Source organism: Scyliorhinus canicula, chromosome 13 (genome assembly GCF_902713615.1).
Source record: "Scyliorhinus canicula chromosome 13, sScyCan1.1, whole genome shotgun sequence".
Lineage (NCBI taxonomy): Eukaryota > Metazoa > Chordata > Chondrichthyes > Carcharhiniformes > Scyliorhinidae > Scyliorhinus > Scyliorhinus canicula.
In genome coordinates this window covers 19,703,821-19,775,909 of record NC_052158.1, presented here as the reverse complement: position 1 = coordinate 19,775,909, position 72,089 = coordinate 19,703,821, and the positions used below count along the sequence as shown (strand labels likewise).

General features: G+C 49.0%; 4 non-coding genes and 2 pseudogenes across 4 annotated transcripts; all 6 read right to left on the bottom strand.

Annotated features, from left to right (window-relative positions):
• Positions 1 to 6,014: 6,014 nt before the first annotated feature.
• Positions 6,015 to 6,201, bottom strand: LOC119976846 (annotated as a pseudogene).
• A 6,128-nt stretch (positions 6,202 to 12,329) lies between these two features.
• LOC119976853 lies at positions 12,330 to 12,467 on the bottom strand (annotated as a pseudogene).
• Positions 12,468 to 24,346: 11,879 nt separating this feature from the next.
• On the bottom strand, positions 24,347 to 24,510 carry LOC119976817. The gene has a single exon (XR_005462997.1). It is a non-coding gene; the product is annotated as a U1 spliceosomal RNA (small nuclear RNA).
• An 8,746-nt stretch (positions 24,511 to 33,256) lies between these two features.
• On the bottom strand, positions 33,257 to 33,413 carry LOC119976855. The gene has a single exon (XR_005463029.1). It is a non-coding gene; the product is annotated as a U1 spliceosomal RNA (small nuclear RNA).
• A 1,025-nt stretch (positions 33,414 to 34,438) lies between these two features.
• Positions 34,439 to 34,602, bottom strand: LOC119976821. The gene has a single exon (XR_005463001.1). It is a non-coding gene; the product is annotated as a U1 spliceosomal RNA (small nuclear RNA).
• Positions 34,603 to 49,350: 14,748 nt separating this feature from the next.
• Positions 49,351 to 49,514, bottom strand: LOC119976938. The gene has a single exon (XR_005463092.1). It is a non-coding gene; the product is annotated as a U1 spliceosomal RNA (small nuclear RNA).
• Between the last annotated feature and the right edge of the window lie 22,575 nt (positions 49,515 to 72,089).

The following is a 72,089-nucleotide window of genomic DNA, read 5'->3' as shown; positions in this document are numbered from 1 at the left end:
ACTGCCGGTCACTCTCCTAAAGAAGGCCCTGGGGATAAATATGGGCAGGCACTGAAAAAGGAACAAGAACCTCGGAAGCACTGTCATTTTGACGGACTGCACCCTCCCCGCCAACGACAATGGCAGCATGTCCCACCTCCTGAACTCCTCCTCCATCTGATCTACCAGTCTGGTAAAGTTATGCTTGTGAAGAGTCCCCCAGTCCCTGGCCACGCACCCCCAGGTACCTAAAGCTCTCCCCTGCCCGCCTAAGCGGGAGCCTACCAATTCCTTCCTCCTGGTCTCCAGGGTGCACCACAAACACCTCGCTCTTGCCTAAGTTTAATTTATAACCTGAGAAGGTCCCAAACTCGGCTAGTAACTCCATCACTCCCGGCATCCCTCCCACCGGGTCCGCCACATACAGTAACAGGTCGTCGGCATACAACGACACCCTATGTTCCTCTCCACCTCGCACCAAGCCTCTCCACCTCTCTGAATCTCTCAATGCCATCGCCAGCGGCTCGATTGCCAGTGCAAACAACAAGGGGGACAAGGGGCAACCCTGCCTGGTCCCTCGGTAAAGCCGGAAGTACTCCGACCTCCTCCTATTCGTAGCCACGCACGCCATCGGGGCCTCATATAACAGCCTTACCCATCTAATGAACCCTTCACCAAATCCAAACCTCCCCAACACCTCCCATAGGTACCCCCACTCCACTCTATCGAAGGCCTTCTCCGCATCCAGCGCCACCACTATCTCTGCCTCCCCCTCAATCGCCGGCATCATAATGACATTCAGCAATCTCCGCACATTCGTGTTCAGCTGCCTTCCCTTCACAAAACCTGTCTGGTCCTCATGCACAACCCCCGGCACACAGTCCTCTATCCTGGTGGCCAGGATTTTTGCCAGCACCTTAGCATCCACGTTGAGGAGAGATACGGGCCTGTATGACCCACACTGCTGGGGGTCCTTGTCCTTCTTTAAAATTAACGAGATCAGCGCCCGTGACATCGTCGGGGGCAAAGTCCCCCCTTCCCACGCTTCGTTGAGTGTCCGCACCAGCAAGGGGCCCACTAGGTCCACGAACTTTTTATAAAATTCCACCGGGAACCCATCCGGCCCCGGTGCCTTCCCTGACTGCATCTGCCCGATCCCCTTAACTAGCTCCTCCAGCTTAATCGGCGCACCCAGCCCCTCCACCTTCTCCTCCTGCACCTTCGGGAAAGAAAGCCTGTCAAGGAACCTCTCCATTCCCCTCCTCTCCCCCGTTGGCTCCGACTGGTACAGTTCCCCGGAAAAGTCCTTGAAGACCTCATTCACCTCTACCCCCTTCCGCACCACATTCCCACTCTTGTCTCTCACTCCAGCAATCTCCTTAGCCGCATCCCGCTTACGGAGCTGATGAGCCAGCATCCTACTCGCCTTTTCACCATGTTCGTACACTGCCCCTTGTGCCTTCCTCCACTGTGCCTCAGCCTTTCTAGTGGTCAGCAAATCAAATTTAGCCTGCAGGCTGCGCCTCTCCCCCAACAGTCCCTCCTCTGGTGCCTCTGCATACCTCCTGTCCACCTCCAGCATCTTTCCCACCAGTCTATCCCTCTCACTCCTCTCGCTCCTCTCCCTGTGTGCCCGGATGGATATCAGCTCCCCACGAATTACTGCCTTCAGGGCTTCCCAGACCATCCCCACCTGAACCTCCCCCGTATCATTCACCTCAAGGTACCCCTCAATACTTGCCCGGACCCTCCTACACACCTCCTCCTCCGCCAACAACCCCACATCCAACCGCCACAACGGACGTTGGTCTCGCACCTCCCCCATTTCCAACTCTATCCAATGCGGAGCGTGGTCAGAGATTGCAATGGCCGAATACTCGGCCTCCTCCACTCTCGGAATCAGTCCCCTACTCACCACGAAGAAATCTATCCGAGAGTAGACCCTATGTACGTGGGAGAAGAAAGAGTACTCACGTGCCCTCGGCCTCACAAACCTCCATGGATCCACTCCACCCATCTGATCCATAAACCCTCTCAGTACCTTGGCCGCCGCCGGCCTCCTACCCGTCCTAGAGCTGGACCGATCCAGTGAAGGATCCAACACCGTATTAAAGTCCCCCCCTATGATCAGGCCTCCCGCCTCCAGATCCGGGATCCGTCCCAACATACGCCTCATAAAGCCCGCATCGTCCCAATTTGGGGCATACACACTAGCCAGTACCACCTTCTCTCCTTGTAGCCTGCCCCTAACCATCACATACCTACCCCCCTTATCCGCCACCACCTCCGATGCCTCAAACAACACATTTTTCCCCACCAGAATCGCCACTCCCCGGTTCCTCACATCCAACCCCGAGTGGAAAACCTGCCCCACCCATCCCTTCCTCAGGCGGACCTGGTCCGCCACCCTCAGGTGGGTCTCCTGAAGCATTGCCACATCCGCCTTTAGCCCCTTCAGGTGAGCCAGTACCCTCGACCGCTTCACCGGCCCATTCAACCCTCTCACATTCCAGGTGACCAACCGGATCAGAGGGCGTCCCGCCCCCCTCCCCCGTCGGCTAGCCATAGCCCGTCGACTGCCCGCCCCAGGCCAGCGTCCCCTGCTCGACCCCGTCCCCATAGCGACAACCCCTCACCTCTGTCCCCCCAGCCCCCACCAGCTCCTTCTTGACCCTACCAGCAGCAACCCGGTATTCCCCTTTCCCCCCCTCCCTTCCCCCCCAGGCTAGGAACCCTCCCAGCCGCGAACCGTCCTCCATTGTACTTCCGTGGGTCAGCTAACTTCTGCTGACCCCGGAAACTCCCGCCAATAGCCCGACCCCTCCCGAAGTGGGATCATCCCCCAATCTATCCCTCCTCCTGGCACCGCTCCAGCGCGGGGAAGAACCAGTTAAGGCCCCACCTCCCCCGTCACCATCTCCGCCCCCCCCCAGCCCCGCAGCGCGGGAAACCAGAGGAAAGCCCGCGCTTTCGCCCTGCCCCACCACACCCTTCTGACGCAGCTCCCAAATATCAGCCCCCCTCCATACCCCCACTCCGACATAGAATACAACATACCCCCCCGACTCTCCCCGCAAGATACACAGCCCAAACAATGCCCCAAGCACAAAAACAAAAACATAGCAGAACAACCCCCCCGTAAATAACCATATCAAAATTGCAAAAGTACTAAAACAAGAAGAAAAAAACAGAAGAAAAAGAGAACACAGCAACAGCCGAATCCAGCACTAATATCTTACAGCCGACCTCGCAACCCCCAACCCCTAGTTCAAGTCCAGTTTCTCCGTCCGCACGAAGGCCCACGCCTCCTCCGGGGAATCGAAATAATGGTCCCGGTCCGAATAAGTTACCCACAGGCGCGCGGGCGGCAACATTCCGAACTTTATCTTTTTTCTATAAAGCACCTCTTTCGTCCGATTAAATCCGGACCGCCGCTTAGCCACCTCCGCACTCCAGTCCTGGTAGATCCGCACTACCCCATTCTCCCAATTGCTGCTCTTCACCTTCTTGGCCCAGCGCAGCACGCAGTCCCGATCACTGACCCGGTGGAACCTCACCAGCACTGCACGCGGGGATTCATTCTCCTTAGGCCTCCTGGCCAGTACTCTGTGTGCTCCCTCCAGCTCCAGGGGCAGATGGAGAGACCCGGCCCCCACTAGCGAACCCAGCATTACAGCCACATAGGCTGTCAGGTCCGATCCCTCCAGCCCCTCCGCAAGGCCCAAGATCCGCAGGTTTTTCCGCCTCATGCGGTGATCCAGCTCCTCGAAGCGTTCCTGCCACTTCTTGTGGAGTGCTTCGTGCCCCTCCACCTTACTCACGAGGACCACGGCCTCCTCCTCTTGTTCAATGGCCTGCGTCTGCAACTTCTTGATGGCAGCACCCTGGGTGGACTGAATCTCTGACAGCCTTCTGTTTGTTTCCTGCAGAGAGCTCAGTACTTCATCCTTGAATTCTTTAAAGCAGCGCAGGAGATCAGTTTGTTGTTCCTGGGCCCAGAGTCTCCATTCCCCTGGAGCTCTGTCGGTGGCCATCTTGGATCCCTTCCCCCGTTTTTTCTGAGGAGCTGCTGCTGTTTTTTCCACCTTTCCAATCCGAGTTCGAGGCATGGACTGCAGGGAAAGTCGTTCAGCACACCTTCCCCCACCGGGAGACGTCGAAAAATTTCCGTTTTGGGCTCTCAAAAGAGCCGAAAAATCTCTTTAAAACGGGAGCTCCCACATGTGTGGTTCGTGTATCACCCCTGGCACACAGTCCTCTATCCTGGTGGCCAGGATCTTCGCCAGCAACTTAGCGTCAACATTGAGGAGCGAGATAGGCCTGTATGATCCACACTGCAAGGGGTCCTTATCCCGCTTCAGGATCAGAGAGATCAGTGCCCGCGACATCGTCAGGGGCAAAGCCCCCACCCCTCCCATGCCTCATTGAAGGCTCGCACCAACAGGGGGCCCACCAGATCCGCATACTTTTTATAAAATTCCACCGGGAACCCGTCCGGCCCTGGCGCCTTACCTGGCTGCATTTGTCCAATCCCCCTGACTAGCCCCTCCAACTCTATCGGCGCCCCCAGCCCCTCTACCAGCTCCTCTTGAACCCTTGGGAAACATAGCCTGTTCATGAAGCTCTCCATCCCCCCTCTCCCCATCGGAGGTTCTGACTGGTACAGTTCCTCGTAGAAGTCCCTAAAGACCCCATTTACTTCTGTCCCCTTCTGCACTACATTCCCACCCCTATCCGTCACTCCACCAATTTCCCTAGCCACATCTCGCCTGTGGAGCTGATGCGCCAACATCCTGCTCGCCTTCTCCCCATACTCATATACCGCGCCCTGCGCCCTCCTCCACTGTGTCTCCGCCTTTCTGGTGGTCAACAAGTCAAATTTGGCCTGCAAACTATGCCGTTCCCCCAGCAACCCCTCCTCCGGTGCCTCCGCCTATCTCCTGTCCACATCCAGGAGCTCCTCCACCAGTCTCTCCCTCTCCTTCCTCTCCCTCCTTTCCCTATGGGCCCAGATGGAGATCAGCTCCCCCTGGATCACTGCTTTCAGAGACTCCCAGACCATCCCCCGTGTCGTTGGTATCAAGATACCCCTCAATACTTCCCCGGACCCTCCTACACACCTCCTCATCAGCCAGCATCCCCACATCCAGTCGCCAGAGCGGGCGCTGGTCCCGCGCCTCCCCCATCTCCAGATCAACCCAGTGCGGAGCATGGTCTGAAATCGCTATGGCCGAATACTCGGCATCTTGCACCTTCGGGATCAATCCCCTGCTCAGGACGAAAAAATCTATTCGGGAATAGACCCTATGGACATGGGAGAAAAAGGAATACTCCCGTGCTCTCGGCCTCCCAAACCTCCAAGCATCCACCCCTCCCATCTGGTCCATAAACCCCCTCAGCACTTTGGCCGCCGCCGTTCTCCTACCCGTCCTTGAACTGGACCGGTCCAGTGGGGGATCCAGCACTGAGTCTCCCCCCATGATCAGGCCCCCTGCCTCCAGGTCTGGAATGCGGCCCAACAAGCGCCTCATGAAGCCGGCATCATCCCAATTCGGGGCATATACATTAACCAGCACCACCTTCTCTCCCTGCAGCCTACCCTTCACCATAATATATCTGCCCTCCTTGTCCAACACCACCTCAGCTGCCTCGAAGGATTGGCCATGCTCAATTGCCCCTTAATTGGAAAAATAAATTGGGTACTCTAAATTTATTTTTAAAAAAGAGTTTTCACATTCTCCCCATGTTTGCGTGGGTTTCGTCCCCACATCCCAAAGATGTGCAGGCGAGGTGGATAGAACATGCTAATATTATGCCCCTTAATTGGAAAAATGAATTGGGTACTGTAAAGTATTAAAAACAAATGGTGGTGCAGGCTGAAAGGGGCCTCGTCCTGTGTCTATTTTCTATGTGTCTATCCCCAATTCACACTGGGAAATCTTTGAATCACCATGATTAAACTCGCAGGGAAACAAACTGAGTGGCACAATTCCCTGTGCTGGTCAAGAATAAATATCTATTTTTGATTTGTAAATCAGGGGAGAGCGCGAACGCAGTCCCCCACTACCACAAATTTTGCAGTCGAGTATCCCGCATTTGGGGACATCGCAGGCGTCAACACACCCGAAGTGCAATGGGCTAGCCTCGTCCTGGGCAGTGGCGTGCAGAGGTCTGGTGATGCCCGGGGCAAATCTTGATTGTATGCCCCAAAGACTCAAGTATAAGGCCTAATATACTGAGAAATATTATGAGAAAGGAAAACATTTTGAATATATAAACACAGATTAAACATGAAATAAACGCTTTATTCGATTTTAATATAAATCAATCAAATTTATTAAGTTCTTTCCCCCAAATGATACCTCCTGTCACAAAACACCTGAACTACTTCACTTTTTACATCAGCTGTGAGAAATTCTTTTTCAATGCTTACTAAAGCCAGGTTGGTCAGTCGCTCCTGTGACATAGAAGACCTCAGATATGTTTTTATTAATTTCAGTTTTGAAAATGACCTTTCACAGCTTGCGACTGAAAATGCGATTGTAAGCAGTAATCTGTATGAAACGCACAGCGTCGGAAAGACATCCCTCCCATACTGCAGTAAAGACTCCAGAGCATCTTTAGGATCAGGGGGAACTCTATTCCCTCCAGCTCGAAGGAGCATCACAAACTCAATAATTTTGTCATATAACTGAATTGCGGGGCAGCACGGTGGCCTAGTGGTTAGCACAACCGCCTCACGGCGCTGAGGTCCCAGGTTCGATCCCGGCTCTGGGTCACTGTCCGTGTGGAGTTTGCACATTCTCCCCGTGTCTGCGTGGGTTTCGCCCCCACAACCCAAAAATGTGCAGAGTAGGTGGATTGGCCACGCTAAATTGCCCCTTAATTGGAAAAAATAATTGGCTAATCTAAATTTATAAAAACAAAAACAAAAAAATATATAACTGAATTGCAACCACATCATTGTCATAATAATTTGCAAAGTCTGAACATTCCTTTTTTAATTTCTCTCTTTCTTGTTCATCTTCAATCACTACTGAATTCAAGTTCAGAAGAAAAGAAAATCGGTAACTGAGTCTTTGAAGACGGACACTGCGGTCTTCAATTTCAGTTTTTAATCTGTTCACAATCTCTACCATTACTCTATTCACTTCTTCTTGTGTCGTCAGTCCACTATCTCTTGCTGACACACCAGGCATTATTATTCTTCTCCTTTTTCGTGCAATTGGTATTCCCCAATTTTCACAATATTCATTGGCTAAATCTATTGCATTGTGGATAATTTCGTCATTCTTCAAATTCAAGATATGAATAAGTCCTCTCAGATCACAAGAAGCTTCATGGAACCCCATTTTCGGATCCTGCAAATGTTTTGAGACTTTCTCCACTGATGATAAAACTGAGTACCAAAAATTTAATAAAGCTATAAACGGGAACTGTTGAATAGAGTTCAGTAGCGATCCTGCATCAGATTTAGTTTCCCTTGAAAATTCTCCTTCCAGCAGGTATTGAAGGCTTGCAATAACATTGTCACACTCTTTGTGGATTACTTGCACAGCATCATGGCTGGAACTCCATCTTGTGTCACACTGTCTTTTCACAGTCTGAGTGACAAATGATTTTAACACTTCCCAACGAGAAGTAGATGAAGAAAAAAAAGTAAAGAGCTTTTCTAGAATGCCAAAATATGTAACAACAACAGGTTGCACCTCACTTGCATGGACACAGGCCAAATTGATGCTGTGGTTCTCGCAGTTCACAAATACAGCTTTTGGGTTAACTTTAAGAATTTTTTGTTGAACACCTCCTCTCACTCCAGCCATAACTGCTGTGTTATCATATGCTTGACCACGACAGTCATTCATGGAAATTTTGTCTTCTCCCAATTTTTCCTGAATTTTATTTACCAGGTTGACTGCATCTTTCTTGTTGACTTGAAAAAATCCCAGAAATGTCTCCTTTATTTCTACTTTTCTGTTTTCATCAATATGAATGTAACGCAGAATTTCAGAAACCTGATCTTCATGGGCAATATCTGGAGTTGAATCCAGCATTATGCTAAAATATTTTGCGTCCTTAATTTCGGAAATTATATTTTTCTTGACAGTTTCACCAAGAAGATTGATTATTTCGTTTTGAATTCTGTTGGACAAGTAGGTGACACTTTTTGGTTTCTCTTTCCCTCTCTGCAAGTGTTTTGCTAAGATGTCATCATATTTGGCCAAAAGTCTGATTGTTGCTAGAAAGTTTCCTGTATTTTCACTGACTGTCTCCCCTGGCTCTGATAACCCAGATATTCCTTCTCCTCGATGTCCACGATAGGCCAGATTCTGTTTTGCCAGAAAGGATATAACCTCGACAATCCGTTCAGTTATAGCTTTCCATCTTTTCTTTTCAGCAGACATTTGCTGTTGAAGTTCAGCATCTATCGTAGTTGAATGATGGAGTCGAACTACGAGGTTCAGGTATTCCCTCATGTGAGCTCTATGAGAAGGGCTTTTCTCATGGTCAGGTATTGTTGGATTTAATTTTCTCCAAGTGGAGAAACCGTCTTCCTTTCCAAAGTTTGACACAGACGACAAATGCTCCTTTGAAAACAAAAAGCAAACAAAACAGTAGCATGCTTTCCGATATGGAGAGTATAACAACCATTTTCTCTCCACAATTTCTCCGTTTGAGGAAACTTTATCAAACCACTGTTTGGAAAATGATCTCCCATCCTTCTCAGCAAATGGACCACTTTTATTCTGATATCTTTCAGGGCCATGTTGTAATATTGTCATCTTCAAATGATCTGGAATCGGTTTCTTCAAACAGCCAAAATCGCTTCTTTGCAAAAATATGCTAAAATCTTCTTTATTTTCTTCACATGGATCATCATCCTGACAACGAGACTGAGGAGAGAGAGTATTATGTTCTGACCGAGCTGAATACGTATCAGAAAAATCCTTCTCTGCACCCACATCATCTTTTACTTCTCCAGGTTCTCCTACTTCTTCTTTACTTCTTTCTATCCATGCATCTAATGCCCCTCTTTGATGGGACTCTTCTTCGACTCTGGCCCTCTTTTTTTTCCTGTTCTGTGCTCCACTCGGTTGTACACGAAATACTCGTAACATTTCATTTACTATCTCAAAAACCGTAAGACGCATGAGAAAATGGGAAGAAAATGGTAAACAATCGGTCAGTTGCAGACGGATAAACCATATTTCATTTCTTTGTTCCTTCGTATCAAATTATTTCACACTGATTCTCCACTGATAATTTTGTGCAATTTATATCATAGACTTGCAAATTAGTGGTATCTGTATTCGAATATTAGCATGTTAAGGAATAAATGTCTCCTATTCCGAGATTAAATGCCATAGCAGTCCTCTGATCATCCAGGCTTCACTCTTACTACATCCCACGTAAATATTTCATTAAATATCACCAAAAAACCTATAAAAAACGTAGTTGCACCTGTTCTAGAGCTATTCACTGACCTGAGTAGGTAAAAGAACTAATCTAGATGCACAAAAAGCTGAAGAAAAGACGAGTTATGACTCGAGGAAACGCAGGAACGAACAGCCACGGAAGGGCCTGTTCTGTGCTGTACTATTCTATGTTCTATGTTCTATGTCTGCTTGTTGCACCACGTACATCATGCGCATGCGTGTGGGGGGATGTGGAGAAGCACCATTTTCTCTAGACAGAAAGGGTACACCATGTTAAAGGAATAAAGGGCTAACAATTGCCTCTGCAGTGTAGTGAGCCTCCAAAAATTGATTTATCGCCGCTGAAATTTAAAAATTACTATCTTATTTCCTTCTCTGGAGCAGCACGGTGGCCTAGTGGTTAGCACAACCGCCTCACGGAACTGAGGTCCCAGGTTCGATCCCGGCTCTGGATCACTGTCCGTGTGGAGTTTGCACATTCTCCCCGTGTCTGCGTGGGTTTCGCCCCCACAACCCAAAAAATGTGCAGAGTAGGTGGATTGGCCACGCTAAATTGCCCCTTAATTGAAAAAAATAATTGGGTAATCTAAATTTAAAAAAAAAAAGAAAAAAAAAAATGTTTTCCTTCTCTGATTGGATGCCCCCATCCAATGGATGCCCGGGGCCAATCCAGCCTTTCCTCGACTTTCTGGCTCAAAGATAGGGAACTAGGTCAGCAGCAGCAACCCGGGGGGGGGGAGGGGGGGAAAAAGGGGGGCGGTTTCAGGGGGGCATTGTTTATGTTCATTTAATTTATTGTTAATTTATTTTGTTGTTTATTGGGTTAGGGGGGTGTTATGGGTGCCGGGGGGTGTTTATTATTGTTAGTCTTATTATTATTATTGTTCTGTTGTTATACATTTTTCAAAAATCTCAATAAAAATTATTTTAATAAAAAAAAGATTAGGAGGGGTTATCGGGTTACGGGGATAGGGTGGAAGTGAGGGCTTAAGTGGGTCGGTGTAGACTCAATGGGCCGAATGGTCTCCTTCTGCCCTGTATGTTCTAATTCCAGCCCAGATTTTCTCTAACCCTTCTGAATGCCAGTGAATTCTAGAACAGTTGAACCAATCTCTCGTCCTGCAACCCCAGTATCAGCCTCGTGAACCTCCACTGCACTCTCTCTACAGCAAATATATCCTTTCTTAGATTAAACTGCGCACAATACTCCAGGTGTGGTCTTACCAAGGCCCTGTATAACTGCAGTGAGACATTCCAACTTCTGAACTCAAATCCTCTTGCAATGAACATAAAATTTGCCTTCCTAATTGTTTGCTGCACTTTCATTGACAGGTGGACAAGGCCACCCAGATCCCTTTGTCATCCACACTTCTGAGCCTCACTCACCTGTATAGGTTCATTATCTTGCCTCTTCTCTCCCCTTTATACTGTAAATCAGCTACTGCTGTCAATGTTAACCTTCAAACTGGTGCACAAGTGGATGACAAATCATCAGGGTTTCAATGAGGGAAGCATGAATGAAAAATGACAGGTGTATCACGTAAGGCTAGTCTGTTGGCACAACAACTAATTAGGAGAGCTACTAAAACGCATTCATTTATTGAGAGGGGAATTGATCACTGCAATGATGTTACTGTGAAAATTGGATTTGTTTGTCACGTGTACTGAGGTCCAGTGAAAAGTAATTTTCTGCGTGGAGCTCAAACAGATTATTTAATACATGAAAGGATACATAATAGGGCAACACAATGTAAATACATAGACACAGGCATCGGGTGAAGCGTACAGGAGTGTAGTATTAATCAGGTCAGTCCATGAGAGAGTCATTTACGAGACCTGTAACAGAGGGGATCAAACTGTTTTTGAATCTGTGCGTGTTCTCAGACCTTTGTATCTCCTGCCTGATGGAAGAAGTTGGAAGAGTGAGTAAACCGAGTGGGAGGGTGCTGGCTCCTTTCCCAAGGCAGCGGGAGGCGTAGATAGAAAGTCCCCTAGTCGCCACACTATGGCGCCGGTTCACTGAGGGAGAATTCAGGATGTGGGAGGAAACCGGGGCACCCGGAGGAAACCCTCGCAGACACGGAGAACGTACAGACACCACACAGATAGTGACCCAAGATGGGAATCGAACCTGGGTCCCTTGGGCTGTGACGCAATAGTGCTAACCATACCGAATTATGATGTGGAGATGCCGGCGTTGGAATTAGACATACCTCTTAGGGCTAAAGGGATATGTGAGGGAAGGTGGGATGAAGATATTGAACATGATGATCAGCCATGAGAATAATGATAAGCAGAGCAGACAGAAAGGGCCGCTTCCTGCTTGTATTTTGTATCTGTCTACTGAACCTGTGGCATTTTTGAACAACCATGATTAAAGTGCCTCACAGGGAAACAAAACTAACTGGAATAAAGTCCCTCTGCTGGAATAAAACGAGTTTCTATTTTTGATTTGTAAATCAGGGGAGAGTGCGAACGCAGTCCCCCACTACCACAAATTTTGCAGATCTTTTGCTGCCACGATTTTATGTGTCTCTGCAATATGCACTGAACCTGCAGGTTTTCTGAATCAGCATGACTAAACCCCAACTTGGAGACAAACAAACAGTGTGCAACAGCGACCTCTGTTGGGAAAGAAATACATTTCTACTTTTATGTTATAAATCAGGGGAGAGGGCAGCACGGTGGCCTAGTGGTTAGCACAACCGCCTCACGGCGCCGAGGTCCCAGGTTCGATCCCGGCTCTGGGTCACTGTCCGTGTGGAGTTTGCACATTCTCCCCGTGTCTGCGTGGGTTTCGCCCCCACAACCCAAAAATGTGCAGAGTAGGTGGATTGGACACGCTAAATTGTCCCTTAATTGGAAAAAATAATTGGGTAATCTAAATTTATAAAAAAAAAAAAAAAAATAAATCAGGGGAGAGCGCGAACGCAGTCCCCCACTACCACAAATTTTGCAGTTGAGTATCCCGCATTTGGGGACATCGCAGGCGTCAGCACACCCAAAGTGCAATGGGCTAGCCTCGTCCTGGGCGAACCACCTTCTTTTTTTTTTTCAAAAAATATACTTTATTCATAAAATTTATCATAATCTTTACAGAACATTTCAAATTGCCTTGACTGTACATTTCCGTCTGAGTTACATTCATTTGTCTTCAATTCAATTGGGATAACGTTACACACGTATCCTACTATAAGTTACAGTTCTTTCTTAAATATTTACATTACTTTGTTTCTTTCATACATTGTGGTATTGAAAAAAAAGAACCCCGGACCGAGGGGTTTTACACTGTTACCAACCCCTCGGTGTACATTTGGTGGAAGATCTTACACTGTGGTCTTCCCCCATTGCGCCTTGGCAGCTGCCCCAAGCTTGAGTGCGTCCCTCAGCACGTAGTCCTGGACCTTGGAATGTGCCAGTCTGCAACACTCGGTCGAGGACAATTCTTTGCTCTGGAAGATCAGCAAGTTTCGGGCAGACCAAAGAGCGTCTTTCACCGAGTTGATGACCTTCCAGCAGCAGTTGATATTTGTCTCGGTGTGTGTCCCTGGAAACAGTCCGTAGAGCACAGAGTCCTGTGTTACTGAGCTGCTCGGCATGAACCTTGACAGATACCACTGCATCTCACTCCAGACCTGCTTTGCAAAGGCACATTCCACAAGGAGGTGTGTGACTGTTTCATTTCCCCCACAACCACTCCGAGGGCAGCGTGCATTGATGCTGAGCCTTCGGGTGTGCATGAAGGATCTGACAGGGAGGGCCCTTCTCACCACCAGCCAAGCGAGGTCTTGGTGCTTGTTCTGGTGATGAGCCATTCTGCCAGATGGCTCTGACAGTCTACTCAGGGAATCATCCAACGTCCTCCACAGTCTCCTTTTCTCTGAGGGTCTCGAGGACATTACGTGCTGACCACTGCTTCATTGCTTTGTGGTCAAAGGTGTTTTCCTTCAAAAACTTTTCCAGGAAGGAGAGGTGGTGCGGCACGGTCCAACTACTTGGAGCGTTCCGCGGCAATGAGGCCAGGCCCATCCTTCGTAACACCGGGGACAGGTAGAACCTCAGTATGTAGTGACACTTGGTGTTTGCATACCCGGGGCCTACGCACAGCTTGATGCAGTTGCACACAAAGGTGGCCATCAGGATGGGGACAGCATTGGGTACGCTCCCCCCTCCTTTATCTATAGGCTTGTACATTGTGTCTCTTCAAACCCAGTCCATGTTGGATCTCCATATGAACTTGAAAATGGCCCAGGTGACTGCTGCAGCATAGGTCCAAGTGATGGGATTCATTAGAGAAAATTGCAATTAAAACAATAGTTTAGCAGTGTAAATGCAGTAAGTGTGAGCATAAGATGTGACAATTTTCAAGAATACTTACCTGGAAGGAGTAGAAACCATGATCAAGCATCCTTGATCATGCAGAAACCATGATCTTTTTTAATCCTTGATCATGGTTTCATCCCTGCCAGGTAAGCATGCTTGAAAACTCTCACACTCTCCCAGCGCACACCACACATCACATCTTACACTCACACTTACTGCATTTACACCGCTAAATTATTGCTTTAATTACAATTTTCTCTACTGAATTAAACTAATTGAGTCAATGTAGTTTTGACATTTTTCCAATATGCCTCTCTAGTAGGAAACTAATTGTTTAAAAAGTCTGCTATGCTATTTGCATATTGCCCTTAAAAGGCAGTGAACCGCCCCTCAATGTTCCTGTCCGTCAAACGATGGACCGTTTTCCGGAAAGAAAACTTTGTCTGTCAAAACTTTGTCTGTCCATCTGTGTTCAGAAAGGAAACAATTAACTTTTTTGAAACTCGGATGGAAAGATTGATGAGGAGGTTTTGGGAGTCACAAAGATATTGATTGTTCTCTCTAGGAGAGGTTTTTAGCGTCATGAGGAGGTTATTGAGAGGCATGTTTGGAGGTTTGTTGGGGGGCTAATGTTCATGGGGACACATTCCCCTCCCCCACATCCCTCACACACACACTCACACACACCCCCACCCCCACCCCCACCCTTACCCTCACCCTCACCCCATCCCACATGCATCACCACACACACTCACCAAAACACACACACACTCCCATATTTTTTTAACATAAATATAGAGTACCCAATTCATTTTATTTTCCAATTTATTTGCAATTTAATGTGGCCAATCCATCTGGCCTGTACATCTTTGGGTTGTGGGGGTGAGACCCACGCAAACACTGAGGAAAATGTGCAAACTCCACATGGACAATGACCCTGGGCCGGGATCAAACTCGAGTCTTCGATGCCGTGAGGCAACAGTGCTAAGCACTGCGCCACCATGCCGCCCTTAAACAGACACACTCCTGATGCACACACCCATCTTTTCTTCTAATTTAGAGCACCCAATTATTTGATTATTTTTTTCAATTAAAGAGCAATTTAGCATAGCCAATCCACCTACCTGCACATCTTTGGGTTGTGGGGGTGAAACCCACGCAGACACCGGGAGAATGTGCAAACTCCACACGGACAGTGACCCAGGACCGGGATTCAAACCGGGGTCTTCAGTGCCGTTGTCCCAGTGCTAACCACTGCGTCATGTGCCACTCTTGCACACACCCATCTGACACAGACACACCCGGCACACCAGCCCCCCCCTGAAAAACTCACACACACACTCTTGATACTCACAATCACCCTGATACACACACACCCCCCCCGACACACATACACAACCTACACACGCATCCCGACACACACACATACTCAACACAAGCACACACACCCAAGACACACACAAACCCGAACACATACAATCACCCGACGTACACACACACCTCTGACACACACACATACCCCGACACAGAGTTAACTTTTCTGAAACTGGGATAGAAAGAAATTGATGAGGAGGATTTGAGAGTCACAAAGATGTTGATTGGAGTAATAATAATAATGATTATTGTCATAAGTAGGTTTACATTAACACTGCAATGAAGTTGCACCCTGAGGGATCTCATGCAGACACAGGGAGATTGTGCAGACTCCACACTGCCAGGAATCGAACCTGGGATTCTGGAACTGTGAAGCAACAGCAAGGCAGCACAGTAGCACAATTGGATAGCACCGTGGCTTCACAGAACCAGGGTCCCAGGTTCGATTCCCCACTGGTTCACTGTCTGTGCGGAATCTGCATGTTCTCCCCGTGTCTGCATGAGTTTCCTCCGGGTGCTCTGGTTTCCTCCCACAGCCCAAAAACATGCAGGTTAGGTGGACTGGCCATGCTAAATTGCGCTCAGTGTCCAAAAAAGTTTAGGAGGGGTGATTGGGTTACGGGGATAGGGTAGAAGTGAGGGCTTAAGTGGGTTGGTGCAGACTCGATGGGCTGAATGGCCTCCTTCTGCACTGTATGTTCGCTAACCACTTTGTTACCATGCTACCTTGTTGTTGGTTCCTGGAGAGGTTTTTAGGGTCACGAGGAGGTTAGTGAAAAGAAGCTGAGGTGGTTTTTTTGAGGAGTTCAGGTTAATGTTCATGGGGACACCCCCCCTACACACACCCCTCATACACACACACACACTCCTAACATGATTGACACACAGACTTACAAGACACTCATTTTTAAAATAAGTTTAGAGCACCCAATTTACTTTTTTTCCCAATTAAGGGGCAATTTAGCACGGCCAATCCACCTGCCCTGCAACTCTTTGCATTGTGGGAGCGAAACCCGGGGAGAATGTGCAAACTCCACATGGACAGTGACCCAGAGCCGGGATCGAACCTGGGACCTCGGTGGGTGAGGCAGCAACGCTACCCACTCCACCGTACTGCCCTGTGATTTATAAGACACGCTTTAGAGATGTCAGCACTGCAGAAGCTGGAAATCTGAAATAAGTACAGTAACTGGTGGGGTACAATCATCTAGGACGGCAGCAACTTTTTATTATTTTTTTTTATTTTTTATTTTTTAAAATTTAGATTACCCAATTATTTTTTCCAATTAAGGGGCAATGTAGCGTGGCCAATCCACCTACTCTACACATTTTTGGGTTGTGGGGGCGAAACCCACGCAGGCACGGGGAGAATGTGAAAACTCCACACGGACAGTGACCCAGAGCCGGGATCGAACCTGGGACCTCAGCGCCGTGAGGCGGTTGTGCTAACCACTAGGCCACCGTGCTGCCCCGGACGGCAGCAACTTTGAGGATGGAGACAGAAATAGTATTTCAGCTCAGGGACCTTCATTGGAGCTGGGAAAAGCTGGGTGCTTAATGAGTTTAAACAAAGTGTACGGGTGGCAGGGAGGGTTGAACAAACAGAAGGTCTGTGACAAAATGGAAGACAGGACAGATTGAGAACCTGTAGAACCCCTACAGTGCAGAAGGAGGCCATTCAACCCATCGAGTCTGCACCAAACCTCTGAAAGAAGAGCCTACGTAGGATGATACCCCCTCCGTATCCCCGTAAGCCTGCCCTATCCCCTAACTAAAGAGCAATTTAGTATGGCCAATCCACTTAACGTGCTAATCTCTGGACTGTGGGAGGAAACTGGGGCACCCAGAGGAAGCCCACGTAGTCATGGGAAAATGTACAAATTCCACCCAGGGCCGGAATAGACCTGGATGCCTGATGCTGTGAGGCAGTCATGTTAACAACTGTGCCACCATGCAGGGATGTGTCTTTACAAAGCAGGCCTGGAGAGAGATGCAGTAATTTTTGTAGCTGTTCAGTTTGAGTGACTCTGTGATACAGGGCTCTGTGCTCCAACTGTTCCCAGGGATGTTCCCCAAGATATCTTATTGATTCATAAAATATGTAAGGTACATTAAATGATTGATCCAATTTGACATCATATAAAGGGCAATACAGGGCAGTAGTAGTTAGCACTGCTGCCTCACTGAGGACCCGGGTTCGATCCCGGCACCGTGTCACTGTCCATGTGGAGTTTGCACATTCGCCCCATGTCTGCTGAGGCCTCACCCCCCCAACCCAATGATGTGTATTGGATGGTAAATTGGTCATGATAAATTGCCGCTTAATTGGATTTTTTTTCTTAATTGATTTAGAAACATATACATATATAAATATAAAGGACAATGCAGTTTTATTTATTCAAATACAGTCTGCGACATTCTGAAATACTTCAATACACTTACAAATAGAAAATTCTGTTCACACCCCAGACACACGCGCACACTATCTCGACACACACATCCCAGATGCGCACACACACATACATCTCCAACACACACACAACCCCAGCACACACAACCCGGACGCACATGCACATACACACATAAATACCCTGGACATACACCCCCGACATACAGTCACCCAACACAGACACACACCCTCGACACATACCCCCAATACACAACACAGACAAACCCCGCGACAGACGCACGCACAAAACCCGGCACACAGTCACCCCAGACACACAGAAACACCCCCTCCGCCCCCACTTCCTCCCCTCCCCCCTCCCCTCACCCTCCCCTCCCCCGACAAGGGATGTGAGGAAAAAATGTTTTACCCAGTGGGTGGTGAGATTTTGAGACTAGCTGTCTGAAACGGGGGTAGAGGCGGAGGCCCTCATAACATTTTTTTTTTTTTAAATTTAGATTACCCAATTATTTTTTCCAATTAAGGGGCAATTTAGCGTGGTCAATCCACCTACTCTGCACATTTTTGGGTTGTGGGGGCGAAACCCACGCAGACACGGGGAGAATATGCAAACTCCACACAGACAGTGACCCAGAGCCGGGATCAAACCTGGGACCTCAGCGCCGTGAGGCGGTTGTGCTAACCACTAGGCTAACACCTTGCAAGCAGCTAGTCCGTCCAGCCCTGTTAGAAGTTTATATGCTCCAATCGGGGTTGAATTCTCCTGTCTCCCAGCTGACATTTCTCAGCAGTGCACCGTTCACTGGGCTTTCAATGGGCATTCCTGGCCCACAGCCTTCGGATCGCAGGAAAAGTGAATCGCAACAGTCGGAGAATTTCAGCCCAGATCCCTTCTAAATGCCAGTGAATACGGGCACAGATGAACCAATCTCTCGTCATAAGACAGTCCTGCCAACCCCGATATCAGCCTAGTGAACCTCCGCTGCACTCCCTCTATAGCAAGTATATCCTTTCTTAGATAAGGAGACCAAACCTGCACACAATACCCCAGGTGTGGTCTCACCAAGGCCCTGTATTTTTTTTTTTTTAAATTTAGAGTACCCAATTATTTTTTCCAATTAAGGGGCAATTTAGCGTGGCCAATTCACCTAACCTGCACATTTTTGGGTTGTGGGGGCGAAACCCACGCAGACACGGGGAGAATGTGCAAACTCCACACAGACAGTGACCCAGGGCCGGGATTCGAACCCGGGTCCTCAGCGCCGTAGGCAGCAATGCTAACCACTGTGCCACCGTGCTGCCCTCCAAGGCCCTGTATAACTGCAGTGAGACATTCCGACTTCTGAACTCAAATCCTCTTGCAATGAACGGTGACATATCATTTGCCTTCCTAATTGTTTGCTGCACTTTCATTGGTGTACAGATCCCTTTGTACATCCACACTTCTGTGCAGACACAGCCTGGACTGATGGGGAGCCTTACTCACCTGTATATGTTCATTATCTCGCCTCTTCTCTGGCCCCCTCACATCATAAACCAGCTGTCAATGTTAAGGGCAAGGATGATTATAGGAAACAAATTGAAAAAGACAATTTCAGGAGCTGATATGGTACTGGGAGGTAAAAGTCATTTTAGATGTAGCTTGCTGCTGCAAATGGGGGGGTCATTTGTTTCTGGGTGAATTAATTTAAAGTGGTCAAAGCCAAAAACCCGTTTCTCTCGCTTTGGAGGACAATGGTGTAACGCCACCCTCTGGTGGCGGGTGGATGCTGGTGCACAGGTGGATGAGAAATCATCAGGGTTTCAATGGGAGCAGTGTGAATGAAAAATGGCAAAAGTGTATCACGTAACGCTAGAATACAGGCAGAGCAATAAATTAGGAGAGCTAATAAAATGCATTCATTTTTTGAAAGAGGAATTGAACAGTGTAATGAAATTACTGCGAAAATTGAATTGGATTTGTTTATTGTCTCGTATACCGAGCGAGGCCCAGTGAAAAGTAATTTTCTGCGTGGAGCTCAAACAGATCATTTTGTACATGAAAAGAAAATAAGTAACAGGGCAACACAATGCAACTACATAGACACAGGCATCAGGCGAAGCATACAGGAGTGTAGTATTAATCAGACCAGTCCATGAGAGGGTTCAAACATGTGCAGGTTAGGTCAATTGCCCATGATAAATTGCCCTGAGTGTCCAAAATTGCCTTTAGTGTTGGGTGGGGTTACTGGGTTATGGGGATAGGGTGGAGGTGTTGACCTTGGGTAGGGTGCTCTTTCCAAGAGCCGGTGCAGACTCGATGGGCCAAATGGCCTCCAAATAGCACTGTAAATTCTATGTAAATCTATGACTCTGGTAAAAGTCGGAAGAAGCTGTTTGTGCATCATCTCAGACCTTTGTGTCTCCTGCCCGATGGAAAAAGTTGGAAGAGTGAATAAAAAGGGTGGGAGAGGCCTTTGATTATGCTGCCCACTTTCCAACGGCAACGGGAGGTGTAGATAGAAAATCCCCTAGTCACCATACTATGGGGTTCTAGTTCACTGAGGAATGTCCAATTCACCTAACAGGTATGTCTTTCGGAACTTGCAGGAGGAAACCGGAGGAACTGGAGGAAACCCACGCACAGTGACCCAAACTGGGAATCGAACCCGGGTCCCTGGCGCTAACCACTGTGCTACCGCACCGAATTAAATCATATGGAGAAAGACGGATTAAGGTATTGAACTTCAACAACCAGGATCATATTTAATGGCGGATGGCAGCACAGTGGGTGGCGCAGTGTATAGCACTGCAGCCTCATGGCACCGAGGTCCCAGGTTCGGTCCCGGCTCTGGGTCACTATTCTTGTGGAGTCTGCACGTTTTCTCTGTGTTTGCGTGGGGTCCCCCCCCCCCCACCCCCACAACCGAAAGATGTGCAGGGTAGGTGGATTGGCCATGCTCTTTTTTTTTAAAAATAATTTTTATTGGAATTTTTTACAGAAAATATAAAGCATAACGACAAACAATGAAATGCAACAAAATAACCCATAATAACTGTAACACCCCCCAGACCGTATCGACGCATGTATCACATCCCCCCACCCCCCCCCCCAACCCCAATGAACAACAAGAGAACTTAAAAATAAATTTAAATTAAATAAACAAACATAGTCATCGTCTCCCCCCCTTTTCCCTCCCCTTCCCCCCCCCCTTCCCCCCCTGGGTTGCTGCTGCTACTGTCCCCGTACCCTATCGTTGAGCCAGAAAGTCGAGGAAAGGTTGCCACCTCCTAAAGAACCCTTGTACCGACCCTCTCAGGGCGAATTTGACCTTCTCTAGCTTAATGAAACCCACCATGTCATTGATCCAGGTCTCCATGCTAGGGGGCCTCGCATCCTTCCATTGTAGCAAGATCCTACTAGGGGCTACTAGGGACGCAAAGGCCAGCACACCAGCCTCTTTCGCCTCCTGCACTCCCGGCTCCACCCCAACCCCAAAAATCATGAGTCCCCATCCTGGCTTGACCCTGGATCCCACCACCCTCGACACCGTCCTCGCCACCCCCTTCCAGAACTCCTCCAGTGCTGGGCATGCCCAGAACATATGGGCATGGTTCGCTGGACTCCCCGAGCACCTGACACACCTGTCTTCACCCCCAAAGAACCTACTCATCCTCGTCCCAGTCATGTGGGCCCGGTGCAGCACCTTGAATTGGATGAGGCTAAGCCGCGCACACGAGGAGGAAGAATTAACCCTCTCCAGAGCATCAGCCCATGTCCCGTCTTCGATCTGTTCCCCCAGTTCCCCCTCCCACTTAACTTTCAGCTCCTCTACTGACGCCTCCTTTGCCTCCTGCATAACCTTGTAGATATGAGATATCTTCCCCTCTCCGACCCAGACCCTCAAAAGCACCCTGTCGCTCACCCCCCTCGCGGGAAGCGAAGGGAATCCCTCCACATGCCACCTAGCAAATGCCTTTACCTGCAGATACCTGAACATGTTCCCCGGGGGAGCCCAAATTTCTCCTCCAACTTCTAAAAAAGGCCCTAGGGATAAAGATGGGCAAACACTGAAAAAGGAACAAGAACCTCGGGAGAACCGTCATTTTGACGGACTGCACTCTACCCGCCAACGATAGCGGCACCATGTCCCACCTTTTAAATTCCTCCTCCATCTGCTCCACCAGCCTGGTAAAATTAAGCTGATGGAGAGTCCCCCAACTCCTGGCCACCTGCACCCCAGGTATCTGAAACTCTTCACTGCTCTCTTAAATGGGAGTCTCCAAATTCCCTCCTCCTGATCACCTGGGTGTACTACAAATACCTCGCTCTTGCCCTAATTTAGCTTATAGCCCGAGAAGCCCCCAAATTCCGCTAACAGCTCCATCACCCCCGGCATTCCCCCTTCTGGATCCGCCACATACAACAGCAGGTCGTCCGCGTACAGCAATACACGATGTTCCTCCCCATCCCGCACCAGGCCCCTCCATCTCCCTGACTCCCTCAACGCCATAGCCAAAGGTTCAATCGCCAGTGCAAAGAGCAAGGAGGACAGGGGGCACTCCTGCCTGGTCCCACGGTAGAGCCTAAAGTACTCCGATCTCCTTCCATTGGTAACTACACTTGCCATCGGAGCCGCCACACCCATTTGATGAATCCCTCCCCGAATCCGAACCGCTCCAGCTCCTCCCACAGGTACCCCCACTCAACTCTATCAAACGCAGGGCAGCACGGTGGCCTAGTGGTTAGCACAACCGCCTCACGGCGCTGAGGTCCCAGGTTCGATCCCGGCTCTGGGTCACTGTCCGTGTGGAGTTTGCACGTTCTCCCCGTGTCTGCGTGGGTTTCGCCCCCACAACCCAAAAATGTGCAGAGTAGGTGGATTGGCCACGCTAAATTGCCCCTTAATTGGAAAAAATAATTGGCTAATCTAAATTTATTTTTTAAAAAACGAAAAAAAAACTCTATCAAACGCTTTCTCCGCATCCAGCGCCACCACTATCTTCGCCTCCCCCTCCACTGCCGGCATCATGATAACATTGAGCAGTCTCTGCACATTCGTGTTGAGCTGCCGTCCCTTGACAAATCCTGTCTGATCCTCGTGTATCACACCTGGCACACAGTCCTCTATCCTGGTGGCCAGGATCTTCGCCAGCAACTTAGCGTCAACATTGAGGAGCGAGATAGACCTGTATGATCCACACTGCAAGGGATCCTTATCCCGCTTCAGGATCAGAGAGATCAGTGCCCGCGACATCATCAGGGGCAAAGCCCCCACCCCTCCCATGCCTCATTGAAGGCTCGCACCAACAGGGGGCCCACCAGATCCGCATACTTTTTATAAAATTCCACCGGGAACCCATCCGGCCCCAGCGCCTTACCTGACTGCATTTGTCCAATCCCCCTGACTAGCCCCTCCAACTCTATCGGTGCCCCCAGCCCCTCTACCAGCTCCTCTTGAACCCTTGGGAAACATAGCCTGTTCATGAAGCTCTCCATCCCCCCTCTCCCCATCGGAGGTTCTGACTGGTACAGTTCCTCATAGAAGTCCCTAAAGACACCATTTACTTCTGTCCCCTTCTGCACTACATTCCCACCCCTATCTGTCACTCCACCAATTTCCCTAGCCGCATCTCGCCTGCGGAGCTGATGCGCCAACATCCTGCTCGCCTTCTCCCCATACTCATATACCGCGCCCTGCGTCCTCCTCCACTGTGTCTCCGCCTTTCTGGTGGTCAACAAGTCAAATTTGGCCTGCAAACTATGCCGTTCCCCCAGCAACCCCTCCTCCGGTGCCTCCGCCTATCTCCTGTCCACATCCAGGAGCTCCTCCACCAGTCTCTCCCTCTCCCTCCTCTCCCTCCTTTCCCTAAGGGCCCAGATGGAGATCAGCTCCCCCCGGGGATCACTGCTTTCAGAGACTCCCAGACCATCCCCCGTGTCGTTGGTATCAAGATACCCCTTAATACTTCCCCGGACCCTCCTACACACCTCTCATCAGCCAGCATCCCCAGATCCAGGCGCCAGAGCGGGCGCTGGTCCCGCGCCTCCCCCATCTCCAGATCAACCCAGTGCGGAGCATGGTCTGAAATCGCTATGGCCGAATACTCGGCATCTTGCACCTTTGGGATCAATCCCCTGCTCAGGACGAAAAAATCTATTCGGGAATAGACCCTATGGACATGGGAGAAAAAGGAATACTCCCGCGCTCTCGGCCTCCCAAACCTCCAGGGATCCACCCCTCCCATCTGGTCCATAAACCCCCTCAGCACTTTGGCCGCCGCTGGTCTCCTACCCGTCCTTGAACTGGACCGGTCCAGTGAGGGATCCAGCACTGAGTCTCCCCCCATGATCAGGCCCCCTGCCTCCAGGTCTGGAATGCGGTCCAACAAGCGCCTCATGAAGCCGGCATCATCCCAATTCGGGGCATATACATTAACCAGCACCACCTTCTCTCCCTGCAGCCTACCCTTCACCATAATATATCTGCCCTCCTTGTCCAACACCACCTCAGCTGCCTCGAAGGATTGGCCATGCTCAATTGCCCCTTAATTGGAAAAATAAATTGGGTACTGTAAATTTATTTTTAAAAAAGAGTTTTCACATTCTCCCCATGTTTACTTGGGTTTCGTCCCCACATCCCAAAGATGTGCACGCGAGGTGGATAGAACATGCTAATATTATGCCCCTTAATTGGAAAAATGAATTGGGTACTGTAAAGTATTAAAAACAAATGGTTGTGCAGGCTGAAAGGGGCCTCGTCTGATTAAACTCACAGGGAAACAAACCTAGTGGATCAATTCCTTTCGCTGGTCAAGAATAAATCTCTATTTTTGATTTGTAAACCAGGGGAGAGCGCGAACGCAGTCCCCCACTACCACAAATTTTGCAGTCGAGTATCCCGCATTTGGGGACATCGCAGGCGTCAGCACACCCGAAGTGCAATGGGCTAGCCTCGTCCTGGGCGAACCACCTTCTTGATCATGGTTACACCCCTGCCAGGTAAGTATGCTTAAAAACGCTCACAGCCTCCCAGCCCACACCACACATCACATCTTACACTCACACTTACTGCAGTTGCACCGCCAAACTGTCCCTTTACTTACAGTTTTCGCTACTGAATTAGACAAGCCCTCGCGTGATGTTTTGTATTATTTTTCAATATGCCTCTCTAGTAGGAAATTTATTGCATAAAATGTCCGCTATGCTATTTGCATATTGCCCTTAAAAGGAAGTGAACCGCCCCTCAATCAACCTGTCCGTCAAACACAGGCTCAGCTTTCCGGAAAGAAAACTTTCTCTGTCTAACTTTGTTCAGCAAGGAAAGATTTAACTTCTCTGACACTGGGAGAGAGAGGGAGATTGATGAGGAGGTTTTTGGAGTCACAAAGCTGTTGATTGTTGTCTCCAAGAGAGATTTTTAGGGTCATGAGGAGGTTATGGAGAGGCATCTTTGGACGTTTGTTTTTGGGGGAGGGGGGGGGGGTCAGATTAATGTTCATGGGGACACATAGAACATAGAACAGTACAGCACAGAACAGGCCCTTCGGCCCTCGATGTTGTGCCATTCCCCCCCCCCCCCCACACACACACACAACTCATCCACACACACATGCTACCGAAACATGCACACCCAACACACACATCCCAGAAAGGAAAACGTTCACTGTCCATTTAAGTTTTCTGAAACTGGGATAGAAAGACATTGATTTGGAGGTCTTTGGAGTCACGAAGAAATTAGTTGTTGGTCCCCGAGAGGTTTCTCAGGCCATGAGGAGGATATTGAAAAGCATGTTTGGAGGTTTTTATTGGAGGGGGTGTCAGGTTAATGTTTATGGGCACACATCCCCCCCCTCCCCCTCAGGCACACATTCCCACCCCCCCCATCCCTGCCCCCTATCCCCCTTCCCCCCTCACCTGAAGAAGGAGCCGTGCTCCGAAAGCTCGTGTTTGAAACAAACCTGTTGGACTTTAACCTGGTGTTGTAAGACTTCTTACTGTGCTCCCCCCTCCCACAACACACCCGCACATGTACAGGTAAAAACACCCCCGCATGCTGGAGCACAATGGCACAGTGGTTGGCACAGCTGCCTCACGGCGCCAAGGTCCCAGGTTCGATCCCTGCCCTGGGTCTTGTCCGTGTGGAGTTTGCACATTCTCCCTGTGGTTCCATGTGTTTCGCCCCCCCACAACCCAAAGATGTGCAGTGAAGGTGAATTGGCTATACTGAATTGCCCCTTGAATGGAAAAAATGAATTGTGTACTTAAAATTTATAAAAACACCCCCACATGCATTGCGATACACACACAGCCACGAAACACACTCTCCTCTAATTTTGAAAATTAAATGAAGCAATTAAGCCATTAGTAAATCAATAAACCTGTAATCTATCACCCCCTACACAGACTTAACTTTTCTTAAACTGGGATAGAAAGATTGACAAGGAGGTTATTGGAGTCACGAAGATGTTGATTGTTGTCTCCAAGAGAGGTATTTAGGATCACGAGGAGGTTATGAGAAGCATGTTTGGAGGTTTTTATGGGGGGGGGGTAGGGAAGTCAGGTTAATGTTCATGGGAACACACCCCCCACTCACACACACATGCACACGCACACACACCGCCAAAACATGCACACCTGACACACACACCCCACACATATGCCTGGCACATGTACACACATACACCCCCCCCCACATGCATCATGACACCCCCGGCACACACACACACACACACACTCACCACCCCCCCCCCCCCCCCCCCCCCCCCCCCCCCCCCCGCCGACACACACGCAAATTTAGAGGACGCAATTCATCTTTTTTCCAATTAAGGGGCAATTTACTGAGAAGGTTTTTTTGAGGCGTTCAGGTTAACGTTCATGGGGACACATTCCCACACACATACAGACACACACACCCAACATACACCCACACTCTACACACATCCTTCATACACACACAAACACCCGACACACACCACTAACACGCACACACAGACACATGATACAAATCCCTGACACAATTGATTGACAGACAGCGACTCATACAGACTTACAAGACACTCTTTTGGGATACTCAGCACTGCGGAAGCTGGAAATCTGAAAGAAGTACAGTAACTGTAAAATTTACAGTAACTGGTGCGGCATAATCATCAGGACAGGCAGCAACTTTGAGGAGGGAGACAGAAATAGTTTTTCAGCTTAGTGATCTTCATTGGAGCTGGGAAAAGCTGGATGCTTAATGAGTTTAAAACAACGTGAGTGGGTGGCAGGGAGGGGAGTTGAATAAATCAGAAGGTTCTGTGACAAAATGGAAGACAGGACAGATTGAGAATCTGTAGAATCCCTACAGTGCAGAAGGAGGCCATTCAGCCCATCGAGTCTGCATCAAACCTCTGAAAGGACACCCTACATAGGACCATACCCCCTCCGTATCCCCGTAAGCCTGCCCTATCCCCATAACTAAGGAGCAATTTACCATGGCCAATCCACTTAATGTGCTCATCTCTGGACTGTGGGAGGAAACTGGGTGCTCAGAGGAAACCCACATAGTCAGGGGAAAATGTACAAATTCCACCCAACGCCGGAATAGACCTGGATGCCTGATGCTGTGAGGCAGTCATGTTAACTACTGTGCCACCATGCAGAGATGTGTCTTCACAAAGCAGGCCTGGAGAGAGATGCAGTAATTTTTGTAGCAGTTCTGTTTGAGTGACTCTGTGATGCAGGACTCTGTTTTCCAACTGTTCCCCGGGATGTACCCCAAGATCTCCTATTTATTCATAAAATATGTAAGGTATATGAAACGATCGTTCCAATTTGACATCATATAAAGGGCAATAAAGGACAACACAATGGTGCAGTGGTTAGCACTGCTGCTTCATAGGGCAGCACGGTGGTGCAGTGGGTTAGCCACAGCGCCGAGGTCCCAGGTTCGATCGCGGCTCTGGGTCACTGTCCGTGTGGAGTTTGCACATTCCCCCCGTGTTTGCGTGGGTTTCACCTCCAGGACCCAAAGATGTGTAGAGTAGGTGGATTGGCCACACTAAATTGCCCCTTATTGGAATTGTTTTCGAAAATGATTTAAAAAGAAATATATATGTATATATATAAATATAAATGGCAATGCAGTTTAAATACTTCTGTGACAATCTGAGATACTTCAGTACACTTACAAACAGAAAATTCTACACTTGCACACTTCCTCGGTACTTGATACACATATCCCGGATGCACACACACAAACATCTCCAACACGCGCACACACAACACCGACACACACAGCCCCGGACGCACACATATATGCTGATATACTCCCCTGACACACAGACACCCAACACAGACACACACCCCCATCATACACAGCCCCGGCACACACACATACATGCATAAAACCCTCCACGCACACGCATCCCAGACAGACTGAATCACACACCCTCCCCCCCCCCGACACGGGATGTCAGGAAATGACTTTTTACCCAGAGGGTGGTGGGAGTTTGAAACTCGCCATCTGAAAGTGGGGAGGGGGGGGGGGGGGGGGGGGGGTAGAGGCAGAGAACCTCAGAACATTTTGGAAGTATTTAAATATATACTTGCAATCCCAAGACATACAAGGCTATGGGCCAACGGCTGGGAAATGGGATTAGAATGGTTAGATGGTTATTTTTGGCCGGTGCAGACTCGATGGGCCAAAGGGACTTTTGTGTGCTGCATTATGCTATGACTCTATCTATCTCTATCTTGTATACACTCAGTGACTTGGTCTCCACATCCTGCTGTGGTAGAGAATTGTACAGCTTTCCCATCTGTTGAGTATGTCAACACATATGGAGGGAGGCATGGTAACATTGTGGATAGCACAAATGCTTCACAGCTCCAGGGTCCCAGGTTCGATTCCGGCTTGGGTCACTGTCTGTGCGGAGTCTGCACATCCTCCCCGTGTGTGCGTGGGTTTCCTACGGGTGCTCCGGTTTCCTCCCACAATCCAAAGATGTGCAGGTTAGGTGGATTGGCCATGATAAATTGCCCTTAGTGTCCAAAATTGTCCTTAGTGTTGGGTGGGGTTACTGGGTTATGGGGATAGGGTGGAGGTGTTGACCTTGGGTAGGGTGCTCTTTCCAAGAGTCAGTTCAGACCCGATGGGCCGAATGGCCTCCTTCTGCACTGTAAATTCTATGACATAAGGCAGTCCTAACAACCCCAGCATCAGCCTAGTGAACCTCCACTGCACTCCCTCTATAGCAAGTATATCCTTTCTTCTCCTTCAGTGGGCCCAAACAGGCACCAGAGTGTGGCGACTCGGGGCTTTTCACAGTAATTGTGTTGCAGTATTAATGTAAACCCACTTATTACAATAAAGATTGTTATTAATTGTTTGCTGCACTTTCATTGACTGGTGTACAAGGCCACCCAGATCCCTTTGTACTTCCACACTTCTGTGCAGACACAGACTGGACTGATGGGAGCCTCACTCACCTGAATCGGTTCATTATCTCGCCTCTTCTCTCCCCTTTATACCGTAAACCAGCTACTGCTGTCAATGTAAATACATAGACACAGGCATCGGGCGAAGCATACAGGAGTGTTGTATTAATCAGATCAGTCCATGAGAGGGTCATGTACGAGTCTCGTAACAGTGGGGAAGAAGCTATTTTTGAATTTGTTCGTGTTTGTTCTCAGACATTTGTATCTCCTGCCCGCTAGAAAAAGTTGGAAGAGTGAGTAAGTCGGGTGGGGGAGATCTTTGATTATGCTGCCCGCTTTCCCAAGGCAGCGGGAAGTGTAGATCGAAACTCCCCAAGTCGGCCCAGTATGGCGCCTGTTCGGGTTCCAAGAGGGAGAATTCAGAATGTCCAATCACCGAACAAATTCGTCTTTCGGGACGTGCGAGAGGAAACCGGGGCACCCGGAGGAAACCCAAGCAGATACAGGGAGAACCATGCAGACTACTTCATTCATAAAATCAATAATAAATATTACAGAACATTTCGAATTGTCGTGACTGTACATTTCCATCAAAGTTACACATTCCCTTGTCATTCTTCCATTCAATTGGGATGACATTACACACATATCCCTCTTTACAGGTTCGATCCGGGCCCTGGGTCACTGTCCATATGGAGTTTGCACATTGGGCAGCACGGTAGCATGGTGGTTAGCATAAATGCTTCACAGCTCCAGGGTTCCTAGGTTCAATTCCCGGCTGGGTCACTGTCTGTGCGGAGTCTGCACGTCCTCCCCGTGTGTGCGTGGGTTTCCTCCGGGTGCTCCGGTTTACTCTCACAGTCCAAAGATGTGCGGGTTAGGTGGATTGGCCATGCTAAATTGCCCGTAGTGTCCTAAAAAGTAAGATTAGGGGGGGGGGGGTTGTTGGGTTATGGGTATAGGGTGGATACGTGGGTTTGAGTAGGGTGATCATTGCTCGGCACAACATCGAGGGCCGAAGGGCCTGTTCTGTGCTGTACTGTTCTATGTTCTATGTTCTATGTTCTATATCCCTCTTTACGTTACAATTCTTTGTTAAGTATTTACATTGTCATGTTTCTTTCATACATTGTGGTATTGAAGACCCGGACCGGGGGGTTTTACACTGTTACCCACCCCTCGGTGTACATTTGTTGGAAGACCTTACACAGTGGTCTTTCCCAATTGCGCCTTGGCGGCAGCTGCCCCAAGCTTGAGTGCGTCCCTCAGCACGTAGTCCTGGACCTTGGAATGTGCCAGTCTGCAACACTCGGTGGAGGACAATTCTTTGCCCTGGAAGATCAGCAAGTTATGGGCAGACCAAAGAGCGTCTTTCACCGAATTGATGACCTTCCAGCAGCAAGGAGGTGGAGGTAGTGGTGGCAATGGATGCCGAGAAGGCCTTTGACCAGGTGGAGTGGGACTATTTGTGGGAGGTACTCGGACGGTTTGGGTTCGGGGAGGGACTGGTTAATTGTACCAGTCCCCAAAAGCTAGCGTGAAGACGAACAGGATGAACAGGACAACGTCCGATTATTTCAGACTGCATCGCGGGACCAGACAGGGATGCCCACCCTCCCCATTGCTGTTCGCGCTGGCCATAGAACCATAGAACCATTGGCGATTGCTCTGAAAGCTGCAAAGGGGTAGAAGGGAATGACGAGTGGGGGGGGGCTGGGGTGGAGCACAGGGTCTCTCTATGCAGATGACCTGCTTCTGTACTGTCGGACCCACTGGCCGGGATGGACAATATACTGGAAACACTGAGAAAGTTTGGCCGGTTCTCAGGGTACAAATTAAATATGACCAAGAGTGAGATGTTTGTAGTGCAGGCAAGGGGCCAGGAGAATAGTCTGATGGAGCTGCCATTTAGGCTGGTTGAGGAAAGTTTCCGATACTTGCGGATACAGGTGGCACGAGACTGGGGCAGGTTACATAAGTTAAATTTGACTAGAGTGGTGGAACAAATCAAGAGTGAGTTTCGGAGATGGGGTGCACTCCAGCTATCACTTGCAGGGAGGGTGCAAACGGTAAAGATGACAATCCTCCCAAGATTCCTGTTCATTTTTCAGTGCCTCCCGATCTTTATCCCGTGGTCCTTCTTCAAAATGACTGGCAAAATCATCATGAGCTTTGTCTGGGCGGGACAATCCCCGCGGGTGAGGAAGGCGATGCTAGAAAGGAATCGCAGTGAGGGGGGACTGGCATTGCCGAATCTGACAACTACTACTGGGTGGCTAACATAGCCATGGTAAGGAAATGGATGGTGGGTACAGGGTCTATTTGGGAGCAGGTGGAGGTGGCTTTGTGCAGGGGCACCAGCTTGGCAGCCCTGATCACGGCTCCCCTACCGCTTTCGCCCGCCAGGTACTCCACCAGCCCGGTAGTGGGGGTGGTATGTGATAACCATCGATTAACCCCGGGAACATGGAAGGTGGGTTTCGAAAATGGCGGCGGGCAGGGGTGAGGAGGGTGGGCAATATGTTCCTGGAGGGGTGCTTTGCGAGCTTGGGGGCATTGAAGGAGAAATTTGGGCTGGTATGGGGAAATGACTTTAGGTACTTCCAGGTGCGGGTCTTTATACGCAGACAGGTCCCATCCTTCCCACGCTTCCCACCAATAGGGATCCAGGACAGAATAGTCTCTAGAGGAGAAGGAGAAGAGGGTAGAGTCTCGGATATCTACAAGGTGCTCATGAAGGGGGAAGAGTCCCAGGCGGAGGAACTGAAACTCAAATGGGAGGAGGAACTTGGCTGGGAGATGGAGGACGGGGTATGGGCAGAAGCCCTGAGTAGGGTAAACTCAGCTGCAACATGTGCCAGGCTCAGCCTGATTCCGTTTAAGGTCGTTCACCCGCCCACATGCTGGTGGCTCAGATGACCAAATTCTTTGGGGTAGAGGACAAGTGCGCTAGATGCGTGGGAGGACCAGCGATCCACATACAGAAGTTTTGTGCATGCCCTAAGCTTAGGGGGTACTGGGAGGGATTTGCGGGTGTCATGTCCCAGGTACTAAAAACAAGGGTGGTGATGAGTCCAGAGGTGGCAAGTTTTAGGGTTTCGGAAGACCCGGAAGTCCAGGAGGAGAAAGAGGCCGATGTTCTGGCCTTTGCTTTCCTGATAATCCGGCGACGAATACTGCCAGCATGGAGGGACTCAAAACCCCCGAAGACCGAACAATGGCTTTCGGACGTGTCGAGTTTTCTGGGTATGGAAAAACATCAAGCTCGCCTTGAGGGGATCTGTACTGGGGTTCGCCCGAAGGTGGCAACCATTAATCGACTACTTTGCGGGAGAGTGAACGTCAGCAGTGGGGGGACATTAGAGTAGAGTAGGAGGGATAAATACGCTGGTAGTGTTTATGGGAGAGGAGCGATTATGTGCACTATGGTTTGGTTGAAGTTCTGGTTTTCCGTTGTTGTTTGCATATTTCTGTAATCTGTAACTGTTTACAGTGCCAAAAAATACCTCAATAAAATGGTTTGTTAAAAAAAATGTTGTGTAATTTCAAGAAGGAATAATAATAATAATCTTTATTGTCACAGGTAGGCTCACATTAGGGCAGCACGTGGTGCAGTGGTTAGCACTGGGATTATGGCGCTGAGGACCCGGGTTCAAATCCTGGTCCTGGGTCACTGTCCCATGTGGAGTTTGCACATTCTCCCCGTGTCTGCGCGGGTTTCGCCCCCACAACCCAAAGATGTGCAGGTTAGGTAGATTGGCCAAGCTAATTGCCCCTTAATTAGGGAAAAAAATAATTGGGTACTCTAAATTTCTTTTTTTTAAAGTAGGCTCAGATGAACACTGTGAAAATCCCCTAGTCGCCACATCCTGGCGGCTGTTTGGGTACAGAGGGGGAATTCAGAATGTCCAGTTCATCTAACGAGCATGACTTTCGTGACTTGTGGGAGAAAACCCTCGCAGACACAGGGAGAACGTGCAGACTCTGCAGTCAGTGACCCAAGCCGGAAATTGAACGCGGGTCTCTGGCGCTGTGAAGAACCTTTGCCGTATTAGACATAGCTCTTGAGGCTAAAGTGATATGGGGGGAGGGGGAGGCGGAATTGAACTTGATCAGCCATGATCATAATGAATGATCCGCATAATGAATGGCACAGCAGTCCGAAAGGACCTCTTCATGCTTCTATTTTCCATCTGTCTGTCCGCAAATTGCACTGAATGTGCAGAGTTGTTGAATCAGAATGATTAAACTTGGAAAATTTGCCGGGGGAAATAAACTACCTCCAACAGCACCCTCTGCTGGATTAGAATAAATTTCTATTTTTGTTTTGTACATCAGGGGAGAGCGCGAACGCAGTCCCACACGGCCACAAATTTTGCAGTCGAGTGTCCCGCATTTGGGGACATCGCAGGTGTCAGCACACCCGAAGTGCAATGGGCTAAAAATGACAGAACATTTCAAATTGTCTTGACTGTACATTTCCATCAAATTTACAAATTCACTTGTCTTTCTTCCATTCAATTGGGATGACATTACACACGTATCCTTCTTTATGCTACAATTCGTTCTTAATTATTTACATTGTCATGTTTCTTTATACATTGGAATATTGAAAACCCGGACCGAGGGGTTTTACACTGTTACCCACCCCTCTGTTTCGGGCAGACCAAAGAGCGTCTTTCACCGAGTTGATGACCTTCCAGCAGCAGTTGATGTTTGTCTCGGTGTGTGTCCCTGGAAACAGTCTGTAGAGCACAGAGTCCTGTGTCACAGAGCTGCTCGGGATGAACCTTGACAAATACCACCGCATCTCTCTCCAGACCTTCTTTGCAAAGGTACATTCCACAAGGAGGTGGGTGACCATCTGATTTCCCACACAGCCACACCGAGGGAGTGTAGGCATATGGGCAGCTACAGCTTTTCAGCCTTGCACACGTGCGGCATGGGACCTGGCGATTCTCCAATCATTTTCCACACCTTCCACGAGTGTTTCACATAACGCCGGTGCTAGCCACTCACCGGTAGCGGAATTGGTGAGGGTTTTGCGCCAATTTCACCGTCGTGAAACTCCCACAGATCCTCCGTTGGCGTCAGCACTCAGCCTCATGAATCCAGCCCACGGTGTTTGGAATTTGTCGGCCAGAAAATAAAATGGCAGGGGGAGAATTGTGTGGGGTGAGGGTAATTTTTTCTGGGGAAATAAATTCTAGTTGTGGGTCAATTGCAGGCAGAGTAATAAACTATGAGCAGAACAAGTAATTGTCCGGTGATAATAGAAGGGAGCTTTTCTGGGGAAATAAATTCTAGTTGTGGGTCAATTGCAGGCAGAGTAATAAACTATGAGCAGAACAAGTAATTGTCCAGTGATAATAGAAGGTAGCAAAATAATGGACGTGGGCAATTACTGGGTGGAAAAACTACATAACTGCAACAAATATAGGACTTGCTGAGTTAAAAATGAGTTCAGCACACTATTGCTAAGTCAGTGAATTGCAGCTCTATTTTTGATTTGTAAATCAGGGGAGAGCGCGAACGCAGTCCCCCACTACCACAAATTTTGCAGTCGAGTATCCCGCATTTGGGGACATCGCAGGCGTCAGCACACCCGATGTGCAATGGGCTAGCCTCGTCCTGGGCGAACCACCTTCTTGATCATGGTTTCACCCCTGCCAGGTAAGTATGCTTGAAAACGCTCACAGCCTCCAAGCCCACACCACACATCACATCTTACACTCACACTTACTGCATTTACACCGCCAAACTGTTCCTTTACTTACAATTATTTCTACCGAATTCGACTGGTTCTGTTGTATTATTTTGACAATTTTCGAATATACCTCTCCAGAAGGAAACATATTGGTAAAAAAGTCTGCCATCTAATTTGCATATTGCCCTCAAAAGGAAGTGAACCGCCCCTCAACCAAACTGTCCGTCAAATACAGGCTCAGCTTTCTGGAAAGGAAACTTTCTCTGTCTAATTTTCTTCAGCAAGGAATGATTTAACTTCTCTGACACTGGGAGAGAGAGAGAGATTGATGAGGAGGTTTTTGGAGTCACAAAAATGTTGATTGTTGTCTCCAAGAGAGATTTTTAGGGTCATGAGGAGGTTATTGAGAGGCATCTTTGGAGTTTGTTTGGGGGGTGTCAGATTAATGTTCACGGGGACACATCTCTATCTTCCCCCCCCACACACACACCCACCCACACACACATACCACCAAAATATGCACACCTGACACACACACACACCTCCCCCCCCCCCCCACCCCACATGCATCACCACAAATCCACACATTCCCAATTCTTTTTTTTCCCAATTAAGGGGCATTTAGCGTGGCCAATCCACCTAGCCTGTACATCTTGTGAGTGTGAGACCCACATAACCACGGGGAAAATGTGCCAAGTTCACATGGACCGTGACCCAGGGCTGGGACCGAACTCGAGTGTTCATGATTGCACTTGATCGTGGGAAGCAAAGGATTTCGATGTCGATCGTGGATTGGACAACATGGAGAGGCTGGAGACTTTGAAGAAGAGATGTTTGAGCTCTGCTGCTATTGGTGGATCTTCATGCTGGTCTAAGCCTTTGGTTTAGACCTAACGCCGGTACAGCCAAGAGTCAACGTCTGAGCTATGACTACAGCTGCATCCCGACCACCAGGCTGGGGAGTGCGAAACACTGTCCGAGTCACAGTGAGGAAGTCGGAAGGGAAGTCGCCTGTGGATCAAAATTTCTTCGTCAAGCGGGTACTGCTCGACTGCTGTGGGTTTCAAGCAACAGATGTCTTCTGCTTGCAAGATTTCCCCAACAATGGTTATTTCGATGTCACCTTCACGAGTGTTGCTGCTTGCATCAAGTTCTTGGATGTGTTTAAAGAAAAAGGCAACCAGAGCCCCCTGTCTATCCTGACTGAGGAGCCTCTGTTCATGCTACCGCCGCAGCAAAACCGGGTTGTTACACTGCACACGTACAACCCCCACGTCCCCGTGTCTGATGTGCTTACTTTCCTCGCCAGGTACGTTGAGCTGAAAAGTGACAGCGTACAACTAAAGGACACCTTTGGCATCTGGACAAGTGAGCACCAGGTCAAGGTGACCCTGAGAACGGACGTCAGTGGAACCATCCTACATCCACCCTCCAGCTTCGCCATTGGAGGAAATCGAGGCTACCTCTATTACGGAGGGCAGCCACGAGTATGTCACACCTGTGGCAAAACGGGGCACATGGCCGCCAACTGCAACGTCACCTTCTGCAAAAACTACAAGCAGGAGGGACACATGACAAAGGACTGCAAGGAAGACAAGTACTGCAACCTGTGTGGGGAGGCCGGCCATCTTTACAGAGCCTGCCCAAAACGTGGGGCAACCTATGCGCAAATCATCAGAGGTGGAGTCAAAAAGGCAACCACACAGGAGGTTCAGGCACCCTCCATCGACAAAGACACTACACCACAGAATGCTGAAATTCTACAGAAAGGCCCTCAACAGAAAGTGGAAGCCCCAGCACAGCCTGACAAAACAACCCCACTCTCATCTGACGAGGAACACGCGACAATCGAGGATGGAACAAAGATTGAAAGGCGCTGGGAAAAGCCGAGCAGAAACAAAGGAAAGAGGAAACTGAAAAATAAACCAAAGAAACCCCTGACGGTGAATGGTAAAAAGCAGCAACTCCCTAGCGCTGACACCTCCTGCGATGAGGGCGAACCATCTAAGAATAGGCTTCAATTAAAGAGGCAAAGCACCAACGTGGAAGTGGACGCAGAGAACCCCCAGACCACAGACAGGAACGAAAATAAAACTCGCCCAGAGCACCAACCTCTGGACGATGGGAACCAGCCACCAGCCTGCAACCCCAACACCCACTGACTGCCACGACGAACACAACGGCTACACCCCCCCCCCCCCCCTCCCCACAATGCACATCCATCAGGTTAAAGGCCACATTGAGGACAATGGCAGCTTCCTTAACCCTGCAACTGTGAAACATTTTGAGAATACCACCGGCATGCTGGGGAACTTTGAACAGCTGGAACAACCAACTGTAATAGACTCTGGAATCTGAGACTGGTAAATCTACCCCCTTTTTAAAATGGGACATTAAAATTGCATCTGTTAATGTGCGAAGCATTAAAGACACTTCACGGTGTGTAGCCACACTCGGCTACTTAGCAAATGTGAGAGCCGACCTACTGTTCCTGCAGGAGTGTGGGATTCCGCACCTCAGCAACTACAGGCGCTGATCGAGCTGGTGGTCCCACAGGCCATCCATCTGGTCAAGAGGAAACGACTGTCATTCCTCCGGCCTGGGTATTCTGCTACGGGGAGGCAATTTCACCATCTCCGACATTAAGGAGGTGGTGGGTGGACACCTCCTCGTAGCAGACGTCAAATACAAAAACACCACTCTCAGACTAACGTGTATGCCCCGGCCGTAAAGGGTGAGCGGCTGGCAGTCCTTCAGCAACTCCCACTGCTGTTGGCCACCTCCAAGCGGTGACTTCAACTGCATCATCGATGCGGCTGGATGATCCGGCAGAGCCAACAGCAAACTAGACGCTACGTCCAGACTCCTGATTGAAACGGTAAAAGATGCCAAGCTGCTCGACGTCTTCAGCAACCCTGCAGATGGAGCGCAGCGTAGATACACATGGTCATGGCCAGATGGGTCCGTCCGCTCCAGGATAGACTTATTCTTTGTGTCCCGTGCTTTCACGGTCAGGTCCACCAACGTCAAGCCGGTGTTCTTCTCTGACCACTGCCTCCTACTGGCTGACTGCACCTGCAGGAAAACCAGGGGGTGGGCAGGGGGACATGGAAGCTAAATGTTAAACTGTTGACCCCAGAGAACCTCCAGGAACTCAAAAGGGATTACAAGGGTTGGAGAACCGTGAAGCCCCTCTTTGAGTCTCCACATCTCTGGTGGGAAGCAATCAAGGGGAACATCAAAAGGTTCTTCATCCGCAAGGGCGTACAAAAGGTGAGAGAGAGACGAGGGGTCACGACCAGGCTCCAGAAAAGCATGCAAAATTTGCTCCAGCTGCAGTCGATGGGGGTTGATGTCAAGGAGGATCTCCAAGAGGTGAAGGGCCAGCAAGCCTCGCGCTACACTTCGGAGGCCTCCAAGGTTATCTTCCGGTCCAGAGTCCGCTCCGTGGAGCAGGATGAAAAGTGCTCACGCATCTTCTTCCAAAAGGTACACAGAGAGACCTCTGTGATCAGCAGCCTGAAGGAAGAAGATGGCTCTGTAAAGACATCGCAGTCTGACATCCTGAGGATCAGTCAATCCTTCTATGCCAGACTGTATGATCTGAAGCCAACAGACAGTACTGTTACCCAGACCTTCCTGTCGTCTATCACGGAGGTCTTGGACGACAATGAGGGGAGAAACCTGGACAAACCGCTAACTCTGGACGAGCTGACAAAGGCCATCAACTCCTTTGAGACAAGTAAAGCTCCCGGAAGCGACGGCTTACCGGCTGAGTTGTATTCGGCTCTGTGGGACTGGATGGACCCAGACCTGCTGGAAGTGTACGAGAGTATGCTTCTGGATGGCAGCATGTCAGAATCCATGAGGAAAGGCATCATCACCCTCATCTACAAGCAGATGAGGCAGGGAAGAAATTCGAAATTGGCGACCCATTTCACTGTTGAATGTGGATTACAAAATTCTAGCCAAGGTCATCGCCAATCTGGTCAGGTCTGCTCTGGAGTCGGTGATCCACCCTGACCAGACCTGTGCTGTACCCGGCAGGAAGTACTCTGACAGCCTCGCGCTACTCAGGGATACGATCGCCTACGTGCAGGACAGGAGGGTGGACACCTGCCTCATCAGCCTTGACCAGGAGAAGGCTTTTGGACAGAATATCGCACACCTACATGATAGATGTGCTCTCCAAAATGGGGTTTGGGGAGGGAATTTGCAATTGGATCAAACTGCTCTACACAAATATCTATGGCGCAGTCTCAATCAATGGGTGGGAATCAGAAAGCTTTCTGATCAAATCTGGAGTCAGGCAGGGCTGCCCTCTCTCCTCGGCCCTGTTTGTGTGCTGCATAGAACCTTTTGCCGAGTCCATCAGGAAGGATCCGGGTATGAGAGGAGTGACGATCCCAGGCATCGGAGGTGTGCAAGTCAAAGCCTCCCTGTACATGGACGACGTCGCCGTCTTCTGCTCGGATTCCGCGTCTGTACGCAGGCTCTTGGACACCTGCGACCAGTTTGAACTGGCCTCAGGAGCCAAGGTAAACCGTGGCAAGAGCGAGGCCATGTTCTTTGGGAACTGGGCCGACCGGTCCTTTGTCCCCTTCACGGTCAGGTCAGATTACCTGAAGATGCTGAGGATATGGTTCGGAGCGGCTGGGGCGTGCACCAAAAACTGGGAGGAGCGCATTGCTAAAGTAAAACAGAAACTGGGCTGGCGGGAGCAACGCTCCCTATCCATTGCGGGCAAAACACTGGTCATCAGGTGTGAGGTACTCTCGGTGTTACTGTACGTGGCGCAGTTCTGGCCCATTACCCGACCCTACGCCGCAGCAGTCACCCGGGCCATCTTCAAATTCATTTGGAGATCCAAGATGGACCGGGTTCGAAGAGACATAATGTACAAGCCTCTAGAAAAAGGAGGGAGGAACGTACCCAATGCCGCCCTCATCCTGATGGCCACCTTTGTGTGCAACTGCATCAAGCTGTGCGTAGACCCCGGGTATGCAAACACCAAGTGTCACTACATACTGAGGTTCTACCTGTCCCCGGTGTTACGAAGGATGGAGCTGGCCTCATTGCCGCGGAACGCTCCAAGTAGTTGGGCTGTGCCGTACCACCTGTCCCTCGTGGAAATTTTTTTGAAGGGAAACACCTTTGACCACAAGGCAATGAAGCAGTGGTCATCACGTAATGTCCTCGAGGCCCTCAGGGAAAAGGAGACTGGAGGACGTTGGATGGTTCCCTGAGCAGACTGTCAGAGTCATCTGGCAGAACGCCTCATCACCAGAACTTACAAACAAGCACCAAGACCCAGCTTGGCTGGTGGTGAGAAGGGCCCTCTTTGTCAGATTCTTCATGTACACCCGAAGGCTCAGCGCCTTTGCACGCTGCCATCGGAGTGGCTGTGGGGGGAATGAGACGGTCACCCACCTCCTTGTGGAATGTGCCTTTGCAAAGAAGGTCTGGAGAGAGATGCAGTGGTATTTGTCAAGGTTCATCCCGAGCAGCTCAGTAACACAGGACTCTGTGCTCTACGGACTGTTTCCAGGGACACACACCGAGACAAATATCAACTGCTGCTGGAAGGTCATCAACTCGGTGAAAGACGCTCTTTGGTCTGCCCGAAACTTGCTGATCTTCCAGGGCAAAGAATTGTCCTCGACCGAGTGCTGCAGACTGGCACATTCCAAGGTCCAGGACTACGTGCTGAGGGACGCACTCAAGCTTGGGGCAGCTGCCGCCAAGACGCAATGGGGAAAGACCACTGTGTAAGGTCTTACCAGCAAATGTACACCGAGGGGTTGGTAACAGTGTAAAGCCCCTCTGTCTGGGTCTTCAATACCACAATGTATGAAAGAAACAAAGCAATGTAAATATTTAAGAAAGAACTGTAACTTAAAGTAGAATACGTGTGTAACATTATCCCAATTGAATTGAAGAAAGACAAATGAATGTAACTTAGATGGGAATGTACAGTCAAGACAATTTGAAATGTTCTGTAAAGTTTATTATAAATTTTATGAATAAAGTATATTTTTTGAAAAAAAACAAAAAAAAAACAGTGCTAACCACTGTGTGGTCATGCTGCACCCATCTGGCACACACACACATACGCCAGGCACACCACTTCCCCCCTGAAAAACACACACACTCACCCTTGATAAACACAATCGCCCCGACACATACACACACACCCGACACACATACACACACCACCACCGACACACATACATAACCCCACACGCATCCTGACACACACACATATCCAACACAAACACACACACCCAACACGCACACACACCCCAATACATACAGGGCGAAATTCTCCCCCCCCCACGACGGGTGGGAGAATAGCGGGAGGGCCTTCCCGACTTTTTTGACGCCCTCCCGCAATTCTCCCACCCCCCCGCCGAAATCCCGACACGAATCGCTGCCGCCGTTTTTTTACGGCCGGCAGCGATTCACAGCTGTTAGAAGGGCCGAAGTCCCAGCCCTTTACGACCTTTTTACGAATGGCAAACACACCTGGTCCTGCCATTCGTAAAAACGTCGTGACCACCTGGAAAAAAATAACCATGGCACCGATTGGCACGGCAGTACCACGGCCGTGCCAAGGGTGCCATGGGCCCGCGATCGGTGCCCACCGATCGCGGGCAGCGGGCCCGATGCCCGCGCACTATTTGTCCTTCCGCCGCCCCGCAGTATCAATACGCGGGGCGGCTGAGGGGCAACCCGGACCGCGCATGCGCGGGTTTCGCGCAAAAACGCGATGCCGTCACCCGCGCATGCGCGGGTGGAGTCTTCCCACCTGCGCATGCGCGGCTGACGTCATATGACGCGTCAGCCGGCGCTAAGTCCGACAAGCGGGCTTAACGATTTTCGTTGAGCCCGACTTGTCGGGGCCTCCGACGTCGGGCTGCTAGCCCCGACGGGGGACCAGAATCGGTCCCCCGTCGGGAAGGGGCGCGATGCCGTAAAACCCGGGGTTTTACGGCAGTTTGACGATTTCTCCCGTTTTGGGAGAATTTCGCCCATTGTCACCCGACTCATACACACACCTCTGACACACTCCCCCGACAGAGTTAGCTTTTCTGAAACTGGGATAGAAAGAAATTGATGAGGCTGTTTTGAAAGTCACAAAGATGTTGATTGTAATAACAAGTAAGTACCAATTTTTTATAGTCCAGGTTAACATGGTCCAAAACCATTTAAACAGACTTGCTCTAATTTTAATTGCTGTTTTAACTGTTTCTTTAAATTTTAAGCCTACATCTGTCAAATCGTTTCCCAAATTACTCCTACTTGTGGTTTTGTAACGCATTTCCTATCTTAACTTGCCCTTTCTCGGGGTCCCTTTGAGTATGATTAATTTTCCCTGAATACTATCTAAAAATCTTCAATTTGTCTGAGAGGTTTAGTATGTATCCCAGGCTGCTTATAAGTGCTCCACACATTTTACTGAACATGTTGTAACTGTCGCTCTTTCTTGATTCTAACATACTGCTGTTGAGTCCTATCTCCTGGATGTCCTGAAAATTAACGATGTCTTCCGTTATATTTAAACATTTGTTTATTCTTAATTTTATTATGTGTTCTATGTGATTCAATCTGGTATCTATTTTTCATATAACATTGTTGCCCCCCATTTTAACCAATCTACCTTACTCCGAGACCTAGCTTCTTCCATTCCTTCTGCAAATTTGATCCTCCTTTCCCTCTTGATTGTAGTCCTTCCAAACAAATGGGTCTGTATCATTCTCTCCATCTGAAAAATCAAATGAACAGGTCAAGGTTGGAGAGGGCCCTATTTCTTCAATTTGTGTCTTTCTATTCTTGTTTAGATATTCCAGAAGTGGCCTCTGCAGGACTTCCGGATTTCTTTCTTTTTTCTTTCTTAAATGACTTGTTTTTCTGATCATTTATGTACATCATTCAATTAAGGCTGGTTAATTCTCCTTCTTCTATCATTACACTCCTGAGTGAGATTCGAAGAATCTCAAACTCCTCCTCTTTTGCTCGCTCAGTGGGAGGGGGTATGGACCTAGGTAGGGTGCTCTTTGGGAGAGTCAGTGCAGGCTTGATGGGCCAAAAGGCCTTCTGCACTGTAGGGTTCTGTGATTCTATACTGTTTTAAAAGTGGTGGACCATTGAAAATAAAAGCAAAATGCTGCAAAACCCGGGTGCTCAGCGCCGTAGGCAGCAGTGCTAACCACTGCACTACGTGCCACCCCCTAAAATGCTGCAAATGTTGATTCTTCAACTAAAGCTGACTGTAAAAGTTTCTATACGTATGTAAAGAGGGGGCGGCACATGGAACAAAGAAATAGCTGAGGAACTAAATTTGTGCTTTGCTCTGTCCTCGCATGGAAGAAATGAACAATGTACTGAAAGTTGTGTGAAGCATAAGTTTTAGTGAGGAGCTGAAGGAAATTAGTATTAGTCAAGAAATGGTTTTGGGGAAATTAATGGGATTGGGGGGCAGCAGGGTAGCATGGTGGTTAGCATAAATGCTTCACAGCTCCAGGGTCCCAGGTTCGATTCCCGGCTGGGTCACTGTCTGTGTGGAGTCTGCACGTCCTCCCCCTGTGTGCGTGGATTTCCTCCGGGTGCTCCGGTTTCCTCCCACAGTTCAAAGATGTGCGTGTTAGGTGGATTGGCCATGCTAAATTGCCCGTAGTGTCCTAATAAAAGTAGGGTTAAGGGGGAGGTTGTTGGGTTACGGGTATAGGGTCGATACGTGGGTTTGAGTAGGGTGATCATGGCTCGGCACAACATTGAGGGCCGAAGGGCCTGTTCTGTGCTGTACTGTTCTATGTTCTATGAATGGGATTGACAAATCTTCAGAGTCTGATAATCTTCATCCCAGAGTATTCAAGGAAGTGGCCTCAGAAATAGTAGATCCACTGGTGGTCATATTCCAAAATTCTTTGGACTCTGGAATGGTTCCTACAGATTGGGGGGTAACAAATTCAGAAAGGGAGGTAAACGGGGCAGCACGGTGGCGCAGTGGTAGCACTGCAGTCTCACGGCGCCGAGGTCCCAGGTTCGATCCCGGCTCTGGGTCACTGTCCGTGTGGAGTTTGCACATTCTTCCCGTGTTTGCGTGGGTTTCACCCACACAACCCAAAGATGTGCAGGCTAGGTAGATTGAACACACTAAATTGCAACCTTAATTGGAAAAAATGAATTGGGTACTCTAAATTTATAAAAAAAAGAAAAAAAAAAGAAAGGGAGGTAGAGAGATAACAGGGAACTATAGACCAGTGAGCTTAACGTAGGTAGTAGGGAAGTTGCTGGAGTCCATTATCAAGGATTTCATCACACAGCATTTAGAAAGCAGTGGTGTAATCAGACAAAGTCAGCATGGATTTATGAAAGAGATATCACGCTTGACAAATCTACTAGAATTCTTTGAAGATGTAACCAGTCGTGTTGACCAGAGAGAATCGGTGGATGTGGTTTATTTAGACTTTCAAGCTTTCAACATGGTCTCACATAGCAGATTAATGCGTCAAGTTAAAGCGCATGGGATTACGGGTAGTATCACATGATGGATAAAAAGCTGGTTAGCAGACAGAAAGTAAAAAGTTGGAGTAAATGGGTCTTTTTCTTTAATAATATTTTATTAAGGTATTTGAAAATTTTGAGAACAGTAACAAAAACAATTACATCAACATGGTCAAATAAAAATTTCCCCCCCAGCCCAATCTTCACACACCTCACCCACACAACAACAATGCGCCCGCTCTCCCTCCTTGTAATACTGCATCTGCTGACATTTTTAATTTTCCCCAAGAAAGTCGACGAACGGCTGCCAACTCCGGGGGAACCCTAACATTGACCCTCTTAAGGCAAACTTTATTTTCTCCAGACTGAGAAACACAGTCGGGTCACCTGGATCCCCAAGTACCTAAAACTTCTTTCCGCATCCATAGCCGTCACTATCTCCGCCTCCCCCTCCACTGCTGGTATCATGGTTACATTTAGGAGCCTCCGCACATTGGTGTTTAGCAGCCTTCCTTTCACGAAAACCGTCTGGTCCTCGTGGACGACCCCCGGGACACAGTCCTCAATTCTAGTAGCCAACACCTTCGCTAACAGTTTCGCATTGAGGAGCGAGATTGGCCCATACGACCCACACTGTAAGGGTCCCGCTTCAAGATCAGCGAGATCAGCGCCCAAGACATCGTCGGGGGTACGACCCCACCCCTCGCCTCATTGAAAGTCGTCACTAATAGTGGGCCCAGCAGATCCATGTACCTCCTGTAAAATTCCACGGGGAACCCATCTGGCCCCGGTGCCTTCCCCGCCTGCATACTCCCCAGTCCCTTAGCCAGTTCCTCCAGCCCTACCGGTGCCCCAAGCCCCGCCACCTGCCTCTCCTCTACCGTCGGGAACCTCAGCCAATCCAGAAACCGGCGCGTCCCCCCCTCCTCCGTCGGGGGCTCCGACCTATACAGCCCCTCATAAAAATCTCTTAATACCCAGTTTATGCCCACCGCACTCCGCACCGTTCCCCCCTTTATCTCGAACTCCCTTGATCTCCCTCGCTGCCTCCCGCTTCCGAAGCTGGTGTGCCAGCATCCGGCCAGCCTTCTCCCCGTATTCATTCGCCACCCCTCGCGCCTTCCTCCACTGTACCTCCGCCTTCTTGGTAGTCAACAGGTCGAACTCGGCCTGGAGGCTTCGTCGCTCCTCGAGTAGTCCCTCCTCGGGGACCTCTGCATACCTCCTATCTACCCTTACCATCCCCACCAGCCTCTCCCTCTCTCTCCTCTCCTTCCCCTCCTTGTGGGCCCTAATGGAGATTATCTCCCCTGATCACCGCCTTCAGCGCCACCCAGACCACCCCTACCTGCACCTCCCCATTATCGTTGACCTCTAGGTATCTCTCTATGCACCCCCGGATCCGCCCCGCTCGCCTCTTCATCCGCCAACACCCCACCTCCAGGCGCCACAATGGGCACTCGTCCCTCCCCTCCCCCCCCCCCCCCCCCCCCCCAAGCTCGAGGTCCACCCAGTGCAGGGCATGGTCAGAGATGGGTATGGCTGAATACTCTGTGTCCTCCACCCTCGGAATCAGCGCCCTGCTCATCACGAAAAAGTCAATCCGGGAGTAAGCTCTATGGACGTGGGAAAAGAATGAGAATTCTCTGGCCCCTGGCCTAACAAACCTCCACGGGTTCACTCCTCCCATCTGGTCCATAAACCCCTCAACACCTTGGCGGCCACCGGCCTCCTACCTGTCCTGGACCTAGAGCGAAACCAATGCTGGATCCAATACTGTATTGAAGTCCCCCCCATTATCCAGCTCCCTGCCTCCAGGTCCAGGGTCCGGCCCAACATGCGCCGCATAAATCCAGCATCGTCCCAGTTCGGGGCGTACACATTCACCAAAACCACCCGCACCCCCTGCAGCTTACCACTCACCATCACATACCTACCTCCATTGTCTGCCACAATGCTCAGCACCTCAAACGACACCCGCTTCCCCACCAAAGTTGCTTCCCCTCGATTCTTCGCGTCCAACCTCGAACGGAAGACCTGCCCTACCCACCCCTTTCTCAGCCTAACCTGGTCTGCCACCCTCAGGTGCGTCTCCTGGAGCATGACCACATCTGCCTTCAGTCCCTTCAGGTGCGCAAACACACGGGCCCTCTTGACCGGCCCGTTCAGGCCTCTCACATTCCAAGTTATCAGCTGGATCAGGGGGCTACCCCCCCCCCCCCCCCCCCCCCCCCTCTGCCGATCAGCCATCACCCTTTCTAGGCCAGCCACGTGCCCGCACCTCCCGCACTCTCCGTTCCACCCAGCAGCAGACCCCCGCCCCGGCTCTCTCTACAGACTCCAGCTTCCCCTTGGCCATTGCAGCAGCAACCCAGTACCCCCCCCCCCCCCCCCCCCCCCCCCCCCCCGGCTAGGTCCCCCCCTAGCTGTGCTGCTCCCCCCATAGCACTCCCGCAGGTCAAGAACAAAGAACAAAGAAAATCACAGCATAGTAACAGGCCCTTCGGCCCTCCCAGCCTGTGCCGATCCAGATCCTTTATCTAAACCTGTTGCCTATTTACCAAGGTCTACTTCTCTCTGTTCCCCACCCGTTCATATATCTGTCCAGATGCATCTTAAATGATGCTATCGTCATCAATTAAATGATACCACCTCCACTGGCAAAGCATTCCAGGCACCCACCACCCTCTGCGTAAAAAACTTTCCACGCACATCTCCCTTAAACTTTCCCCCTCTCACCTTGAAATCATGACCCCTTGTAATTGACACCCCCACTCTTGGAAAAAGCTTGTTGCTATCCACCCTGCCCATACCTCTCATAATTTTGTAGACCTCAATCAGGTCTCCCCTCAACCTCCGTCTTCCCAACGAAAACAATCCTAATCTACTCAACCTTTCTTCATAGCTAGCACCCTCCATACCAGGCAACATCCTGGTGAACCTCCTCTGCACCCTCTCCAAAGCATCCACATCCTTCTGGTAATGTGGCGACCAGAACTGCACGCAGTATTCCAAATGTGACCTAACCAAAGTCCTATACAACTGTAACATGACCTGCCAACTCTTGTACTCAATACCCCGTCCGATGAAGGCAAGCAAGCTGTATGCCTTCTTGACCACTCTATCAACCTGCATTGCTACCTTCAGGGTACAATGGACCACCAAGTCAGCTGACTCCTGCTGATCCCGGACGTTCCCGCCACTCCCTCGACTCCCCAGTGTGAGAATCTCCCCTCCCCACTCGTCCATCAGCGGGTGCTCCTCTCCCGCACCACTCTTCCACCCGAACCCGGCCACCTTCCTTCCCTGACGCGGGAAAAAGACCGCACTTTCCACCAAGCCAGCCCCGCCCCCTCTGGCGCAGCTCCCTTTCACGGCCTAATCCCAGCTCCCCCACCTCAGGCCTTCCTTCTCGCTTCCCCCAAACGGGGCCCTCTTTTCCAACCACCGACGTCCACACTCTCACCAAACCCCCACTACCAACCAAAAAAAAGGGAGAAAAAGCAGTACCAAACAGAACAGAACATCCCCCCAAAACACAACAATCACATCAATCCCCTCGTCACCGACCCTCAATCCGAGTCCAACTTTTCAGCCTGGATAAAGGTTCACGCCTCCTCCGGCGTCTCAAAGTAGTGATGGCGGTTCTTGAAGGTGACCCACAGTCGCGTCGGCTGCAACATTCCAAATTTCACCCCCTTCCGATGCAGCGCCGCCTTAGCCCGATTGTACCCAGCCCTCTTCTTGGCCACCTCCGCGCTCCAGTCCGGACCTCTGTATTCTCCTACCTGCTGCTCCTCTCTTTCTTTGCCCACCTTAGGACATACTCCCTGTCCACGAAGCGGTGGAACCACACCAGCACTGCCCGCGGCGGCTCGTTGGGCTTGGGCCTCCTCGCCAGGACTCGATGGGCCCCCTCCAGCTCCAGGGGCCCCGGCCCCTGCACCCAACAGCGTGTTCAGCATCGTGACCACGTATTCTCCGACATCCGACCCCTCCACCCCCTCGGGAGACCCAGGATCTGCAAGTTCTTCCCCCTTGACCGATTCTCCATGTCCTCAAACTTCACCTGCCATTTCTTATGCAGCGGCTCTACCTTCACCGCCAGGCCCAAAATCTCGTCCTCCGAGGCCTTTTGCTGCACCTCCCGGATCGCCGCCCCTTGGGCCTTCTTGGGTCTCGAGCAGCTTGTCAATCGAAGCCTTCATTGGCTCTAACAGCTCTGCCTTCAGCTCCGTGAAGCAGCGCTGGAGAAACTCCTGCTGCTCCTGCACCCACGCTGTCTGGTCTCCACCCGCCGGCATCTTGGTTTTCCTCCCTCGCACTTTTCGCTGCTCCAAATCTACTTTCGTCACCGCTCCGCTCCTGGACCAATCCAGTGGTTAGCATCAATGCTTCACAGCTCCAGGGTCCCAGGTTCGATTCCCGGCTGGGTCACTGTCTGTGTGGAGTCTGCATGTCCTCCCCGTGTGTGCGTGGGTTTCCTCCTGGTGCTCCGGTTTCCTTCCACAGTCCAAAGATGTGCGGGTTAGGTGGATTGGCCATGCTAAATTGCCTGTAGTGTAAGGTTAATGGGGGGATTGTTGGGTTATGGGTATACGGGTTACGTGGGTTTAAGTAGGGTGATCATTGCTCGGCACAACATCGAGGGCCGAAGGGCCTGTTCTGTGCTGTACTGTTCTATGTTCTATACAGTGCCGGGGAAATATTGCTGTCACCTTCCCACACTGGGAATCAATCGTCGCACAAATGCCGTTGGGAGCCCTAAAAAGAGCCCAAAGTCCGTTTCTGGCAGGAGCTGCCGAACGTGCGACTTAGCTTCGCATAGCCGCAACCGGAAATCTGAAAACAAATCTGTTGGAATTTAACCAAGATTTATCTTTTCTGATACTGGGATAGAGATTGATGAGGAGGTCTTTGGAGTCACAAAGATGTTGATTGTTGTGTCCAAGAGAGGTTTTTAGGGTCATGAGAAGGTTATTGAGAGGCATCTTTGAAGGTTTGTTTGGGGGAAGGGGTGAGGATAGAGATTGATGAGGAAGTCTTTGGAGTCACAAAGATGTTGATTGTTGTGTCCAAGAGAGGTTTTTAGGGTCATGAGAAGGTTATTGAAAGGCATCTTTGAAAGTTTGTTTGGGGAAGAAGTGAGCATAAAAAGAGTTCAGCACCCTTTCGTTAAGTTTGTGAATAACAGTTCTATTTTTGATTTGTAAATCAGGGGAGAGCGCGAACGCAGTCCCCCACTACCACAAATTTTGCAGTCGAGTATCCCGCATTTGGGGACATCGCAGGCGTCAGCACACCCGAAGTGCAATGGGCTAGCCTCATCCTGGGCGAACCACCTTCTTGATCATGGTTTCACCCCTGCCAGGTAAGTATGCTTAAAAACGCTCACAGCCTCCAAGCCCACACCACACATCACATCTTACACTCACAGTTACTGCATTTGCACCGCCCAACTGTCCCTTTACTTACAATTATTTCTACCGAATTCGACTGGTCCTGTTGTCTTATTTTGACAAATTTTCGAATATACCTCTCTCGTAGGAAACACATTGGTAAAAAAGCCTGCTATCTAATTTGCATATTGCCCTCAAAAGGAAGTGAACCGCCCCTCAACCAACCTGTCCGTCAAATACAGGCTCAGCTTTCCGGAAAGGAAACTTTCTCTGTCTAACTTTCTTCAGCAAGGAAAGATTTAACTTCTCTGACACGGGGGGAGAGAGAGAGATTGATGAGGAGATTTTCGGAGTCACCAAGATATTGATTATTGTCGCCAGGAGAGATTTTTAGGGTCATGAGGAGGTTATTGAGAAGAATCTGAGGGGGTTTTCTAAAAAATATATTTGTTTTTTATTTCTTTCCCAACACATACACGCATACTCTTGACACACACAGACACAGAACACAGACACACACACCCAGCACTCACACAGACACCAAACACAGGCACACAGACACACACACCCCGGAGTGACAGACACCTGTCACAGACACAGACCACCAACACACCCAAACCCAGGACATGCACACAATCCCAACACACACACAGACACCTGACATAGATACACACCTTGACACACACCTTCGACAAATCGACACAGGCACCCCGAACATACACAGATCCCTCAACACCCGCCCCCCCCCTCCCCCCACACGACATCGGAGACCCACCCAGGCACACTTACACACACCCAGGCACACATACACCCGACACACACCTGGCAGACATGCAAACACAGGTACCACATATCGCTTGACACACACACACAGCCAACACACACCTGGTGTGTGCGCTTACTGCACACTGTTGCACAGTGGCTAGCACTGCTGCATCACAGCATCAAGGACCCGGGTTCAATTCCAGCCTTGGGTCACTGTCTGTGTGGAGTTTGCGCATTCTCCCCGTGTCTGCATGGGTTTCTTTTTTTTTTAGAGGTCTACAAAATTATGAGGGGCATCGACAGAGTGGACAGTCAGAGGCTTTTTCCCAGGGTAGAGGGGTCACTTACTAGGGGGCATAGGTTTAAGGTGCGAGGGGCAAGGTTTAGAGGAGATGTACGAGTCAAATTTTTTACACAGAGAGTAGTGGATGCCCGGAACTCGCTGCCGGAAGAGGTGGTGGAAACAGGGACAATAGTGACATTTAAAAAAAATATATACTTTTTATTCAAGTTTTTCAATAACAAATTTCCTCCCACAATTTAAAACAAAGAAGGCGTGTTTCCACAGCAACACAAGAAAAGAACTCACCCCCCCAGAATAAATAATAACAAAAAACCAACATCAATACAAGAAAGAAGAAAATAACAACATAGCAAACCCACCGCCGCAAAAACAAACCCCCTAACCATCCCCAAACCCACCCCCCCCCCCCAAGTTGCTGCTGAGACCGACCACTCTCTATCCCTTCACCAGGAAGTCGAGAAAGGGCTGCCACCGCCGAAAGAACCCCTGTACCGACCCCCTCAGGGCAAACTTCATCCTCTCCAACTTGATGAACCCAGCCATGTCCATGATCCAGGTCTCCGAACTCGGGGGGCCGCGTATCCCTCCACTGTAACAGAATCCTGCGCCGGGCTACTAGAGACGCAAGGGCCAGAATGCCGACCTCTCTCGCCTCCTGCACTCCCGGCTCCGAAGCTACCCCAAAGATCGCGAGCCCCCAGCCCGGCTTGACCCTAGACCCGACCACTTCCGACAAAGTCCCCGCCACCCCCTTCCAAAACCCCTCCAGAGCTGGACAAGCCCAGAACATATGGGTGTGGTTCGCCGGGCCTCCCGAGCACCTCCCGCACCTGTCTTCCCATTGAAGAACCGGCTCATTGGTTTAGCTCACTGGGCTAAATCGCTGGCTTTTAAAGCAGACCAAGGCAGGTCAGCAGCACGGTTCGATTCCTGTACCAGCCTCCCCGGACAGGCGCCGGAATGTGGCAACTAGAGGCTTTTCACAGTAACCTCATTGAAGCCTACTCGTGACAATAAGCGATTTTCATTTCATTTTTCATTTAATTTCATTTTCATTTCATTTAATTTCATCCTTGCCCCTGTCATGTGAGGTCTACGCAGCACCTTCAGCTGAATTAGGCTGAGCCGCGAGCAAGAGGAGGAGGAATTCACCCTCTCCAGGGCGTCCGACCACGTTCCATCCTCAATCTCTTCCCCTAGCTCTTCCTCCCACTTCGCTTTGAGCTCGTCTACTGAGGCCTCCTCCTCCTCCTGCATCAGCTGGTAGATAGCCGAGATCTTTCCTTCACCGACCCACGTCCCCGAAAGCACCCTATCCTGCACCCGCCTCGGCGGCAGCCACGGACACTCCGCCACCTGCCTCTTAACAAATGCCCTGACCTGCATATACCTAAAAGCGTTCCCAGGGTGGAGGTTCACCTCCCCACCAGCTCCTCCAGAGTTGCAAACTTCCCATCCAGGAAGAGGTCCCCAAACTGTCTGATGCCTGCCCTGTGCCAACTCCCAAATCCTCCACCCGTATCGGGGCCCAAACTGAGGCCTTCACCCCCCCTATGCCGCCTCCACTGTCCCCAGATTTTAAGGGACGCAACCACCACCGGACTCGTAGAGTACTTTGCCGGGGGGAGTGGAAGTGGGGCCATCACCAAAGCCTCCAGACTCGTACCCGCACAGGATGCCACCTCCAATCTCTTCCATACATCACCCTCCCCTTCCGTCACCCACCTGCGAATCATCGCCACGTTCGCTGCCCAATAATATCCACACAGGTTGGGCAGCGCCAGGCCCCCTACCTCCCTCTGCGCTCCAAAAATACCCTCCTTACTCTCGGGGCCTTCTGCGCCCACACGAACCCCAGAATCGACTTATTCACCCTTCTGAAAAAAGCCTTTGGGATCAATATGGGAGGCACTGGAAAAGAAACAAAAACCTCGGGAGCACCGTCATCTTAATCGACTGGATGCTGCCCGCCAACGAAAGCGGTAGCGCGTCCCACCTCCTAAACTCCTCCTCCATCTGCCCCACCAGCCTCGAAAAGTTAAGCCTATGCATGGCCCCCCAGGTCCTAGCCACCTGGACCCCAAGATACCTAAAGCTCCTCTCAGCCCTCTTCAACGGGAGTTCACCTATCTCCCTCTCCTGATCCCCCGGGTGCAGGACAAACAGCTCACTTTTCCCCACATTGAGCTTATAGCCCGAAAAGTCCCCAAACTCCTCAAGTATCTTCAGCACCTCTGGTATCCCCTCAGCCAGATCCGCGACGTACAACAGCAGATCATCTGCGTACAGCGACAACCGGTGCTCCCCCCCCCCCCCCCCCCCGCACAATCCCCCTCCAACTCTTCGAGTCCCTCAGCGCCATGGCCAGGGGCTCAATCGCTAACGCGAAGAGCAGGGGAGACAAGGGGCACCCTGGAAAGTCGAAAGTCCGCCGACATCCTCCCATTCGTCACCACACTTGCCACCGGGGAGCTGTACAGCATCCTCACCCAGCTGATGAACCCCTCACCAAACCCAAACCTCCGCAACACCTCCCACAGGTAACTCAACTCCACCCCATCAAAAGCTTTCTCCGCATCCATGGACACCACTATTTCTGACTCCACAGCTGCCGGCGCCATCATCATGACATTAAGGAGCCTCCGCATGTTGGCATTCAGTTGTCTCTCCATTACAAACCCCGTTTGATCCTCATGAATCACCGTCGGGACCACATCCTCCACCCTCCTGGACAGCACCTTTGCCAACAACTTGACATCTACATTAAGGAGCGAGATCGGCCTGTAAGACCCACACTGAAGGGGGGTCCTTGTCCCGCTTCAGGAGCAAAGAGATAATTGCCCTGGAATTGTTGGGGGCAGAGCCCCCCCCCCCCCCCCCCCCCCCCCCCCCCCCCCCCAGCCTCATTCAGAGTCCTCACAAGCAGAGGGCCCAGCAAATCTGAAAATGTCTTGTAAAATTCCACCGGGAACCCGTCAGGCCCCGGCGCTTTCCCTGTCTGCATATTTCCCAACGCCTCCACCAGCTCCTCCAACTCGATTGGGGCCCCCAAATCCTCCACCCGCTCGTCCCCTACTCTTGGGAACTCCAGCCTATCCAAAAAGCGATCCATCCCGCCTGCTTCCCTGGGGGGGAACTGCCCGGTACAGCCCCTCGTAAAAGGATCTGAACACCCCATTGATGTCCTTTCCACCCCGCACCAAGTTCCCTCCTGCATCTGTGGCTCCCCCAATTTCTCTAGCTGCATCCCGCTTCCGGAGCTGGTGAGCCAACATCCGACTTGCCTTCTCCCCGTACTCATATACCGCCCCCTGTGCCCTCCTCCACTGCGCCTCCGCCTTCCGGGTGGTTAAAATGTCAAATTCCGCTTGGAGATTGCGCCGCTTCCTCAAAAGCCTCTCCTCTGGGGCATCCGCATATCTCCTATCCACCCTTACCATTTCCTCCACCAGCCTCTCCCTCTCGGCCCTCTCCCCCCTCTCCCTGTGCGCCCGAATAGATATCAGCTCCCCTCTGACTACTGCCTTTAGCGCTTCCCAAACCACCCCAACTTGCACCTCCCCATTATCATTGGTTTCTAGATACCCCTCTATGCCCCTACGGATCCGCCCGCACACTTCCTCCTCTGCCAAAAGCCCCACATCCAACCTCCACAGCGGGCATTGATCCTTCCCCTCCCCCAGCTCCAGATCCACTAAATGTGGGGCATGATCAGAAATGACTATTGCCGAATACTCCGCCCCCACTACTCTCGGGATTAGCGCCCTGCTAAGCACAAAAAAAATCAATCCGGGAGTACGCCTTATGAATATGGGAGAAAAAGGAGAACTCCCTACCCCCCCCAGCTCCAAAAACCTCCAAGGGTCCACTCCACCACCCCCCCCATCTGATCCATGAACCCCCTCAGCACCGAGGCTGCTGCCGGCCTCCTGCCCGTCCCAGACTTCGAGTGAACCAGAGCCGGATCCAGCACCGTGTTAAAGTCCCCACCCAGGATCAATCCCCCTGTCTCCAGGTCCGGGATCAGGCCCAGCATTCGCCGCATGAAACCCGCATCGTCCCAGTTGGGAGCATAAACATTAACCAAGACCACCACTCCCCCTGAAGTCTCCCACTCACCATCACATATCTACCTGCACTATCCACCACCACTTTGGACGCAACGAACGACAGGCTCTTACCGACCAAAATTGCCATCCCACGGTTCTTCGCATCAAGTTGCCACCCAACTTTTTCTTAGCCTCACCTGATCCGTAACCCTGAGGTGCGTCTCCTGGAGCATAGCCACATCCGCTCCCCTCCCAACCCCCTCAAGTGAGCCAAGACCCGGGATTGCTTCACCGGATCATTCAGCCCCCTCACGTTCCATGTGACCAGCCGAACCCGGGGGGCCATCCCCCTCCCCCTACTCCGATCAGCCATAGCTCTTCCTCAACCCGCCACGCGCCCAGGGAGCCCCCCAAGCCCTCTCCCCACGGCGGCCGACCCACCTCCCAACACCCCCCTTCACCATCCATTCCCTCACAGTCCCTGCAACAACAACCCGGTACCCCCCTTTCTTCCTCCCCCCCAAACCCCCCCCCCCCCCAAACTAGGGCCCCCCTAGCTGCGTTACCCCTAACATTGTGCTTCTGTGAGTCAGCTGACTTCTGCTGACCCCGGCTACTCCCGCCATAACCACGACCCCCTCCCCCCGCCCCCGACGCAACACAGCCACCAATCCCTCCCTACCAGCGCCGGCCCCGCCCCCAATTCCTCCGGCGCGGGAAGAAAGCCCGTGCTTCCAACCCGAGCTCCGCCCCTCAACCCAACACGCGGGGAAAAGACGGACACATGACCCATCGGGACCCCAAACCACCCCCCAACCCACCAGTGGACAAAACAAATAAAAAACACCACAGTAAATAAACAACAGTCCAGAAAACAACCCCGAAAAAAACAAAATAGCGAAAACGAACAGGCAACATCAATCAGCAAACACAGCCAATATAAACAACAGGATATCCAGGAGGGCAAAGCCTCCAAACAAAGTACATTTTTCCCCAGCCCCCCAGACCTCAGTTCGAGTCCAAGTTCTCTGCCTGGACAAAGGCCCAGGCCTCCTCCGGAGAGTCAAAATAGAGCTGGCGGTCCTTTGTAAGTGACCCAGAGGCGAGCCGGCTGTAGAAGGCCAAACTTCACCCCCTTCCTATGAAGCACTCCGTTCGCTCGATTGAAGCCAGCCCTTCTCTTCGCTACCTCCGCGCTCCAGTCCTGATGAATCCTAACGTCCGTGTTCTCCCACCTGCTGCTCCTCTCCTTCTTCGCCCATCTCAACACGCACTCCCGGTCGACCAAGCGGTGAAAACGGACCAGTACCGCCCTGGGCGGCTCGTTCGGCCTCGGCTTCCGCTGCAGCACTCAATGGGCGCCCTCCAGCTCCAGGGGACCACAAAACAACCCCGCACCCATCAGCGAGTTCAGCATTAGGACCACATAGGCCCCCAAATCCGAGCCTTCCAGCCCCTCCGAGAGGTCCAAAATCCGCAGATTCTTTTGGCGGGAGCGGTTCTCCATCTCCTCCATCCTCGCCTGCCATTTCTTGTGCAGCTCCTCGTGCGACTCCACTTTCACTGCCAGGCCCAAAAGCCCGTTGTCCGAAGCCTTTTTCTGCAGGTCCCGAATCTCCACGGCCTGGGCCGTCTGAATCGCCACCAGCTTGTCCAGCGAGGCCTTAAACGGCTCCAAGATCTCAGCTTTAAGCCTCTTGAAGGAGCGCTGAAGCAGCTTCTGCTGCTCCTGCGCCCACTGCTGCCACGCTGCTGCTGCTTCCCCGCCTGCCGCCATCTTGCTTTTTCTACCTCTCGCCTTCCCCTGCTGTAAAGCCGATTTTTGGACCGCTCCACTGCGAGTCCAGTCCATCCACCAGTCGCTGGGCACACTGGCTGTGTTTCCCCCCGGGAAAAGTCAAAAAAACGCTGTTGCGAGCTCTTAAAAGAGCCCGAAAGTCCAAAAAAAGCGGGAGCTGCCGAACGTGCGGCTTAGCTCCGCATCGCCGCCACCGGAAGTCGACGATAGTGACATTTAAAGAGCATCTTGACAAATACATGAATAGGATGGGAATAGAGGGATACGGACCCAGGAAGTGTAGAAGATTTTAGTTTGGACGGGCCGTATGGTCGGCACAGGCTTGGAGGGCCGAAGGGCCTGTTCCTGTGCTGTACATTTCTTTGTTCTTTGTTCTTCCGGGTTCCTCCCATAGTCCTAAAATGTGCAGGTTAGATGGATTGACTATGTTAAATTGGCCCTTAGTGTTAAACAAAAATGTGTAGGTTAGGTTAAGGGGTTATTGAGAAGTGAGCTTGGGTGGAATACTCTTTCAGAGGGTAAGTGCAGACTCGGAGGGCTGAATTGCCCTGTAGGAATTCTGTTTATATGACACACCCCCAAGTCCGAAAATTTGTTTCCACAAATTCCGCTGGGCCTGTGGAGTTAATTGTTGTATTTTACAGTGGGTAGCACTGCTGCCTCACGGCGCCGAGATCCCAGGTTCGATCCCGACTCTGGGTCACTGTCTGTATGGGGTTTGCACATTCTCCACGTGTTTGTGTGGGTTTCACACCCACAACCCAAAGATGTGCAGGGTAGGTGGATTGGCCACGCTAAATTTCCCCTTAATTGGACAAAACAAATTGGCTACTCTAAATTTATATTTAAAAAATAAAAAAACAAACAAAAGAAAATAAACAATGGAACCAGGTGAGAGCAGTCCCAATCAGCTGGATGGCAGTAGAGAGATAATGGAGGAAGATAGTGCAGTCACTGTGTCAAAAAGACTGGAGACAGGTCAAGAAGGATGAGGAGGGAAAATCTACCTCTCCCACAGTCACATATAAATTGCCCCTTAATTGGAAAAAAAATAATTGGGTAATCTAAATTTATAAAAAAAAAGAACAAACAAAAGTACAGCACAGGAACGGGTCCTTCGGCCCTCCAAGCCTATGCCAGAGAATTCCTACAGTGCAGAAAGGGGCCTTCAGGCCCATCAAGTCTGTACCAACCCTCCGAAAGAGCACCATACCTAGGCCCACCCCCACGCCCTATCCTCGCAACCCCACCCGACCTGCCCATCTTTGGACAACAAGGGGCAATGTTTGCATGGTCAATCCACCTAACCTGCACATCTTTGGACACTAATGGGCAATTTTTGCATGGTCAATCCACCTAACCTGCACATCTTTGGACACTAATGGGCAATTTTTGCATGGTCAATCCACTTAACCTGCACATCTTTGGACACTAATGGGCAATTTTTGCATGGTCAATCCGCCTAACCTGCACATCTTTGGACTGTGGTAGAAAGTAGAGCACCCGGAAGAAACCCACGCAGACACAGGGTGAACGTACAACTCCACACAGTCACCCAAGACCGGAATTGAACCCAGGTCTCTGGTGCTGTGAGGCAGCAGTGCGAACAACTCTGTCACCATGCCACCCCTTAATGGAGCATACATTAGGATTAAAGATTGTGCAGGGCACAGGGACCTGGACATTCACATTTAAATGTGACAGACGTAACGAGAAAATAATTAAGGAGGCATATTGTCTTTCTTGTCTTTACAGAGATTGGGTTCGAAAGCAGGAAAGTTATTGTTGAATCTTAGAATTTGAATCCAGTTTTATTTAATTTACGGTTGCCGGTTGTTGTTGAGACGTTGCTGAAACTCAGTAGAAATTCAAGTTAAAAACTTGTCAGGTGCAAATAAGAATTGTTTTATTGAAGTTCATTGGTTACAACTTGAAAATGATTTAAAAGGTAGTTTGTAGACAATTTGATTTTCTTCAAAGAATCACAGGAATTATCTTCTGAGACAATAGCCTGAACACAACTTTAAAAGTCAAAGGCTGAAGTCAAAGTACGAAAATGAAATAGGAATACAGAACTCTTTTCTAATTCTCTTCCTTTACTTTCTCTCTCTCTCTCTGTCTCTGTCTTGTTCTCTTTGTCTCTTTCCTGTCTCTTTCTCTCTGTGTCTTTCTGTCTGTCTTTCTGACTTTCTGTCTTTCTTTCTTCTTGTCTTCTTGTCTAAAATGGTGGCCAAATCATCCATGGATATACTCTTTCATATCTGTCTTAAGCGATCCGATCACACCCCAATATAATCCTAATTGGTTTAAGCTATATTCAAAACACATTTGATTTGATAACAAGCCATCCATCCTCCCAATGCAACGCCACTTCCAATTGTTGCTTATCTGCAACAATTGAGACGTTAGTCATCTCATCATGCTATTATTCCGAAAATATAAATGAAACTGTATTTTGACACAGTCTAAAATGTTTCAGCTTGCATACGTTATGGAATGTGGTTCAGGCTGTTATCACAAGTGGCCAGAAATCAGAACAATGGAGCCTTTAATTATACCACCTTAAAACCCATGGGATTTCGCTGCTGCCCTTGAAAGAATGTGATGTTTTTATCAGTGGTTCTGTTTTTCCCAAACACATGTCTGAGTTTGGAAGTTGTATATTTCTTTCATTTTAAAACTAGGATTTAATATTTCTGTCTTAAACAATCTTCTTACCTATATTAAGTGTATTTAAAATACCTGACTTCTACAGTCGCCCCTTTGATAAATCGAAAGATCAAGTGAGATATATCAGAATAAGATAAAAGATATCATTAAAGCGATAGGATAGGTAAAAGCGCAAAGAATAATTCATTCATATTGTCATTGCAGATTTAAACAATAGAATGGAAACTTAGTATTGCAACAAGTATTTCAACAATAATCATTAAAATTCTTAAAGAATCATTATTACAAAATAACAATTAATGAATTAGTCAAATTTGATGCTACAGATTCAGTATTAATAGATTATACAAATAATTGATTGATATTACGGTTAACATTTCAACAAAAGTATTTCACCTCAAATTCATCAATTGGGGGTGCAGTAGGGTTAGTGTGAATCATTCTGACAGTTGGCCCCCTGCGCTTAGCGAATAGTTCTTTGATGCACGTAGCACATTGGTATGTCATATAAATGATGAATCCAGCTGCACAGGAGAATAGGATTATTCTCATTATGGACATTCCTGTGTGTCCAAACCACCCGCAAATTCTATCCCAGAGAGAGAGAACTTGGGATGGATCAAGTTTTTTGATTTCTTTTTGGATATGTAATACCAAATCTTTAACTTCTTCAGAGTTATCAGGAATGAAAGTGCAACATTCTGCACCAATCAGGGCGCACGTGCCACCGTTTTCGGCTAGCACATAGTCAAGTGCCATTCGATTTTGCAATACCACGGTTCGAATTGTTCGCATTTCGTCAGAGATTTTGTCTAGGGCAGTGGCAGTGTATTCTGCCACATCCTGTATGATGGTTGTTATTTTATTTAACTCATTCTCCATCCTTACTTCCCAATAGAAAGGAATGAATCTAGCAAAAATTGCATCTCTAAAGGTGATAGAACGTTTTTTTCTTTGAACAGTCATTTCTGAAATATGCAGGAGATTAGTCACATGACGAATGGCAGGTACCATGTATCCTAAATAGCAAGATCCTGACCAGGATCTTGGGAGCCAGGGATATGCTTTATCATCACAAATAAAATAAGTTCCATTATAAGCAGAATATGAGTAAATATATTCTAAGAGCCATTGGTCTTCGAATGTTTTATTATTTCTGAGGTTAGGTATGCCTGTTATCCTTGAGGACCGCATAACTCTTTCTAAGCGGTCGTTAGTACATTTAAAAGCTGTGTTAACATCTACATAGTTAGTACAATTACTATTACCCATTGGTATCCCTTTAGGGTCCTTACTGATGAGGCAAATTGATCCTTTTTGTTTAATATTAGTTGGGAGGTTAAGATGTTGAGGTTTTTTGTCAGGGTTAAATTGAAGTTGGTGCCATCCTGAAAAGGTGTTTAGTGGATAGCCTGCAGATTTCCATAAGTTAATAGATTTTTGGATGTCAACCTGGTACCTCCCATTTTCACATGTATATGCTCCAGAACGGGTCACCACAGAGCGAGGGACACTTTGATAGATGTACCATTCTGCTGTTTCTGAAGCATTAAAGGGAATAGTTAGAAAGGGAATACCCTCCCCTGAGTTAGTAGGGGTTGCAATGCATACCCAACAATTAGAAATGTTAAAGTTTTCAGCATATATCTTAGCTCTGTAAAGGAATGTGTTCTTATTCATTTCTGATACAACATTCACAAAGTCAATCAAATAACTGAAAATTAAAATTGCGGCAAACATTTTACTTGTACGCGCGCTTCACGTGCGATGCGTGAATCCAACTTTTCTTTCCTTTTAACTTAACAGCGGATTGGGTGGTGAGAAGGATTACGAAAGGACCTTTCCACTTTGATCCCAAAGGTTCCTTTTGCAGCTTTTTGACGTACACTTCTTCACCGGGCACCAGGTCGTGTCCACCCTCCGGAGGATCACCCCACGCAGTTAATACCTGTTGAGAAGCAAAGCTAACAGCATTTGTTAGATTTTGACAGTAAGACAGCAAAGCATCACTCATTAAATGACAGTCTGCTTTCCTCAAGTCAATAGTTCCTGGCAGAGACATTGGTCTGCCTGTGATGATTTCAAAAGGGCTCAGGCCTGTTGTTCTATTTGGTGTTGCTCTAATGCTGCATAATACTATTGGCAAAGCTTGGACCCAATTCATGCCTTCCTGGCTGTATTTAGACAGTCTTTCTTTCAAAGTTCGATTCATACGTTCCACTTGTCCTGATGATTGTGGATGATAAGGACAGTGTAAATTCCAGTTAATGTTTAGTAGTTTACAGACTTCCCTACAAACAGCTCCTGTAAAGTGGGTTCCATTGTCTGAATCAATGCTAGCTGGTACTCCCCATCTGGGAATAAAGTCTTGGCATAGCACTTTGGCTGTATGGGCAGCTGTCCCTCTTCTAGCTGGAGCAGCTTCCACCCATCTGGAGAATTTATCCACTATTACAAGCACGTCATTGTACTGTTGACATTTAGGAAGAGTGATGTAATCTACTTGTAAGTCCTGGAATGGACCTGTGGGAGCAGGAGCTCTTAATTGAGGCATTGATGTTATAGGACCCAAGTTATTCTTTTGACAGGTTACACATCGGTTTGCTACCAATTGTGCATGTTTTTTGAATCCTTTACCACACCAACTTCTATGGAATCGATCCATCATTTGTTGAGGTGATATGTGTCCCCATGAATGAATTTGTTGAGCTAAGAAGGGCATTAGTGATTGCGGTGCGACTGGTTTACAAGTTTGAACTTCTCTCCAAATTTCATCATCATATGGTTGAATACCTGATTCTAACCATTTCCATTTTTCTTCCTTTGTACAATCATTCTGCATTTCACGTAAATCATGTAATAAGGTGGTTACTCCCAATTTGTAAATGTGACTGGATTCCTGATGCCAATGAGAGGCACAAAGGGAGGCAGCTTCCCTTGCTGCTTGGTCCGCAAGAGCATTTCCTCTTGCTTCCATAGTGTCCTCATGAGTATGGGCTTTACATTTTAGAACTGATACTTCTTTGGGCAAGGTCATAGCTTCTAGAAGATCTCGTACTTCCTTTCCATTTCGGATAGGTGTACCTGCTGTTGTGAGAAATCCTCTTTTTCTCCACAGTTGGCCAAAATCATGTGCTACTCCAAAACCATATCTGGAGTCAGTATAGATGTTAGCAGTTTTATCTCTTGCCACATGACATGCTTCTGTAAGTGCCTTTAATTCGGCCTGCTGAGCTGATGTAGCTGGGGGCAAACTTCCTTCAGCTAATACTTCATATGGGCTTGTGACTGCCCACCCAGCTTTCCTGATACCCTTGTCAATAAAAGAGGAACCATCTGTGAATAGGATTAAATCTGGGTTCTGTAGTGGCTCTTCTTCTACTAAGCGTACTTCTTCCATTTCCTCTATTATTTTCACACAGTTATGCACTTCTCTCTCTCCCTCCCCTTGTTCCTCGGGAAGCGGGAGCAAGGACGATGGGTTTACAGGACTGGCTTTGTGAAAATATAGGTTGGGAGCTTCCAAAACTGCTGTCCATCTAGCTGATGTAATTTGTGACACTCTATTCATGGATAGTAGAGAATGGACTGAATGTGGACATTTAATGATTAACTTTTGGTCTAGAACAAGTCCAGATGTAATCATTACAGCTCGACATGTAGCTTCCATGGCTCGTAAGCAACTGCCAAATGCTAGTGCCACATTGTCAAGTTTAAGGGAATAGTACCCAACTGGTCTTAACTGATCACCATGTTCTTGAGCTAGTACTGCAGTCATGTAACCATCTCTTTCATGAACAAACATGGTAAAAGGTTTTCCGTTGTTTGGAATACCTAAGGCTGGCGCTGAACACAGGACCTTTTTCAAATTCAGAAATGATTGTTTTTGTTCAGAATTGAGTTTAACTCGATCTTTTGATTTTCTGTTTCCTTTTAGAAGATCATTCAATGGCTGGCATAACTGAGTATAAGAATCAATCCAATTTCTGTTAAAATTACAGAGTCCCAAGAAAGATCTGACTTCCTGTACAGTTGAGGGTTCTTTAGCTGCTTTGATGGCAGCTGTTCTGTTCTGAGTAAGTTCCCTTTTGCCTTTGGAAATTTTCTGTCCCAAGTAAACAACTTCTTCCTGGGTAATTTGTGCTTTTGCAAAGCTAGCTTTGTGACCATTTGCACTGAGGTGGTTCAAGACCACCCGTAAGTCCTTTTCAAGGTCATCTTTATTGATGGAGGCTAACAGAACATCATCTACATACTGAATAATGGTTGAAGGCAGATCAGGCAGTTCCCTGATGTGATTCTGCAGAGCCATGTGGTAAACAGTTGGGCTATTGTGAAAACCTTGCGGTAGTCTAGTCCATGTGTACTGTTGCTGATTAACTGTAAAAGCAAACCATGGTTGTACTTGTTTAGCTAATGGTACTGACCAGAAGCCATTTGCCATATCAATGACTGAAAACCACTGAAGGTCAGGAGTTAAAGAGTTAAAAATTGTAGACGGATCTGCCACTAAAGGAGCTTTTCTGACAATGAATTGATTTGCCTTTCTGTAGTCAATAGTAAGGCGCCATGTACCATTAGCCTTTTTCACAGGCCATACAGGGCTGTTTGATGAACTGTGAATACGCACTAAAATATCCCTTTCTTCAAGTTGTTTTATTATAGGTAGAATACCTTGAATTGACGTTTTGCTAATGGGGTATTGTTTGGTACAAGGTGGAGCTGATCCCATGAAAGTAACTGGTTCCATTTTCAAAAGACCACAATCATTTTTGTCAATTGCCCAAATTGGATGATGTTGTATTTCATCCTTTTTTATGTGTCTAATGGACCAGGTAATTTTCCCATTATTGAAATTGAGTGAAGAATTTAGTTGTGATAAGATGTCCATACCTAGAAGTGCTTGTGTTACCTGACCTACCCATATTGATGCTATCAGTTGATGTGGTCCAAATTCTAAGAGCAGTGGTATAGTCTTCCGAAGAGGGACAGAGTCTCCTCCTGCAGCCAAAGCTTCAATTTTCTCTGAAGTCAGGGGAAAGAAAGCAGCATTCTGTTCAGTAACACAGGTAAGTTCAGCTCCAGTATCAAATAGAAAATCGATATCAATACCTTCCACTCTTAATGAAATATATAATCCATCATTTTTCTGCTGCAAAAGTGCATGTAGAGAGAAATGGAGAGAATCATCAAGAGTGGGGTCTAGTAGATTTTTGAATTATCACACAGAGGACGTCTTTGAGCTGGAGGACAGCTGTTTAACATTTCATTCATAGCATTGTTATCATCGTGTATAATCCTACGTGGGTACGGTTCGTCCCCATGTGGGTAAGATTTCTCCCTACATGGGTAAGATTCCTCCCTACGTGGGTAAGGTTCCTCCCCACATGGATAAGGTTGGGAGGTTTTAGAATCCCGGTACGTAAGTCTGGGTCTGTCTTGTTGGAACGTTACCCTAGGTGCATCTTGTTTGTGCGCATTACGTGGTTGACCACGAGGTGGAAATGTATTGTAGTGAAAATTGTCTACCTCATTATCATCTCTCGAATCCATCCGTGGTTTAAGATAGCATTTTGCCATCCAGTGTCCTACTTTACCGCAGTAAAGACATTGTGGTATATTTTCCTTACGTGATTTTAATGGAGCCAGGGTACATGTTTGCCCTGAATCTTGTGGTGGTGCTTTAGTCACTGCTGATGAGCTTGTCCGATTGCGTAAACCACGATCTATCTGAATGCACCGGTCAACTATGTCTCGGTATGTGCCAGTTTTGGCCCAAGCTGGTAAAACCAAATTCAAGGCATCAGAAACTTCAGGTTTAACACCGGCTACAAAAGCCGTTTTTAATGGATTTAAATTGCTTGCATCCCATGTGTCAGTTTCGTCTGTAAGTGTCATTCCCGAATATTCCATCCAAGTCTGTAAAAATCTGTCCTCAAAATCCTGAATATCTTCATTACTTTTTTGAATGCAAGATGTGATCTTAGACCAATCGGTCCTCGGGGGGCGATATGTTAATAGCCAATCCCTGATTGCGAGCCAACCAGCGTCTAAATTTTGCAAATTGTCTCCAAGGGAAAATTCCACCTCAGTTCAAAGGGTTGAAATTACGCGAGTACCGAGCATGATAGTTAGAACTTGTACTCCATCAAATGGGTGGAGACTGTAAATGGATTTTAATCTGTTAATTCCATTCCATGTGGACATACCACCCTTTTTAGGATGTGGGAGATTTTTGGACCATTCGTCAATTTGTGCAGGCTCTGCTGGTTCCTGAGTCCATTGATGATCAAATATGTTTCTAGAGATAGTTTCACCTTCTTCCTCTATTTTTTTGCTTCCAACTCTAACCCGTTTGGGTTTTAAAGGGGGTAGTTGAATTAATTTAGTATTACGCTTTGTAGGAACACTATCTTCGTCTGATTCATTTGGCAGAGGAATTAATTTATTCATGACACTTGATTTTGGCTGTGCATTTGCCAATTGTGCCACTAGGTGGGCTGCTTGTTGAGTTTGTGTTACTTCAGCTGCTGTTTGAATCCAGTCTTTTAGGACCTTGCCGCTTTCAGTGGCAATGTTTAAATCTTTTTTTAAAACATATCTTTCTTCGATTAACTTGCAATTATTATATTCAATTCGCTCAGTTTTTGATTGCAACCTTTGATATCTTGACTCAACTTCAAAAATTTGATCTTGTAATTCTGCTGTTTGAATAGATAACTTCTGGAGTTTAGAGGTTTTGTTTTGCAATTCTGTTCCAATTTCATCATAATGTTCAAGTTTAGATTCTGCATCTTGCAGTTCTCTTTCTAAAACACATTTTTGTTCCATTACCTTGTACTTTTCAAGTTCAATTCTCTCAGTTTTTGATTGCAACTTTTGGTATTTTGACTCCACTGTAAAAATTTGATTTTGTAATTCTGCTATTTGAGAAGATAACTGCTGGAGTTTAGAAGTTTTGTTTTGCAAGTCTGTTCCAATTTCATCATAATGTTCAAGTTTTGCTTTTGTATCTTGCAATTCTTTTTCTAAAACACATTTTTCTTCAATTAACTTGGAATTTTCAAGTTCAGTTTGATCAGTTTTTGATTGCAACTGTTTGTATCTTGACTCTACGTCAAAAATTTGATCTTGGAACTCTATTTGAACAGATAACTGCTGGAGTTTAGAAGTTTTGTTTTGCAATTCTGTTCTAAGTTCATCGTCCTGTTCAAATTTGGATTTTACATCTCGCAATTCTCTTTCTAAAACACAGTTTTTTTCAATTAACTTGTACTTTTCAAGTTCAATTTGCTCAGTTTTTGCTTGCAGCTTTTGGTTTTTTAATTCCACCTCAAAAATTTGATTTTGGAATTCTGCTAATTGAACAGATAACTGTTGGAATTTGGCATCATCCTGTTCAAAACTGAATTCTACATCACGCAATTCTTTTTCTAAAACACATTTTTCTTCAATTAACTTGTACTTTTCAAATTCAATTTGCTCAGTTTTTGATTGCAGCTGTTGGTTTTTTAATTCCACTTCAAAAATTTGATTTTGTACTTCTGCTATTTGAACAGGCAACTGCTGGAGTTCAGAGATTTTGTTTTTCAAATCAGTTCTAGTTTCATCGTCAGATTCAAGTTTTGCTTTTGCATCTTGCAATTCTTCAACAACTGCAATTAGTTGGTCTTTAGTGGTCCTATATTCATGATCAGTTTTATTTTTAGTAATTATCTCTTGCTCTCTGCGTAATTGTCCCATAATTGCCAGGGACCATTTAACACGTTCTGCACTGTGCAATCGTGTGCATTTTCCCCATGCTCTCTTGATATTATCAAAGGACCACTGTCCTCTGTGGATATTATACTTTGATTCAATTTTTCTTGAGGTTTCACATAGGTCAAATTGTTTACGAAAGAAAGACCCAAAATCCCCCAACATATCTTCAACGGAAACATCTGGTATCCCAGTTCCTCCTTTTACCGTCGTAGGGAGTAAATGTCTGCCTTCTAAAGGGTCTAAATCTATACTTTCAACTGGATCAGCCATAAATTCAACCTTTCACTTAACTTTTTGTGTGTAGGCTGCGTTAGTCTCAACAACCAGCAGCTGATTGATTTAACACAGTCTATAAAAATGTCCTTTCAGGGGTCGAAGCACTGATTGATGCGGCTTTAAGACTTTTAATGGGTGAAAAAGATATTTCTTACCCCAGTCTAGCCGTGGATTCCGACTGTCTTCCGATCTCTTCCGATTATTCCCGAAGCTTCCGTCGTCGCCTGATCCTCCTCCGATTTCTCACGAAGCTTTCCGAACCTCTCCGAAGGTCGAATCAGAACTCCTCCCCCGCTGCCCGACTACGCCAAGTGTTGTATCTTAGGATTTGAAGTTTTATTTAATTTACGGTTGCCGGTTGTTGGTGAGACATTCCTGAAACTCAGTAGAAATTCAAGTTAAAAACTTGTCAGGTGCAAATAAGAATTGTTTTATTGAAGTTCATTGGTTACAACTTGAAAATGATTTAAAAGGTAATTTGTAGACAATTTGATTTTCTTCAAAGAATCACAGGAATTATCTTCTGAGACAATAGCCTGAACACAACTTTAAAAGTCAAAGGCTGAAGTCAAAGTATGAAAATGAAATAGGAATACAGAACTCTTTTCTAATTCTCTTCCTTTACTTTCTCTCTCTCTCTCTTTCTGTCTTGTTCTCTTTGTCTCTTTCTCTCTGTCTCTTTCTGTCTTTCTGTCTTTCTTCTTCTTGTCTAAAATGGTGGCCAAATCATCCATGGATATACTCTTTCATATCTGTCTTAAGCGATCCGATCACACCCCAATATAATCCTAATTGGTTTAAGCTATATTCAAAACACATTTGATTTGATAACAAGCCATCCATCCTCCCAATGCAACGCCACTTCCAATTGTTGCTTATCTGCAACAATTGAGACATTAGTCATCTCATCATGCTATTATTCCGAAAATATAAATGAAACTGTATTTTGACACAGTCTAAAATGTTTCGGCTTGCATACGTTATGGAATGTGGTTCAGGCTGTTATCACAAGTGGCCAGAAACCAGAACAATGGAGCCTTTAATGATTCCACCTTTATTGCCATGAGATTTCGCTGCTGTCCTTGAAAGAATGTGATGTTTTTATCAGTGGTTCTGTTTTTCCCAAACACATGTCTGAGTTTGGAAGTTGTATATTTCTTTCATTTTAAAACTGGGATTTAATATTTCTGTCTTAAACAGTCTTCTTACCTATATTAAGTGTATTTAAAATACCTGACTTCTACACCTGCATATACCTAAAAGCGTTCCCAGGGTGGAGGTTCCACTTCCCCACCAGCTCCTCCAGAGTTGCAAACTTCCCATCCAGGAAGAGGTCCCCAAACTGTCTGATGCCTGCCCTGTGCCAACTCCCAAATCCCCCACCCGTATCGGGGCCCAAACCGAGGCCTTCACCCCCCCTATGCCGCCTCCACTGTCCCCAGATTTTAAGGGACGCAACCACCACCGGACTCGTAGAGTACTTTACCGGGGGGAGTGGAAGTGGGGCCATCACCAAAGCCTCCAGACTCGTACCCGCACAGGATGCCACCTCCAATCTCTTCCATACATCACCCTCCCCTTCCGTCACCCACCTGCGAATCATCGCCACGTTCGCTGCCCAATAATATCCACACAGGTTGGGCAGCGCCAGGCCCCCTACCTCCCTCTGCGCTCCAAAAATACCCTCCTTACTCTCGGGGCCTTCCGCGCCCACACGAACCCCAGAATCGACTTATTCACCCTTCTGAAAAAAGCCTTTGGGATCAATATGGGAGGCACTGGAAAAGAAACAAAAACCTCGGGAGCACCGTCATCTTAATCGACTGGACGCTGCCCGCCAATGAAAGCGGTAGCGCGTCCCACCTCCTAAACTCCTCCTCCATCTGCCCCACCAGCCTCGAAAAGTTAAGCCTATGCATGGCCCCCCAGTTCCTAGCCACCTGGACCCCAAGATACCTAAAGCTCCTCTCAGCCCTCTTCAACGGGAGTTCACCTATCTCCCTCTCCTGATCCCCCGGGTGCAGGACAAACAGCTCACTTTTCCCCACATTGAGCTTATAGCCCGAAAAGTCCCCAAACTCCTCAAGTATCTTCAGCACCTCTGGTATCCCCTCAGCCGGATCCGCGACGTACAGCAGCAGATCATCTGCGTACAGCGACAACCGGTGCTCCCCCCCCCCCCCCGCACAATCCCCCTCCAACTCTTCGAGTCCCTCAGCGCCATGGTCAGGGGCTCAATCGCTAACGCGAAGAGCAGGGGAGACAAGGGGCACCCTGGAAAGCCGAAAGTCCGCCGACATCCTCCCATTCGTCACCACACTCGCCACCGGGGAGCTGTACAGCAACCTCACCCAGCTGATGAACCCCTCACCAAACCCAAACCTCCGCAACACCTCCCACAGGTAACTCCACTCCACCCCATCAAAAGCTTTCTCCGCATCCATGGACGCCACTATTTCTGACTCCACAGCTGCCGGCGCCATCATCATGACATTAAGGAGCCTCCGCACGTTGGCATTCAGTTGTCTCTCCATTACAAACCCCGTTTGATCCTCATGAATCACCGTCGGGACCACATCCTCCACCCTCCTGGACAGCACCTTTGCCAACAACTTGACATCTACATTAAGGAGCGAGATTGGCCTGTAAGACCCACACTGAAGGGGGGTCCTTGTCCCGCTTCAGGAGCAAAGAGATAATTGCCCTGGAATCGTTGGGGGCAGAGCCCCCCCCCCCCCTCCCTAGCCTCATACAGGGTCCTCACAAGCAGAGGGCCCAGCAAATCTGAAAATGTCTTGTAAAATTCCACCGGGAACCCGTCAGGCCCCGGCGCTTTCCCTGTCTGCATATTTCCCAACGCCTCCACTAACTCCTCCAACTCGATTGGGGCCCCCAAACCCTCCACCCGCTCGTCCCCTACTCTTGGGAACTCCAGCCTATCCAAAAAGCAATCCATCCCGCCTGCTTCCCTGGGGGGGGAACTGCCCGGTACAGCCCCTCGTAAAAGGATCTGAACACCCCATTGATGTCCTTTCCACCCCGCACCAAGTTCCCTCCTGCATCTGTGGCTCCCCCAATTTCTCTAGCTGCATCCCGCTTCCGGAGCTGGTGAGCCAACATCCGACTTGCCTTCTCCCCGTACTCATATACCGCCCCCTGTGCCCTCCTCTACTGCGCCTCCGCCTTCCGGGTGGTTAAAATGTCAAATTCCGCTTGGAGATTGCGCCGCTTCCTCAAAAGCCTCTCCTTTGGGGCATCCGCATATCTCCTATCCGCCCTTACCATTTCCTCCACCAGCCTCTCCCTCTCGGCCCTCTCCCCCCTCTCCCTGTGCGCCCGAATAGATATCAGCTCCCCTCTGACTACTGCCTTTAGCGCTTCCCAAACCACCCCAACTTGCACCTCCCCATTATCATTGGTTTCTAGATACCCCTCTATGCCCCTACGGATCCGCCCGCACACTTCCTCCTCTGCCAAAAGCCCCACATCCAACCTCCACAGCGGGCATTGATCCTTCCCCTCCCCCAGCTCCAGATCCACTAAATGTGGGGCATGATCAGAAATGACTATTGCCGAATACTCCGCCCCCACTACTCTCGGGATTAGCGCCCTGCTAAGCACAAAAAAAAATCATCCGGGAGTACGCCTTATGAATATGGGAGAAAAAGGAGAACTCCCTACCCCCCCCAGCTCCAAAAACCTCCAAGGGTCCACTCCACCACCCCCCCCATCTGATCCATGAACCCCCTCAGCACCGAGGCTGCTGCCGGCCTCCTGCCCGTCCCAGACTTCGAGTGAACCAGAGCCGGATCCAGCACCGTGTTAAAGTCCCCACCCAGGATCATCCCCCTGTCCTCCAGGTCCGGGATCAGGCCCAGCATTCGCCGCATGAAACCCGCATCGTCCCAGTTGGGAGCATAAACATTAACCAAGACCACCACTCCCCCTGAAGTCTCCCACTCACCATCACATATCTACCTGCACTATCCACCACCACTTTGGACGCAACGAACGACAGGCTCTTACCCACCAAAATTGCCACCCCACGGTTCTTCGCATCAAGTTGCCACCCAACTTTTTCTTAGCCTCACCTGATCCGTAACCCTGAGGTGCGTCTCCTGGAGCATAGCCACATCCGCTCCCAACCCCCTCAAGTGAGCCAAGACCTGGGATCGCTTCACCGGATCATTCAGCCCCCTCACGTTCCATGTGACCAGCCGAACCCGGGGGGCCATCCCCCTCCCCCTACTCCGATCAGCCATAGCTCTTCCTCAACCCGCCACGCGCCCAGGGAGCCCCCCAAGCCCTCTCCCCACGGCGGCCGACCCCCCTCCCAACACCCCCCTTCACCATCCATTCCCTCACAGTCCCTGCAACAACAACCCGGTACCCCCCTTTCTTCCTCCCCCCCAAACCCCCCCCCCCCCAAACTAGGCCCCCCCTAGCTGCGTTACCCCTAACATTGTGCTTCTGTGAGTCAGCTGACTTCTGCTGACCCCGGCTACTCCCGCCATAACCACGACCCCCTCCCCCCCGCCCCCGACGCAACACAGCCACCAATCCCTCCCTACCAGCGCCGCCCCCGCCCCCAATTCCTCCGGCGCGGGAAGAAAGCCCGTGCTTCCAACCCGAGCTCCGCCCCTCAACCCAACACGCGGGGAAAAGACGGACACATGACCCATCGGGACCCCAAACCACCCCCCAACCCACCAGTGGACAAAACAAATAAAAAACACCACAGTAAATAAACAACAGCCCAGAAAACAACCCTGAAAAAAACAAAATAGCGAAAACGAACAGGCAACATCAATCAGCAAACACAGCCAATATAAACAACAGGATATCCAGGAGGGCAAAGCCTCCAAACAAAGTACATTTTTCCCCAGCCCCCCAGTCCTCAGTTCGAGTCCAAGTTCTCTGCCTGGACAAAGG